The following is a 51044-nucleotide window of genomic DNA, read 5'->3' as shown; positions in this document are numbered from 1 at the left end:
TATGAACTCGGTGGCAGTTGTCACCAACAGCGCAGTAACTGTGCCAATGAAGAAGGCGAGGCACCCTGCAGAGTCTGGAAAAACAATTTCAGGTTTTGACTACAGGCAGATCACATGTCAAGGGAACTAATTAAAAATGTAAACAAAAGCTGATGGTAAACAGCACTGTGATGTAGCCCCAGGCTAGAATTTCTGTGATGGAGGCTTTGGCCTCGAAAGGTGCTCAGGGGTAGCAGCAACCAGCATGGCCCAGGCGTGGTACCGTTACTGAAAACTGGTGCCAATAGGGCTGTACATGAGGGATGTGAAAAGGGAGGAGTCTAATTACGCCTAGAGTTATGCTTTTACAAAATTGAACTTCCTTTTGAATTGGGTGGTTGATTCCCAGATCACTGAGAAGCTCAAAAGTATCTTCTCTCACCTGTTAGGTAAGTATTTTTGAGGAATCCATACGCAAAGGTCACAAACATATTAGCCAGTGCATAAGCTACATCTTTGAGGGACAGCCAAGTTTCAACCGCTTCTTCAAAACTCCTGTAACCGTAACGGACACGGTGCCCAATTTCCATCTGCAAGATGCAGAGGAAAAATCACGCAAATGAAATTTACCATTTGACATTAAATGTAATGGTGCTGCAAACCCAGGAAAGAATACAGAATAATGCAAAGGCAATCAAGGATGCTGCAGCTCTGGGCAAATGAAAGATAACACATGCAGGGGAAGTAGGTCACTGATATTTATTTCTCAGGGGAAAAAGACCTTTTGACTGGAGCAGTTTCGAAGGAAGCCTGACGGTGTTTGTGAATATCACAGGAATGAGCCAACAGCATGATATGGCTAAAAAAAAAAAAAAAAAAAAAAAAAAAAAATTTGAAAATAAAAGGAAAGAGCCAAAAAAAAGAAAAGGGTAAAAAAAAAAAAAAAAAAAAAAAAAAAAAAAAGTTGTTTTGGTCTCTAAGTACAAAAACCATCCCTTATCTGAGAGAGGCAGATCTCACGAATGCTCTGCTGAAGCAGTTCCTCCGCGAGTCAGATTTGGCAATCTTAATTTTGAAAACGTGTATGCAGTTTGAAGCAGAGATGCCCAAATTACGTGATGAGGTTTTGCAGAAAAATTCTTTGCTGCTCATTCCCTCTGCTTTTCTCACCTACGAACAATCTTCTTTTTGTTGGCTAATCAGGGGTTTTTTGAAAGCTGAGTCTTGGGAAGGGAGAGTTCATTAGAGATTCAGGGAGCTTAAATAAGTGAGAAAAATAATGTTCTTCCCCTCCCACTCCTTTCCTTTCTGAATAAAACCTTTAAAAGGGGAAACTGGGAGAACAGCAGTACCTGTTCTTCCCAGGGCATGTTTGCCTGGGACCACACAGCCCTTCCACACCGTCAGAGGCTCCCACTCACTATCCCCCTTCTCTCTGTTCTCCTGTTCACAGGTCATTCACCACGGGCCTCCTCCCCTTCACTAAATCAAACCCCAGCTTTTTCAGCTCTTCCATTCCCACCCATCCCAGTAAGAGTGATAAAATGGGCCTATAAATCCATTAGCAGAGCTCCCACTGAGGCACATACTTAGGAAATAAAGGCATATGCTTTACAGAACCGAGCAGAAACAGGCACATCCTTTTATGGGGAGAAATTATACAGGTTTTGAGTGGGCTGAGCTGGTGGGAGGAAGGAAGTGTGATACAAAGAGAATGGGCGGCGCTAAATCTGGTCTGTGCCTAAGGCTGGCATTTGATTGCCAAACTCATTACCTGGTGTGTTTATTCCTGATGACTGCAGAATTCAAACCCCGATAAACAAATTTTGTTCTTCCGTTAATAATATCCATTTATAATTAGTCATAATGTAAAAATAATTACATTTAAGCAACAATAATTGCCTTTAACAACAACCGCCACCCTTACGTTTGAAGTATGTTATTTAAATGCTTTCATCAATCATTCAAAGTCTGCAAAATGTCGGAACTAAGGATGCGACTTCCTGGGCACCGAATGAGTCAGGATCATATGAAGAAAATAATGTGTGAATATTTAATGAAATCAGCATTACGCACATGGAGCCAGATAAAGATTGCTGGGATAACTGTGAGGCTGGCATTTACTAGCTTTCTAGTGTCGATTTTGCACCCCAAATAAAGACTTTCTCATCTGAATATAGGGAAAGGCTTCATTAATGGTGGTTCTAAGGGTTTCCTAACGTTGCTTTAATTGGGCAAAGTTTTAAAAAAGAAGCTCAGTGGTCTGGGTTACACTTGGAGCTGCTGCTGTTGGCCGTCATCCCCATGAGTGAAACCTGAACCTTCCCTTTAGACCTGTCCCCACACTGCAAAGGTAGCCTGTCTGGATTTTCTTAGATAGTTCTGCACAGGAAGACAGCAGGCAAAGCGGAAGGCCTGTCACTCGCTTTACTGTTGGTTTTGGTTTCACAGACGTGACAGAGCCCACCGACAGCTCACCTGAGCTCACTGCTGGCTCGCAGTGCGTCTCTGTGCAGTTTGCTCCTGGCACGGTGTTTATTTAAGGCACAAATCTCCTGGGAATGTGTCTGGTGAGATGCCTGGACTTGACTTTCCTGCTGGGGGCCAGTTCCTAATGGGCACAAGCCGCCTTTGGGACCTGGCTCAAGATCATGGCTCCCTGATCGAGCAGCAAACAACCCTCCCAGCGCGGCTCCTCCAGCCTCACTGTTTCTCCCAACACTTTATTCACCAGAGGTTTGGATCTTCTGCTGTGACAAGCCTTGCCCACCCTTCCCATCTTCCAGCAGGGCTTCAGCCAAAACTCCCCAATGCGTGGTGAGCAGGGACCGTCAGGACATCCTCAGCCAAAGCAAGGACACACTAAGGTGTCCACTTAAAGCCGGTGTTCACACGTATGTATTTCACTGAAATGCATCCAGATAAATTACAAAATGGCACAGACAAGCCAGCCATCAAATACTCAAAGCGCTTTCTCCATAGATGCTGCCCATAAGCAACAAAACCAAAACCACAAAACTGCATAAGCATCCTAGGGAGCAAACATGCAACAAACTCTGCCCGGACTGAGAGCTGGCACTTGTCCAAGGTGTTTCAGCATCTCTCCCAAGCCTGTTTCACTGTTGGCTTCACAGGGGAACCCACCAACTCCACATCCAGAAATCTTGTCAGGCTTTGCATGCCAAGTGTCGATGCAAAGCAAAAATTCCTAGTTTGGGGCCAAATTCTCCTTTCAGTTGCTTCCTGTAGTTTTGCAGGAGTCAGTAAGTGTGACTGAGCAGAAGTAAAAGTCTAGCCAAGAAAACCTCCCAACTCTCAGACTGCATGGAGCCAGAGACCAGAATTTTCTCTCTCTTAGCCATCTGCTACTCCCTCTGGACAGCTGAATCATGTTAAAATATATATTCAGAAACAAACGCGGTTACTCTTCACTATTCACCAGCAAGACTGATAAGCAGAGTAGAGCACCAAGGCTGACCAGGGGAGCGTTCCTGCCACCCCAGACCCCCCGGGCAGTTCAGCGGCGTGGTGGTGAAGGTCTGGAATTGGTCAGCAAGGCGAAGGATCCAGCTGGGCACGCATAGCATCCTCCTGGGTGCCAATGCTGCCAGGGCTCAGGAGCTGCTGTTGGTGCTGGGGCTGCCCCAAGGCAGGCAGGATGGCAGCTCTCTGCCTGAGAGAGGGACATGGGGGGAGGCGTGAAGGGGCAGGGAAGTGAAGGAGAATGTGGCCAAGGGCAGGTACTGTGGCCAAGGCTGGGAAGGGAGCTCTGGGGGGAACAGGACCTTCTGGTGAATGGCTTCCCGCAGGTCATTAAATTAATTCCTTCAGCTTTCTGAAGGGCCCATGTTCAACCGCCTTTATGGGCGCATTTCCAATGAATGCAAACAATGACATGTGAGGGATCAGGGCAAAGTCTGCTGTCAGCCGGGTCCCTGGATCATCTCTGATTCCTGCTATAGAAGAGAAGGCTGGCATTTCTGAAAGATACAAGTGTCATGCTGCCGAGGACAAAATATCCCCAATGGGCACATTGTCCCACCACTGCCCTCTCTGAGCTTTCCCAGCTCTCCACTGAAGCAGCCGACACCAACTCCCTGGCTGGCCCTGGGGGCCAAAACTGAATTTGATCCCCAACATCCTCAGGGTAAAACCTTGCGCACTTCAGGCTGCCCTGGGGCTTTTCTGTGCGCCTCAGGAGGGGTCCCACCGCTGATGCCTGCACAGCCAGCTCAGCTCCTGTTTCCAGCAGCCTCCCCGCAAGCTAAAGCTCCAGTGGGAAGGAACTGGATGGTCGTCATTGTCTGTGGGTTCATCTGCACCGAGGGAAAGGAATGATGTGTCCTTCCACCATACCTGGTGAAGACAAGGCAGCGCTTTGCTTCCACCTGCGATAGCAGGTCCAGGAAAAGAGAGTTGTGGGGGAGACAGAGATACAGCTCATCCTGCTAATGCATGGGAAAACAACAACAAAAAGCCTTGTCTTCTTTAGGATTTACCCCCCGTCCGCACTAATGTTGAGCTAAGAACATTTTCTTCATTTGCCAAGCTCACTGTCAGTGATGCTCTGTTGCCCAGACCATTTGTCAGATGTTTACTCAGAAAATAAATCCATTAATATTTTCTCATGAAAGTTTAGAGCCTTCCTGGAACGTAGGCAAGTGCAGATTTTCTACATTCACAGATTTCTGATGCCAACAGAAATTACTTTAGAAACAGGCAAGCTGTAAAGCACGATGTTGAACTCTTGCCAGCCTTTTGACGGCATCATCCCGTGGACTTCCGTGTGCTGCTGCACATTGCCCCTTCTGGGTATCAGCATCAGGGCTCGGCGGTGCTAAACAACGCTGCCGTGGCTGAACAGGCACGAGGAGGAGAACCAACGTCATCCCAGCAAATCATCCTCACCCGGGAGAGGTCAGGGCACAGTATAAAGGCAATCTGGGGGCATTTTCAGAGTACAGGCTGTGTCCTTCTCTCAGTTGTGTTATTTTCACGCCAGGGAACCCACTTCTGGTGATCCCAGTGCTTTTCTCACTGATCCCAGTGCCTTTGTCACTGATTTACACCAGTATCAGCAACAGGCGATTCAGGGCTGTTCATTCCCAGATTATCTTCTGGGGTAGTCTTCTCCACTGAGACAAATCCCCAAATAAAGTCCCCATGGGCCAACCGTTGTTTGCAGTTACAGCACCGCAGCCCCCTACCTGCAGCTTTACAGAGCTCAGCAGACTGGCAATATTCCCGGAGTATATTGAGAGGGAAAAAGGAGAAATATCGAGCTATATTATTTTCTGCTATAAATAGGTTCAGCTCCTCTCATTTGGATCCTTGCCTGATGATGCCTGCAGAAAAAAGTTGGCCCCGTTGGCAGGGCAGCAGCCCTGAGCAATTTCAGTGGTGACCCAGAGAGATTTCATCAATAGGTAGAAAATACAGGAAATATTTCACGTAGTGAGGCCAGTCATCACCTCAAGTACAGCCCAGTGTATCAGCTTCAATGAAAGTGCCTTGACATAACCGGGAGCGTTGGCAGACAGGCTGGAGTGAATCAGACCCGGGGGGGAGGGAGTGTGAGAAGTCACCGGCTGTTTGCTCTGCGAGATTTCTACCCCCACAGCAGTGCTGGCAGAAACATGTGCCCGTGCTTCATCCCTTTCTATGGACGGCTGCTGCTTCCCTACCTTCAGCACCACCAGCCATGGCTGCAGGATCCCCCGTTCCAGCAGAGGAAGAGCAAACAGATACTGGAGCAATGGGTCTCAAAACTGCCTGAGCTACCGGCTGAGCAAATACCAAGCCTTGAAGTTGGGATTTCACACAGGTTTTTTTAGTACCAGGGGTTTTGGTGACAGCTAGGCACCCCTGTCAGACCCTGCTCCATTCAGGGGCACAGTTTAGGTCCCCTGTGTAACCCCCAGGTCTGCATCTTCCTTTGCCCTGACACCCTGCAGCTGGGGTACAAGCTTCATGGGCACCAACAGGCTGTTAAAACTCCGTCCCTCCTCATGCACCTAGCCACAAGCCTGCAAAATATTTCTGCTCCTGTTTCTGCATCTTTGTGCAAGAGGAGGAATAATGGAGAAAAATAACACTGGGAAATGTATTAACAAGGCCTGAACCTTACCTGACGTTAGTGGAGGCATGCTGCTTTACATCATCCAGCAATGTGAACCTCGGGGTTTTTAGCGTCTTATAAGGTTATTTAATAAGAAGAAACAAGGCGAGGCAGCAGCGAGTGACCAAAGGGCTCCCTGCTCCAGCTAACACCCGCGTCACACAGGCAAAAGGGGCTGTCACAGAGGCATTCATCGGTGGAGCAGAAGCAAAGAGGCGGCAGCAGCCTCCCACGCAGCTCAGGTAATGACAGGGTAACAGCCAGGATCGTTGTCTTATATATTAACTAAGAAAGCAGCGACGTGCTGAATTTGCTGCAGTAATTGCCATGTTGCAGGGTACAGAGTGTGCTTCTCTCCAATGCCCCCCCAGCATTTCCATCAGCTCCCCCTTTTTGTCACCTTTGCTGGCACTATGTTTATCAGCATGTGGTGCAATATTGTATTCCCAATTCGATCGTTTATGCATGCAAACCCTCCTTCCTCTTCATGAATTCCTGCTTCCTCACAATGCCAGCTGGCAAGAGCCAGCTCCTATACAGACTCTTCTGTAAACTAGTCCAGTCCCATTAAATCCCTACTGAACTCAGCAAAGCTTAAATCAACAAGTGCTGCCGCTTTCCTGAGGTCAAACATTTCTTTCAGTTCTACTTCAAGCCAGTGAAAAGAAACTGGAGGCAGCAAAAGCTGGTGAGATACTTTCTAAGCTGCGCCTGGTGGCTCATCGGAGCACCCGCCTGGAAAGTGGCTCCTAATTTTGGTCCTGTTTTCAAATGTGACCAAAAGATGTTCTGTTTCCCCAGCCTAACCACATTTGGGAATGACTTGGCTTGGCATGCCTCAAGCTGGAGGATCCATAGAGTAATTAGTAAGCGAGGAGTCGATCATCTCTGCTTTGTCACCAGACCTCAGTGCAGTGACTGAGGTCTGATTCATACTGACACCAAGTTCCTTTTATGTGACAGAGCAAATGCAATCAAAAAACACATCCATCAGTCTTTTCTGTTCTTGGGCTAAGTAATTGATTTTTAGCACAGTTTCCCATGGTAACGAGGCTTTCTGATCACCAGCTGCACGTGTTGGCCCTAATAGCTTTTGAATCCACTGCTTCATTTCAGGCAAACATGATGGCAAGATCAAGGTCTGAAGGATAATTAAGTTCCTACAAGTTTTCTGAAAGCAGGCTGTGTGTGGCAGGTCCTATTAGTGCCTCATCAGTACCTTCACCGCAGACGGAAATTCAATGAGTTCGTATCGGACACCAGGGACTCTGCCATGGGAAAAGCTCTTGTAAGAACCTTAACTAGGGGCAAGCCTCACCCAGGGCTTGCAGTCACCCATCAGCTGCAAATCCACAGGAGACCAGGCTTCCTTCACTCTGAGCGTTCATAGAACAACTTGCTATGTTAAGTGAGTGTAATGGGTGTTAAATAAAAAATTAGTATAAAATTAGGACTGTGGATGATGGTGGTCCCTGTTAAAAAATAAGGGAATTTGCAGAAAATTTATGCCTGTCTAAGCATTAGGGGAAAATGAATACTGCCAGCAAAATAGAATGTAAATCAGGAGAATATATATGTGCAAATATTGGTCCTTCCTCTGGCCAGCCAGGCTCAAACTTGTACTCAAAATTAATCGCATTGGTTTCAGGGAGGGTTTTTCCTGAGTCAAGACTACAGACTTCCCTCCAAACACAGGTCAAGAAGGCAGTGGCAGGTCCCAGGAGAGCGGTATGTTAGCGCTGATGTATATCCACGCCCCCCCGGCACCTGCCGAGCTGCCAGCCCTGAGCACACACTTCTCTGTGCCATGCAGGTATCGATCAGGCTGGAGCATCCCTGAGTGGCCAGTGCAGCCCAGGGTCTAGGTCCTCTCAGTCAGCCCTGCCCCTGGAGCTGGCTGGGGGGTCTCTCCTCGTGCATCCTCTCTTACCAGTGGAGATGGGCAGTGCCCGTGGCTGTCTCACCCAGGGGAACAGGGCAAGGACACTGCTGCTCGGGAGGATGGGGACTGCAATGTTGTACTGGGGCAGCAGAAAAAAAAAGTGGTTGTGGGGGAAATGTTTGGTTTAGTTGGGAAACTAGTGTGCCAGACTGGTGCTTAAATCAGAAGTGTTAGGCTAAAGCTAACAGGGTCACAGTGCAGTTGCCACGCGGACGCACAGCCAGGCCTGCAGCACACAGCCCCTTCGTGATGTAAGAGCAACTGGGGCTGGACCGGAGCATCTCCTCCTTTACCAAAACACAGAGCCAGCCCCCACCTCTGACCCCTGCCTGTTCCCAGCTGGGGCAATGCCCTCTCTGTTCTGGGATTTCATATATAAAATTCCCCATCTCTGCCTTCCACCTCCCTCGTTTACTGTGTTCACAGCTCATCCCATCTGTCCCCATTTTAAAATCTCCTTCCCTCCTTCTTTTCTCACTCGCTCTTTTGGTGTCACTTCTCCCACCCACAACACAGCCTCATTTGTACCTGCTCTGACCAGGCTTGCGTGCAAAAGGATTAAATCACCATTTGAACCAGATCCAAGGGACATCACTGGGCAATGGAACCTTAAAATATTAACTAAATCAGCCACTTTGCACTTCGGAAGTAATTTTTCCTGCATTGCAGATGGGGGTGAGCGCTCGAGCCGTTTCCCATCCCTCTTCCTCTCTGTGTGAGCTGGCAGGCAGAGGGCGTGCAACGTGCTGTTTGCTGATGAAGAATAGAAGCGTGAGGTACACCTTTTCTTCTCTGCGTGCTGGAAATCCAGGGGCTCTTTCTTTTATGTTGTGCTTGGAACATTTGACTCAGCAGCTGAATTTTACCCACCGCCTCCAAACCTCTCTTCCACAGAGAGCGCTGCCAGTAGCTGGATGGGTGCAGGTGACAGTTTTCAGGGAGGAACTGATGGAGAGGTTTTGCATTCCCAGGTAGGATGCAGCACATCCCAGTAAAGGCTTCTCCCCAGGGTTCTGAACAGCGATGGCTGCAGAGCCCGTCTCTTTGTGCAACCACCCTCCTGTGCTCTCCCGATTTTGTTCTTCAGTCTGAATGTTGGAGCAATGCAGAGTCACTGCCATCTGGTGAGGCCACACATGTTCACTGCCTCCAAGAAGTAGCTTAATTGTGCTTGGTGAGGGATGCCTTTTGGTAGGGGCTGACAGATTTGCTCTGACCCCACCCAGTAAGTGAGCATCATCACAAACTCTGCCACAGACAACAGACTGGGACTCTGACACAGTACGTTTTATTATTAAAAAATGCATAAAAACTAAAGACATGCTTCCCAAAGTTAGAGTCTATATGTACATCTGCGCTTCCCAGGCAGCTGCAGGGAGCATAGCCTTCTGCCCTCACTGCAAACATGCACCGCACAGGTTTTTGTTACCCTTTGTTAGGTGTTATCTTCTCATCTGCATTTACAGCATTCCAGCTAAATGAAGAGAAAACCCTGTACCGCCTGGGGTGTAAGATGGTGCAGTTTATATCTGCAACTGAGAAACTGTGCTGAATTTCTGGAGACATCTGTAGGACATTGCTGTTCAGATGGAAACTTTACAGAAAGGATCCATGCCCAAGCCCCAGGCTGAAATTCCCCTTCCCTAGGAAGTGTTCTCACTAAGGGCTGAAACTGGACCTGAATTTTATACTTAGCCCCAAACCTTACAAGAAGCAAATACTGGGCATCGAAGGGCGGAGTGTTCTGATACCAAGCTTCCAATCTCATTTGATTTATAGGTCCCACCTTTGCCAACTCTGCAAATTATGGCATTTGTGGTATTCATTTCTGAGGAAAAGCAATGTGGAATGCTAAGTCTTGCGATACTGCCAAGTTTTCAGCGTGCTGCAAATAAAATAAATTAAGATCTAGCAAATATTTAGGATAAGTAAAGGAAGATGTAACTGCACTTCCTTGCTGGGAACCACTGCACGAAACGGATGCTGATTTACAGTAAAATATTAAATTATTAAAAACCACACAAGCGCTTGCAGTTATAGTGAGTCAGACATGCTGATTGGAAAACAAAACAAACCTTGAAGAACAAAACCATTAATTTTGCCCTGTCTGGAAGGCTGCAGTGATACTAGTCTATGTGCAGATGTAGCTTTTACAGCATGCCAGTAGACCTCCTAAATAGGAAGGCCAGTGGTTCTCAAGCTTTTTCATCATGAGGACTCTCTCTTCAGAAGAGGATCTCCCAGTTGATCCCTTCCCCCTAACACACAGACCTTCCCAAAACCCATTTCACATAGTCACTATAGCAGCTACAGCACTTGGTTATTTGAAAAAGTCATAGGACTGTTAAATGAATCCGATTTTAAAGCAAATGCTGAATCCTGCTCCCACTGAGACTGAAAGAAGTCTGCCATTCTGCATCTAAGCTGTATCCTTCCTCTCCTGGAGGGCAGCACTTAGCATTAATTAGCACTGTTTCCCCGTGCTGCTGTTAAGTCCTCCCTACAGTCTTTCCTTTCCATCCCTTTGAAGCGGATTCTGTCTTCACACATACCAGCTGCTCTCCCTCCCTTCACATTTTAATGCCAGCTGCAAGTCTGGTCAGGCCTGAATTGGCATCAAACAGAAGAAAAAGACAGACATAAAAGAGATACATGGGGTGAAGAGGAATGCTGGATTTTCATTTTTTCTAATGTCATCGCTCACCAAAACATCTGAAACTCTTAAAAGAGCCCCAGACTGAGGAAGCAGCAAGTGTCACTGCATGAAATAAGCCAGATGTTCAAATTCAATGCTGGGTAGAAGAAGATCCGAAGATCAGTTTGAGAACCACTGAGGTAGGCAACAAGTCTAGGCAGTACTGCTGCGTGAACACAAGGGACATTTTGCCCTCTTGTCCTGAATCACAGCGTAAATACCCACTAGTGTTTTCAGAGGTACCAGTACCAAAGTCATGCAGCCAAGATCGAAGACAACATCTACACAAGAGCAAGCACTGACTGAACAGAAGGTGTATTCAGCTCTGCTCCAGCAGTCAGAGAAGGAGCAGAGCACAGACTCTGACTGCCCACCTTAGCTTTGATGCAGGATGCAATCAACCTGCAACCCTATTGCCCCCTACCCCAAATCCAAGGGGTCGTTGGGGCTGCGGTCCTTCCAAGCTGTCCCCCACTGCAGCCCACACAGGTGCTGAAAGCTACAAAAGCTGCCCAAGAGCTCTGGCCAGTGCTGTTCAAAGCCACTCCAGATCCGGCATCAGAGCCCCAGGTGACACGGCACTGTGGCTGCACACATCCTGTCCCAGGGAAGCAGAGTAAAACTGCTATGTACAAGCTAACAACTTTTCTCTCCTTCTGTCTCCAGCTCATACAGAAGGCTTTTGTCCTCCCCTTCCTGCCCATCCGGATGCTTTCCACCCTCAGCATCATCTCCAAGGCACAAGGGGCTCATGATGTAGCGATAGTCACTTGTGACAGCAGCAGCTGCCCCAGCAATGGTCTCTTCACCGTCCGTGTTTCCAAAGGAGGCGTGCAGGGCAGGGTCACTTGTAGACGCCTCTTTGTCCTTCCCAATGTTGACATAGAGAGGATCTTGACTGGAAGAGAGTGTGGACATCCTCCCCCGAATCATTTCCAGCTGGGACCGGAGCACTCCAAAGCTGGGGCGTAGCTTGGGCTCAGGATGCCAACATCTGCACATGAGATCGTAGCTGCAAAACAGGAGACAAGAGCAGTGAGAAGCAGAGCAGACACTCCCTGCACCCCTGAAGAGGGGAACTGTGCAGTGCAGCTTAAAAAGCACAGACACTTTGCCCGAAACCTGTCGGCTTTGGCCTTGCACAGGTGACAGCATGTGGACAGCCATTATGGATCTAATTCCTTGTTCCTTCCCATTTTCAAAGGCATTCGCATTTTGGTCAAAAAAATTATTTAAACTATACAAAAAAATCCAAAAGCACTGTCAAAGGTTGCTGAACTTCTCAGTAGAAAACTCATTCCACTGTCTCTGGAGATCTAGACTAGGACCATGAGTGTGACGCTGCTTTTGAATTTATTCACAAAAAGCATCCAGCCAACCTCTGCCACGGCTGAAGCCATCCCTCCAAATTCCAGTTCAAAAGCAGACAGAACACAGGAAGAAAAAAACAGACACCCAACTGTGGGAGGTGCAAGTTATTTCCAGAATATTATTTTTTCACACCGTGTTAACTCGGTGCTCCCAGCGCAATGGAGGCGTGCCGCTGTTGCTGCCCGACAGGCTGCCAGCGGGACTGGAAAAGGCACAGCGGGTTTGTTGAGAGGGCTGTGGAAGAACGGTCAACACGGAAGAGGGATGCTGAAACGGCACTTCTACTGCAAAGGCACCGCCTCTACGCAGAAGACGTGTTCAGTGCAGCTACCAGCCTCAGCCCTGTCCTGCAGTGTTTTCCTGCGGTCAAAAGCCAACTACTTCAGCTCTGGTGGCCCAAGGGCCAGCGTGAGGAGACGTCGCTGGCTGTGATGGCCTGTGCTTGGGCAAGGGGCGAGGAGCTCTGCTCCCCTGCGGCCGCCTTCACAGCTCAGCGCCTGTGCTGGCCGGCCTCCCACCAGCCAGGCCTCCCGCCGGAGCCCAGGGGGCTGGAGCATGGCCAGAGCCATTGTCCTCCTCCTCCTCATGCAGCACCCACAAGACTGGCAGCTGCATTCCTATAGCATTATTGTTGCCAGTTCTGCAGGGAACAGGAACAAAGCACAGTACTGGCACTGAAAAGCACCACAGACAAACGAACCTCAGTTAAACTTGGAAATGGAAAAAAATCTGATATGGCCTTCACTGGGAAATAAAACATTTCATGACGGCTTTTATTTTACTTTTTGTGTCCCTTGCTCGCTATCAGCTTTACAGGGCTGTTTTTGATCTCACCCTAGTTTTACAACAAGCTTCCATGGTTCAGTTGTCTTAATCCTGATTTATGTCCCTCACAAACGCTAGAAATAACTCTAAATGCTCCAGATAAAATAGAAACTTCCTATTCTGTGGTACCAAATTAAATACTTTATTTTACCCTCGCTGGCAAACAGCAGAAATTCATTTGAAAGAAAGGTGGAAAACTACTGGCTGTACTGAATCAGCCCCAAAGTCCATTTGCCCCAACACCTTGCCTCTGGCAGGGGCCAGCAGCAGACGCTTGGGGAAAACACGTAAGCCGAGGGTGAACATACAGCCAGATCCTTCTGGTACATGCTCTCATAAACTGTAGCTCAAGGGCCTCTCAAAATAGAGGTTGTACCTTTTTAGTAGTGTTTGATGGATTTTTCTTCAATGCCTAGCAGCTTTTTCAACCTCTTATCTACTTTTGGCATTTATAACATCCTATGGCCATAAGCTCCACAGCTTGGAACCAAAGCTACTTGCAGCAGTCAAGATGCAGACATATAATGAATGTAAGCGGTGGTATAACAATGCTTTCATTTAAACTCAGGAACAGTTAAAATGAGCTGCTGAGAAGATAAAAGTGTGCGGCTTTAATAACAAGAGTACAGATTATTCCGTATGTGGAAAAAAGGCCAGAGAAAGGAAACCACATGAGATAATCCACCGTCAGAGCAGGAGAGAAGAGGGAGAAAAGGGGACTTCATGTTGACCATTTTACACACAAGGAATGGCTTGAAAAGGCCACTAAAGCCAGTGCCCATAGTTATGTCTTGCTTTGGGCCCAACACAGAGAAAACAGACTTGCTTGGGTGCTCCGTGAAATGATTTCACCTTGTCTGGACTAGGCAAGCTTTTGCCCTAGGAGCAGTTATGGTGTGACACTCTCTGGGGGACCTCAGCCCCCTGTGTGGACTCCAGGAAACTCCAGCCACCACTTCTGGAGCAAGGGTTTCTGAGCAAGCATTACACGTAACCTGCTGGCCAGGAATGGTCCCTTGGCTGCAGGACTAAGGCAGGAGCACAGGCTGCAGCATGTGGCTGTCTGCTCTGCTGTGGGCTACCTGAGTCCTTTCTGCAAGTCTGAAAATGTCTGAAACCAGCATCTGCAGGATTGTCCCAGTTTTGTTTCCACCTGTAACTTAAGCTGGGACACTGATCTACAAAACCTTAGATCCTCCTATCTGCCCTCTTCTCTTTCACCTGTCATTTCTGTGAGAGTAGTAGATCCTGTTTTGAAAACTGGGCCCAGCTTTGAAAGACACATGTGAACCACTGCCTCTGTAATCTGTTTTCCTCATAGTCTTGCTAGATTGTTTCTCTATTCAGCCTTCAGGTGTGCCATGAGACTCATCTCTTTTCTCAGGTGCTGGCCTGAGTAGGTAGGGAGCAGTGAGTTTCTGGAAACACAGTTATAGTTTCCACAAAGCCAAGAGCTGCCTATGTTGACACGGTCCAAACCCCTGAGCCAAGTTAGCTGCTTGTGTAGCTACCACAAGTTCCAGGGAGCGGTGCCAGCAGAGAGTATCTGGTAGCTAACCCAGATACTTTCTAGTGAATGCCTCTGTGTACTGGAAAGTGGATAGATTCAGATCAGCATCCCAGCCAGCTGCCCCTGTTTCCTTGCAGCGAGCCAAACTTCTCAAGGAATCACATGTCAGCAGGGCGAGGAAGTACTCACACATCTTCCAGGCACTCCGGCGGCTGCTTCAGCCTGTTCCCGCTGATGAGGTAGTTGTAGATTTCTGCATTCTCAATGCCAGCATAAGGAGTCTGCCCTCGGGTCACAATCTCCCACATGGTCACCCCAAATGCCCACTGAAAGGAACAGAACACAGAAGTTAACAGACAGTCCCCTGCTTGCTGGGGTGGGGTTTCAGCATGCTCAGACTGTGCTGACCCTCCCAGCCTGGGGCAAGGCAGCAATACAAGGACTATCCCAACTATAGCGATAAAACAAAAAAATGACCCAGTTGATGCTGACACATCATCCTGGGAGACAGCTGAAGGCCGTTCTCAGCCCCGTCCTGCCGGAGTGGAGAGGATTTGGGAGCTACTACCGTCTTCCACCTGCAGACCTCTCCCAAGCGTCTCCTACTCATGGTTCTTTAAGGCATGCAGTATCAACTTTGTGGTTCCCAGCTACATGAAGATTTTGGATTGAGGCTCACAAGTCAGCTGCTTAATTAATTGAGCCAGATGCTGGGTTTCTGGAAATGCAGAGGCACAAATGAAAGCAGAGTTTGGCCAAGAAAGCAGGGCAAGGAATGAACCACTTACAGCTCACGTTTTTTTTGCACTGCAACAGTCACATTTGTACACTTAAATCTAAACTGTGGAGTTTGTTAGGTGCCAAAAATTCCAATTTTCACAAGCAAAACCCTGTCTAGTGTCTATCGTAAACTGGCTGAACTAGCAATCACCAGCCTACAGTGGTTACAGCAATCACTGGGCAACACAGCAGCCAAGCTACAAGGCACTCTTGGTGATCTCTTCAGGGACACATGTGACATGGATAACTGGGAAGGCAGGTCCACAGGCCTGAGGGACAAAACTAGTGTGAAACCAGATCAAAAGGCAGCAAGGAAAAGGGGAGAAGGTTTCTGGAAAAAAAAAAAAAAGGGGGAAGGAAAGCAAAAATTCCAGATGAATGGGTTTAGCCTCAGTCTCCAGGAGTGAATTTATGGGGAGGAGTGTCTAGAGCCTTCTGTAGGCTAGAGTACCCTTGCTGCACTTGTACATGGGTGTGTGGGTTACATGCATTTCAAATGTCACCTTCAAATTGTCATGCAGAAGAGAAAGGAAGGAAAAAGAATAAGAGTAACAAAGCAGAGACCACAAAAAGAGAGAGGAAAAGGAAGAGAAGCGGAAAGGTAAAGGAGAGGATGGGGCTAAGTCCTGAAAAATGAAGGGCCAAGGCACAAGAGGAAAAGGGTTCACGTCTTCTGCCATAAACCACTTGCATATATTTTTAGTCTTGAGTGCTGACAGCACCCAAAGCACTGCCCTTCAAACACAAGGCAAACTCCCTTTCCCATCACTAGGGCCTTTTCCCACCCTCTGCATTCCTCCACTTCAGCGGGAATACAGGTGGTCCCCAAATGCACCAGAGCAAAACTTACCACATCGCTGTGCGTTGTGTACAGATTATCTGCCAGACTTTCCAGAGCAAGCCACTTCACTGGCAGCTTGGAAGCACAGCCCTGACGGTAGTAGTCTCCACTGTAGATCTTCTTAGAAAGCCCAAAGTCTGCAACACTCACGTTCATGTTCTCATCCAACCTAAGGGAAAGTTTTAATGACTAAGAAAAGCATTTACTGGCTACCTCAGGCAAAAAAAAGGGCTGTCCAGGACTGTGTGGCCAGAGAACTGAGTTATATAGTTCACCAAGTATTGCCCAGAAGGATAATGACTTCATCTACTTCATGAACAATGCTTCATGACCAATGCAAAATAGTTTAGTGGTCTCAAATCAGCTCCTTGAGACTAACAGGGAGATCACTAGGACTAAGGAAGTAAGGCAATGGCCATAGAATCACAGAATGGTTTGGGTTGGAGGGGACTTTAAAGATCACCTAGTCCCAACACCCCTGCTATGGGCAGGGACACCACATGTCCCTGTGCCATCCTCAGATGGTCTATTCTGTCAGCCAAAGTGAACTCAGATACTTTCTGCAGTTTCCAAGATGAACAGAGGACATCTGTAATGCCCATTGCTACTGCCAAGGCCTACACTCTACACAGGCAATCAAAAACCACAGGTGCTTGCCCAGACTGCCTATTACAAATGCTCAAACTAGATCTGCAAGATCTTCTCTCCAGGCCTGGTTAATGGTCTGAGTGCTCTGTCACCCACTTAAACCTAGACACGATAGATAGTGCAAGGAAAGCCCACAAAGACTTTGTGCAAAAGCAGGTCTCAAAGGATTCCCTGCTTTTCTCAGAAGATAGGATGAAATAGGCATTCAGCTCCCTGAATACAGGAAGTCTATATTTTTTAAATATTTAAAAATAGTAAATTAGTATGGGTTTCTCATTAATGTCAAAGCAAGCTAACCCATAATTTTTCATTATGACTGTCAGGCTGCTGCCTGTACATCTGGACATTCAGATGCCTTTGGAAATCGTGTCTCTCATTGCAGATTTTACTGGCTGTTGTGGTTTTGTTCAGAGGCAGAGTTCTGTATGCCAGAATGGGTTGTTCCTTACTCTGTTCTCAGGGAAGAAGTAGAGAGGAAAGGATAATAAAGGACTTTTCTTCCATTCAAAGCAGGCAAGGCAGTTTGTGAACAAGAACATCAGTGTGGGATCATACAGTGTGTTCACCATGCAATTATTTCTAAAGGCATTCTCCACGTAAACCATTCTTCACAAGCTTTCAGGGAAAGCCGACATTTCTCATATTGTGATAATCAAGTCTTCAAAACAGATGCAAGAAATACAGATCTCAGGCTACAAAGTTCCTTTCTCCTAACACAGCCAAACCCATTCTCTCCTGCTGTTCGCATTATATTGTGGAACAAATAGCCCATGCTGACACACAGCCATTAGAGTGACTAATTACAAACATACTGTAATCAACTCTGTGAAAATACATGTGCAGACCAATGATGGAAAAGTTCCTTATAAAGAGGGTTGATGTGGAAGCTCAGTGGGACATTAGGAGTTGCTCCCTGCCCCCAGCACCACCACCACCCCCGTGGCCGTGGCCCCCCTATGCCTATTGTCACTTAAATGCAAGGACCAGCATCCTTGGACAGGATCCCTCCCAAAAGGCTTCTCATCCCTCTCTCACCCACTCTGGTCTTTCTTTTCTCTGAAAACTCATGGGTCACTTACATGCAGTTCCGAGCTGCAAGGTCTCTGTGTATGAAGTTTTTTGAGCTCAAATACTCCATCCCACTGGCAATGTCAATCATAAACTTGAGGAGTGTCTGAACTGGCAAGTTCTGAAAGAAATAACAGTTTGAAGCTTTCAAGCATGTATAGCAAAACCACAAGATTTGCTGCTAGATTACTGAGCAGGGACGGGGAATATAGGGAGGGGATGGAATGGAGGAGTTGGTCCTCAACAGGCATGGAATTAAGTGCTTCAACATCACACCCCACAACTTTTGTATCAAAATATAGTCATTTTCCAATGCCTTTGGGAGACCAACCCTGAACTGCTCCAAGTACGTTCTCTGAAAATCCATCCCCTCCCAGAAGGAATTCTACAGTAAGACAGACTTACAAAAGGATTTTCCCCAATCCGTGACATCAGCAGAAAAGCATGAAGGTCTCCGTGCTTCATGAAGGGCAGAATCACCATAGGAATTGGGAGACGGCCCTTGGGACGGCTCCGTAGACTGACTCCTAATGAAGGGACACACCGCAAATGGGCTTTAGCAAACAGATCAGTCCCAAGGGGAATCTTACAGGCTGATGTGCCTCTCTTAGAAATTTGAAGGAATATGTGCAGTTTTGATGGGTCAGTTCCATGCTCCAAGCTCCCTTGCATGTCTTCATGCCAGGAGGTGTTAAAGATAGCTCTCAGCTCTCCTTGCAGGACTGGCTATACATGTTTCTAGGATCACTCCAGACCAGACAGCCCCCAACCCCAGGGTCTGCAGAGCAATCTCCACATCCTGGAAGTTGCCCATATTCCATAGTGCCCACCCACAAATGTCTTGCTTCTTACCCAGTATTTCAGAAAGGCACAATCTCCCCTCCCTCTATGGGGAGGCTGTCTACTAACCCACCCGTCCACATTTCCCAGCAGTTCCGATATTTCTCAGCCAGCCAAACTCCCTTTAGAGTATTTGAAAGAACCAAAGAAATGGCTTAAATAAGAGATGCTTATTGGTGGTGTATGAAGGCAAGTGTTGTGAGCACTTACACATGCTCCAACTCCCTCTAGGCCCGGAAAGGAGCAATGCTGATATATGTGAGGTTGTGCAGGATTGTGCAGGATGAGGAAGGGCTCTGTGGCACCCCAAGCAGCAGTGGTGACTTACCGATCAGTTTAGTGACATGCGGGTGGTCAAACTCCTTCATACATGCAGCCTCTCGCAGGAACTCCTCAATGTCAGTCGAGGTGAAGATGTCCGCTGGAAAATAGTGACTGTAAATTTTCTTCCTTTGTGGGTGGCTCCAAGGAACTTTACATATAATGACTATTAGAAGCTTGTTCTTTGTGGCACAGCACAGACCTACAGCTCGATGAGCCAGTTTACAACAAAGCAGAACCTGACACGTTCTCCTGGGATAGGTGGCACACATCAGGGACATCTGGTAAACTGATTCTCTGCAGAGTAAAGACCTGCTGATTAGCAGCTCTCTTCTCAGTAACAACTTTCCTTGGAAGCCATGGAAATAACATGTGCATTTAAGATGTAAGAATTAATTAGCTACAATGTCAGGGAGAGGAGATGTCACACAGAATCAAAGAAAATGTTGAAACTGAGGAGATGGCCTGGAGTCCCTGGCTGGCATGGCAGACCACAGTTCAACTCCGATAAGAATGGCATGAAAGATCAACACTTTTACGTCTCTTAGTATGACTGAGTCTTCTAAGGTGCTAGAGCTAAGATTTCTTAAATAACCACAATACTGGAGAGCTTGGATGAAATTCAGCAGTGACATCCATCAGCATAAATTTGGAGTAAATTATTTCTCATTGCTATTACTCCAGCTTTATGGAAGTGTATCAACATAATCAAGAATTAGCCCAGTGGACTACTTCCCCCACTGCTGCTGCTGAATTTAGCGGGAGTCCTCCAGTCCTGCTACAAGATCAGACTCAGATCTGTAGGGGAGTATTCACATTAACTGCTTTAGGCAAGTAATTTAAATATGATTCAGAAGACAAAAGCAGATTCCCTTTTTACAGTCAATGGAGAAAGGAAGTTGCCTCTGGAGGGTGACAGGGAGTTCCCAAGTTAGATGCCTGAAGGCAGACAGTCTGACTACACAAAAGCTTGCAAACTGGTTAGAATTATTGTTGAAACTGGAGAAAATTATGCAACTTAACACCAACATGATGTTAGTATATTTAACACAAACTGGTATTCTGCAGCAGCCGAACAGCCCCAGGGATAAGCGAGCGTGACTCTGCTTTAAGTCAGTCACTCAGGCAACAGGAGTGAAATACAACATATATACATACATACACACACATATATGTAAAACATATATATACACATACACATACGTATATTCTTGCTTTGACCTATAACTATCTATTAATTGCTTTTCTCGTTAGAGACTTCTGCCTGATGAACATGTTAGTTGCCCTTGTTATGCACACGCATAAGATGACACATCAGAAGGAAGCTAGACTACTTAGTCAAACATGCTTGTCACTGCATTCAGCCCAAACACTCTTCTGTTTATTCTAGGATCTATGTTTGGAGGTGTACCGTCTTTCACTGCTGAATTACTAGGGTAAAGCAGACCTGTCTGAGCTGTCTATGCCACATGATGCAGTGCTGTGTTGAATCAAGCAACTGAACAAGATCCTCCACACACAGAAGCAGCTGTAGCTATGACTTGGTTTCGGCTGCACTCACCATGTGCTAGGTGCTGTACAAACAACTGAGGTGATATAAGTCCTTCCCTGAAGAGATTCCACTACAGAAAGACTGACATGAAAGAGATGGGAGACAACATGGATAGAGAGGCTGAGTGGGAAGCTCAGAAAGGAGTGAAGAACATCAGGGGATGTTTGCTGGAGAAGAGGAGAGAGAGCATTTAATCTTTCCAAGCTCTCTTAAATACTTCAGGTAGCTCTGCTCGCACTTACCTTTCAGCATCTTCACTGCCACTTTCTGGAAAGAGCCATCATGTAGCTTCAGCAGTGCCTCTCGAACTGACCCAAACTCCCCTGTGAAATGACCAGAGTAGGCAGTGAGGGAACAGCTTCTTTTGAAGAAAGTATGATTCACTGCAGGTTCACTCCAGAGGGCACTGGCAAACAAGCTGCATAACCATAAGAAATGCAGCTACCAGCTTCATTTTTTCATTCTGCGGTTCCAGACAGCAGCTTTCAGCATACGTGTGCCTAGAAGAGGTAGCATGGCCAGTACACAGAGGCCATTGTGCTGGCAGTCCAAAAGGCAACGGAAAACAAGAGGGAAAGAAAGAAATCTTCTACCAGGTGGACAATGCAGAGGCAGAGTATAAGCTGGGATCCCAGGCAAACGTTTCTGGGGAAGCCTTATCGTGAGGGATGAGTCTGAGTGAGGCTCTGGTCAGAGAGGGGGCTATTAGCTGGAGCTGGGAGTGGATGGGGTGGGTGAGAAAGCTCTCGGTGCTGACAGCCATCAGAGCCGAGTAATGGTGCCAGGACTCAACCATTTGAGACACAATGAGGCCTTATCTCTCAAAACTCAGGGACAACTTCTATGAATCACAGACAAAACATAGAACACCTACTTGTGTGTGGGTGATAGGCTAATTCACAGGACAAAGTGTTTGCCCTGGTGTGTTCTCTAAGGGAGATAAGAGGAAATGCAACTGGCCAAACCCTCTTCAAATTATTTTAGCCAAAAGTGGTTTTATACCACTGCATAACAACCTCTTTGCATTAGATCTGGCTCTAGATTTGCTCTCTCTAATTTTGTAACTGCTTACCCCACCCAAAATGCTTTATTATGAGGAACCCTGGTACTGAAAAGAAGGAAGCAAAATACGGCACTTAGGACACCTACCCCAAAAGCATTATCTTTCCACTGGCTTTTCATCAGTGTCCTCCACTACTGTATGGCACATGCTTATTTCACAATAACCATAAGCAGTGGATCTGACCACAAAAGAAGAAAATGGGAAGGAGCAAAGGCATTTTGTACTGCTTCCGTATTATGGAGCTGTGGCTCAGCTGCAGAGTCAGCAGAGCCCAAGATAACAGAGTCATGCCATCTTATAACCTCTGTGCTGAGTGTGAAGTTAGGGGAATGGGGCTGACAACACCAACCAGATCCTGCCAGCTAGCATCCTCCTACCAAAGCCAACTCCAGGGGCCCCGCCGCGGCTAATTTTTGCTTTTTTTACCTGTCACAGGGACAGCCCAGAAGGGTTGAAGCAGGATCCCAGAAACTGGCCAAGAGCTGACACTCACAAACAGATACACAGCTGTTTAATTACTTAGCATTCTTAAACCCTCTGAGACCACTTCTGCAGGAAGGTCGTCTTCCTGCTCTGAAAGAAATGCATTTGTTCTGGGAGGGATGGAGCGGAAGAATGCTCACAGTGGAAAAGGGTCAAAGCAAACTGCAATAAAACTAGTCTTATAAAGAAAAAGGAAGCCAAACACTTCAGATTCCTTTTGCTTATGACCTCTAACATGCTCCTCTCTTAGTTATTGGCTTGATCATTACACGCTTTCACTTATTTCTAGAGATTGCCTTCAGCCTGAGAAGTAGGGAAGGATGATTCAACAGTTAGCACACTGGCCTGCCATTTGGGAAATCTAAATTCAAAATCATCTTTTCATTTGGAGTTTCTGGGACAATCTTTCAGCTAAAGAAGAAGCGAGAAGCATCCTACCTTTACTCTGCCCATCCCTCCTGACCTGAAAACCTCAGAGAAATATTAGGAGCACCTCTGCTTCTGTATTGTCTCAGCCCATTTAATACTTGACACATGCTTGTGTAAATGGAAGGAATTCTATAGCACTGCTTTGTTAACAGAAAGAGCATTAGTTTAGTTGAATATTCCTTTGTTGAAATCTCAAAGAAATTCACACACCAGTGAATCAACACTACTTCGGAAAGCTGAGCGTAGACTGCAGTCCATGACTCTGTAGAGCCATATTACAGGAATGGCTTAGCCAATATCCTCTTAGTTGTGCTAAACCTTTGAAATGTTTTACCCCAGCAGAAGGGAAGGTTCCATTTGAATTGCCTCTGCAAGCAGAAGGAGAGAAAATAGTCTGCTTATAATTGCTTCTCCCTACTCAACAGTAAAGGTAACACAAGTGGGCCTTTCAATGCAAAGCCTTGTTCAGGTTTTGGTTCTTACCCTTGCCCAACATTCTTCCCAAGGTGAATTGCTGTTCCTGGATTAGGACATCTTTGAGTTTTGTCTTTAGCTCATCACTGATCCCTATACTCTCCACTGGAAAAAACAAACAAACAAACAAACAAACAAAAAACAAAAGGAAGAGTCAAAAAAGGGATATTTAAATATTCTGTCACAACATCAAGAGTCACTTTTTTGAATCTCCATCTCAAATTGGATTCCCATACTGTAAGCAGAAAAATCTGAAAAAGACAGAGTTCCATTCCATGTCCTCTAGCCTCCCCACAGACAAGAGCCAGTAACTTTCAACCACAGGAAAATGTACCAACAGTACTGAAAGGCAGAGGGTGTGACAGCACCACCCTTAAACACACCAAGAGCAACAGGAATACAGAACCATCGTAAATAACACTGAGAAGACAAAATCCAGCCAGAAGGGACACTGATAGACACAAGTTCATACAGCTTCATTTAAACTGATGAAGCTGCACCAGCTTTCAGTGACTGGCTCTCGGACTATTTTAACTACAAGTCTCACAGTACTTGGCTGAGAGGGTAAATAATGTCCAACAGTTTATGGTCACTAGATTTCACTAAGAGACCTCTAAACCCAGGGGAGCAAAGTCAAAGACAGCTGGAGGACCATCCTAACCCAGGCCTACAGTGCTGCTACAGAGAGCCATGCCCTTGCTGAACTGGGAGACAGAAATGGATCATCTTAACTCTGGCCATTCCTGACGCTCAGTCTCCTGTTTGAGCAGTTACTAATTCCTGGCCTTCCAAGACCAATCAATTGGTTCATGCCTATAGCACAGCTCAGCACACTGAGTTCAAAGCATACTGCTACTATTGTTGAGACATATTTATCTCACTGTTGCACAATATTACAGTCGAAGGAGGCCCTGTAGTGCAAAACTAGGGCAGAGGAGTGGCAAATTTACGCCTTGCACTAATATACACAATGACTGTAGCTGCAATTAGTAAGTGCTATGTAATTGGTATGGCAACAACAATTCTGGCCTTTCACCTCTGCCATCCACAGTGTCTAAGCTTCCTTGTAAATTAAATCCCATGTTCTTGATCCAAAACCATCAGTTTCAGGGAAAACAAAGAGCGAGACGCACGAACACCGCTTCTCAGGCAGAATCACTTGGGTCATTTTACTTACATGTTGCTTCGATGAGCTCCGGGCCCTCCCTGTTGAAAGACCTGGCAGCTCTGAAATGGACTGCTGGATCCCCTCGGCCAACCACACTGCCAAAGGCATGGCTAGAAGGCAGAAAAGACACATAGGGCCACGATTACATGAGCCGTTCACTTCTAGAAGGTTGTGTTGGACTGCATGGATGATTTCTCACCCCTTGCCATATAAATACTACAGACTGTTTTGTTAAAGAGGGCATAGCTGGAGAGGAGGAACATGGGTTTATGCTGCCTTGCTGATGCACCTAAAGTGGGTGGGAGCCTTCCAAAAGAGGGGACTCACTTGTCCTGATTGCCTGGGAGAAGCTGCAGGTTGGGCAGGTTGCAAGAGTCACAAAAAGAGATGCTGCTGTGAGAGGGAGATCTGGGAGATTCTGAAAAGAATGGGAACCTTGCTTGAGCAGGGACCAACCCACAGCCAAGCGACAGAAGTAAAGGAAAGGAGATTTTCCTGGGAATCCAGAGGGTTCTGGGCAGTCAGGAAGTTACAAGCACCGCTAGACTGAAAACCAGCATGGGATAAAGGGCCCAGCCCATAAGAACACAGAAGATGATTCATCTGTGGGTCTTTTCTCTTTGAATTTCTTAAGCAGAAGTGCTAAGGACTTAGAGAAATACCTCAGTCTAGTTTATATTTCCATATTCTAATAAAGCCCAGCTATTGACATAACATTGTTTCTACTGTATTTTTGGTATCCTCATTCTGAAGAAAAGGTAGGGCACCTTCCTCCTAGTCTCTAATCCAGGGTCACCCCCAAAATTGTGAAAAACAGTTATCCAAAGAAAGTGCCAAAAGTACTCCATCCACAATGCTTTTTGAAAAATAATTGAGTCAGAAACCACACTGGAGGAGAAAGCAAAGATCTCTGTAAGCAGCACAAGGAGAACCTCCCTTACCCAAACCGAGTCTCCTTTCTTCTTTTTCGAAGGAGAATAAGAGCCAGGGCAACAGCCGTGACCAGAGCAGTGAGAATGCCCAGTGCCACAGGAACCCAGGACGTCCCGTAAGGAGGCTGTCTCTGGCCACCTAGATGATGGAGAAAACACTAGTCAGGAAATAGAAGACTGTCAAATGGTAAACAGACCATACTGGGAAATTTTTTCTTTTTGCTTTTAAATGGAAAAGACATGCTGCTGGATCTGCTGTACACAGTGGATCATTGTACACTGGAATTTGGCATAAACAGCTACTCAGTCATCAGAAAAACTATATGCTTCACACAGCAAAGGCAGAGCAGATGCACCCAGCTATCAGAACCTATTCTTAGTTTTGAGCCTCAAGAAAGTAAAAGGCACTGCGCTCCAGATTATACTACTTTACATGAACTCATGATCTGGGGTGCTTTAAACTGAAGTCTCAGGACAAGAAGGTTGCTTAACATGAACATTTTCTGTGCAGGTTTCACCTTAACCTGTTTGAGGCAGCCAGCAGAACCTTGCCCAGGCTACACAGGACTGCCTGAATGTCAACCAGATAACATTTTGAAAGACAACAGAGAAAGACAATTGCCAAATGGCAATCTGGTTGAAAATATTTACATTTCCCCTCTCATTCCTCCCCCAAAGAGAGGCACCCTGTGGGACTTGGTATTTGTTGTAACTTCCCAACGTTGTTGGTTGGTTGTAACTTCTCAACATCTCTCTACCAAAGAAAAGCTGAGTTTGAAAAAGTGCCCTGCAAATCAAGGATTAAGTTAGCCAGCATGCAGGTTCCAATTCTGGTCTAACATTTGTTTCCAGAATATGTCTACTTTTGACTACAAACTGTCTACAGAAGAACTGGAGACACTGCCAATAAAGGAAGATAAGCAATATGGTTATGAATAAAAGAATATTATCTATGCTTGGCAAACAACAGATAAATTAATTCAATTCCTTGAGAGACTTCTTCTCCAAATACAATTACTAAAGATTAAATGTGAATTTGAATGTGTTTGTTAAAATCTATGACAGCCCTCATATCTCCAAACTGTTTAAGAGCAAACAAGAATGGGTAACAGGTCCCTAAGCACTTCCTTCACGCCCTTGCTCACCTTCAGCAGTTGCCTGTGCTTTACCAGAAGCTAAGGGAGAACCACCTTTGGCGATGTAAGTAATCCTACTATGTTATATGTCAGGAGAGTATAAGTAAACCTGAAACAGAGGTTAGGTTAATGGGCTGAGATTTGGATGAACCTCTGCAAAGATGTGAAAAGGAGTCAGACATCCTTACTGGCAGAGTCCTGGCAGGCAAAAGGCTTCTAAGGCTTGATTACTAGTTACATTGTCGACCTCTAACATACAAGTTTTTAAAAAAGCAATGTTAGTCTAATAAACAGGTAGAACTTAGGGAAACAGAATTCTAGACCACCAAGGAAGCAGACTAGTACTTCTCCACTTGAAACAAATTATCGGAGCTTTAGCACCTATTTTCCATCATCTTATCTCCCTCAGTGCCTCACATCTTCTTTTCCTACCCCGAAGGCTTTATAGGCTCTGGGTTTTATGATACAGCTCTTGCTGCACCTCTGACCTGGCCTTCAAGGCAGCTTATGAGGGAGAGGGATAAGAAACAGAAGTGGAATGAATATACAACAAAAGGTAACTCCAACCCTCTCCACAGTTCTCAAGCCAATCACTTGGGCTGTTCCTGTCACACAATCAGGGTAGAAACAATTAACAGCACTGATGTAAAAGGTCCTCTCTGATAGTGAATGATAAGATTTCCTTCCCCCTAAGGTGAGACAAACCTTTCTTAGCCTATTTTTCTAGTCTCTATGCTAGCTGGCCTGGTGAGAGAGCAGGGATTTAGGTCACCTTCCAGGGGGGGTCCCTCCAAAAGCAGGATGGATTAAACCAAAATGAAATAAAATTATTCTCCCTGTTTCTAAACTGCTAGGAATCAGGAGCCCATCCCACAGTTTATAGCAAATGTGTCAGAAATAGAAATTAATGTGTAAGTTCACTGCTTCTCCTCCTCTGCTCCACAGATCATTGCTTCCCACTCATGCCACCCAGCTAGAGAGGACGGCTCTCTAGTAAAGACCGAGTTGCCTCTACTTCCCCAACTCTATTTCCTATCTCCTGCACCCCCCTTTTCCAACTGGCATATGCCTTAAGACTGCACAAGGCAGAGAGAAGACAGTATTATTAGATGAGCTTAAATGAGTATTTAGGAGCCCTTTGGTGATGAGAGAACCGCTTGTATTTCAGTAGCAGGTTTTATATCACAAAGGTGTGTAAAGAACGTAATCCAAGAGTCTTCTCCTGCATACAACCATGACAATTACAGACAGGAAAAAGCTATTAGACCACTCTGCTCCTCTCCCTCCAATGAAAGAGAGAGGTTTCTGCTGAAAATATTTCTGAAAATATTAAAACCATCTTTGTTAATAGTGCACATCATCTCTGCAAAAGCAGGGTGGAGCTCTCACTAGCTTTGCTGTGATGACAAATAAGACTTAAAGTTTATCCAAGCTTAGTCATCCTTACTGCCGCACTGGGAGCTGGTCAAAAACCACCCCTGGCATTTCTCACATAAAGCAACCAGTGCCAGTTCGCTATTTTAGGAAAGGAAGCGACTTATATTTTCTACCAGGCCTGAAAGAAAACTGCAGTCTTTCTGCAGCTCTGCTGTTTAAGGCCTGTCAGAGTTTCCACACTGAACCTTTATTTCCAGCCTGGTATGCTTGTGCAGAAATGTATGTGCTTTCAGACAGCATTTGGCCAAAACAAGCACCACTCCTGATGATACTTTTTTGACGTGGTTTGTAAACAAAAAAAAGCAAACATATTGTGCTTTCAGGATTATCCCATTCCAGTTCCCTGTAAAAAAGCAAACCCTATGCATTCCCTGGGGCTCCTTTGCCAGTGATGGCCATTTTCTAAAGGGATCTTCTACTCCTTTCAGGTACTTTTCTCTGTCTTTGGGTGCCACAGAAAACACCCGAGCAAAAAATGGAGAAAAAAATTGATGGAGCCGATGCCCAGACTCTAGCAGAGCCAGCACTGGACCTCCACACCCCTTTGTTCTGCTTTAAATAATTTGAGAGCTTTGATCCCACAGTGACTGTGTGCTCACACATAACCATCAGTGCTGACTTCATCACAGGAACCGGGTTGCCAAAGGGCCTTTCTGTGTAAACATGCAGGTTACCCCGCTCTAGGTTCCCCCTGCCATCCCCGAGTATCGAAGGATCAGGAGGGATCAATGTCTATGTGATTCCTCAAAAGATACATGGGTTGGGAAGAAAGCAGTGGTAGGTGGGTCAGCATCAGATTAGAGATTGCTGTCTCACCCTGCCACAGATGCTGGGATCAAAACCTCAGGAGACTGTGGGATTTTTGCAGTGTCACACCTCACTGACTTATCACCAATCCGTATTTTTATTCGGAATGTCTTCCTCTTAGCTGTTTTACAGTTTCCTTCACAAGCAGCATTCTTCTCTCCCTTCTACCCATTTCCCCATACAGCATTCTGCCCTCCTCCAGAGCCTGACTCCCATTTCCCATTCACTGGGAAACACAAGCAGCAAGCAAACCAGCGCAGATGAGCCTAACTGCGCTTTGTCACTAGGAATGCACTCCACACATGCATGTTCCTTGCTCCCCAAAAACCCTTCCAAGTGGTCCAGATTGCACGGTACAGCTTCTGTACCATCATCTCCCTCTTCTACCAGTAACTCAGCTTTTCCATGGAGAGACCTAAACCAGTTTAATACAAACACATTCACTACAAAACCCCGTGTGGCCATGGTTGAAATCAGGCTCAACTGAAACTAGTCAGGAATGGTTTAAAATTAAATCAAAGAAGAGGACCTATGTTAGAAGTGTTTTCTGTCACATTTACTCTTGCAGGCTTAAGCCTAAATGAAGCATTTCAAGCCTTCATGTGCACCTTTTCTATTGTGGCTCCTCTTGCCCTGCTCTGCACTAAGCACAGCAAAAGCCCGTTAAAGAGGATACAGTAATGACCAGAAAGTGCTTTGTTTATACCAGCTCTTTAAATATTATTTAATTTCTACTCTGCTTGACGAAGTGTGCTGTTGTCTAAAGCCACGTGGCTCAGTCAGCTGTAAGCACTGCAAGGGGAACAGTCGAACAGCAGTCCCAGCACTTCTGACTTTTTCCCCCAAAGGGAAGGGAAGACAGAGGACACTCACCCATGACCTCTTGGGCTTCAAGCAGGAAGAGGTCACTCCAGGGCCCGCATCCGGCAGAGTTCAGCACGCAGACCCTGATGATCAGGTCTTTGAGAGGATTCCACGTTGTGAGATTAGCTTTTGTATCTTGTACAATCATCTCTCCCTGAGAGCAAATGGTGACAAACTGTAAGCTGTTTTAAAAGGAAGCTAGTCTAAAACTTCACCTTTCAAACTAAACCAAAACATTACTGGGTACTTCGTTGGTGCTATAACAAGGGTTGGGAGTTGTGACTCCTGGGCCCTAGTCTCAGTTTTGCCACTAACTTGGGCTGTCATCTTGGGCTTCTCTTCTCAAAAATTGTTAATAGCTTCCCAGGGCATAGGGAAGAAAAGAGGCTTAATGATTTCCTCCTTTGAGGTCCTTCCATTAAAGTTGCTATAGAAATAGCTTGGTTTTTTTTTCCTGCTATTAAAAGACACACCTCCTTCTTGTGGTTTAAACACAAAGATGCACTAACGTACTGCAAAGCATCTGCCAGTTTTAATCTAAGGGAGGAGTCAGTCTGTTTTAACTTGTTGACCAAATCCCTAATGGCTTCTGAATTTCATGGCCAATTTTCAGTTAGGAGGGCATGGCCAACATATTTATGGTAATTTTGTGGATCTTCTTCATAAACATCATTTGCAGTAAACCTATGAAGATTTGGCTGCCACCACTGACACAATGGAAATTCAATGGGAACTAAAAATGTCAATGACGCTGACCTAGTATGAAATGGGTCATGCAAAAAAGGAAATAAGTCTGTTTTCCCTCTAGCTGTCTCTTATTACAGGCTTGTTCACCATTAATAAACCCTGCCTAAATACATATTAAAAAGCGAGAAACCATAAGAAATGCTGTGAACTTCAAAGGCAGATATATACCTGGGAAAGGTCAGTGCTGAAGAACAAATGAAAGGCCTTCTACCCTGACAAGGTCCTTTCAAGTCCCTATGTATTGTATATGACATAAAAGAATCTGCAACCTTCTTTCTGTGATTTACAGTGTAACTCATTCACTTGTTAAACACACCTTTGCTGGTAGGATTTGGAAAACCGAGTTCCAGTCACAGGAGAGGGAGAGCCTCCATCCTGCACTGAGCTGCCTTTGGGACAGCACTAGAGAAAGGAAGAGATGAACTGATTCTTCTCTGTGCTGACTTTTGTTGTACAAGGAGCGGCAGAGAACTGGTCTGTCTGCAGATGAACATTCAATTGAAGGAATTCTGAATATGCCAGGAAGAAAAAAAAATGGGCCTAGATCTTTAGGCCAAATACTGAGGAGTTGTTGCAAACTAGAATAGATACATTTACACAAAACCAGCGCCAGCAATCGAGTCCTCTGGTATGGATAAGGGATGAGAGACCCTAATGCCTAGAAAATTTGATATGGACATTCTCCAAGTCTGTGCCCAACGGCTCAGCTCCCCTCTCAATCTATTACCTGAGTTACATTATCCTGAATCCACTCCAGCCTGTATCCCAGGACATTTTCTTTCAGCATGTCAGGAGCCACACCTTCCCACTCCAAAATCAGACCTGGGTCTCTTTGGATAACATGGATATTTTGCGGGGTGCTGCTTGGAGCTGAAAGCAGAGGACAGAATACAATCACCCTGTGCAGGAAAATAAGGCACTATCCACACTGAAAATGTCTGAAAAGACAGTTTCACCCTCTTTCCCAAGATCAGCCAGAAGAGAAAGTGTGAAGGGACAGAAAAACTTGTGCAAGTACCCTCTTTCCCAAGATCAGCCAGAAGAGAGAGTGTGAAGGGACTGAAAAACTTCTGCAAGCCACCAGCACTGTTTCTTTCAAGTGGAGAAGATCAGGTTAGCTAGTGTCTCGTTTCTTTCCAAGACCCCAAGAATCTCAGAGAGCCAAGGGGACATATGCCCAGCAGGCAGAAGTCCTGTGGCTGCACCAACTCATATATTGTGCATCATTGCTGTTGACCACATTTGCCTGCACATTATTTTATGTTAGGAGACCCTTCTCACAGTGGACAAGCAATCTGACAGTATCATGTTTCCTGCATTTCAGAATTAGCAAGGAGGCATTCAGTTAAGTTTATCATGATGTCCCTTTTTCAGATTCACAACTGCTCTCCTGTTCTCGTCTGCCATTTGCTTACCAAGCTCCAGGGTCTGGAAATAAACCCTGTCAGTGAAAGGGGAGCTGCCCATCTCATTGCTGCACTGCACACGAACGCTGTAGTTGGTGGAATGCTTCAGGCCTTGCACACCATAGGCAAAGGGGGGCACCGGGGTGACTTCAGTGGAGACCTCCTGGCCATCTGGTGACTCAGCTACCTGTGCCAAGAATGAAATGGAGAAGACTGTTACCATAAGCCATATGACCAACAGGTCCAGAGGGACAAGAACCCATTCCATGGTTAGTTTATGCAGGTGCAAGAATAGATATGGTACCAGTGGTGGTTGAAATACTGAAAAGGGAGTTGTCAAACTAAGAATCATGAGCCATGCCTTTATTTGGTTTAAGCGATACCACTCTCCTAACTCTGGCAGTACAACAATTTTCCACCAGCTGAAAATTTGGTTCCATATTTTAAAACATTTCCTTACTTATGTTACAAATTCTACAGTTGATTCTTATTTCCTTTAAAGAAAACTAAATGTTCTTGTTGCTTTGAATGCTAGTGGCTGGCTTCTGAGGCTTGTCTAAATTTGGGCAATGAAAATTGGTAGATCAACTTCCCTGTTGCCTAGCGTCACATTTTTCTCAACTCCTTTTTCAGAAGTTTGTATATTTTCAGTTTTGTAGTGGATTAAAGACATGGTGGACACTGGTAGCTTAGTTCAGCGAAACAGTTTCAAATTAAACTGAAAAGCAACTTTTTACCACTCCTGCAACTTCTTTTTCTTCAAATCTGAACTTTTAAGCAACATGAATGTTAATTTAAATCTGCTATCGCTGTCTGCTTTTAATGCACAGACAGGTTCGATGTTCCTGCTTTTGCACTGACAATAGCAGAAATCACTGCACAGCTCCCAGGCTCAGCCTAGCTTTCTTCTCAAGTGCATATGAAACAGCAAAGCTGAGAGCAAAAGCAAGGTGTACCGATAAAAGTGAAACACTCATGTGGACTTGATAATCTTTATATAGTAGCCTTTCTCCCTTTCCCCTGCCCTTCTGCTCATTCTCAGGCACACTTTTGGCCCACTGATTTATCTGGCTAATAAAAAGGAAAAATCTCAAGTTTCCTTAAGAGAAAAACATATTGTTGTCATTATCAGTGTCGTCCAAAGCAGGCAAAAAACCAAGCAGACTTTTATGTCAGTTTGATGATGTATTTCTGTTCAGCAGTCTGAAGAGCTGGGGCTCTTACATCTGCCCCCTTTATGCCCTGGAACATGGCTTGTGTTCATAGTGAGCAAGCACAGCGAGTCCCTGCGCTGTCCCCACAAGCAATCTGCCTGTCTCTTGGTGCTCCTGGGGCACCCGCTGGAATTCCCAGTGCCAGAAAACCACAGCCAAGTTTCAATCCCCCTTCTCTTTCTGGAAGGCTCTGAGAAGTACAATCATGGGGAGCCAGGAGCGTGTGCATTTTCACAGGGAAACGTGGTTCAGCATCTCTCAGGAAATCTCTCAGTGTGGCAGACAGAGGAAGCACGGCTTTCTGTCCGTGGAGGGTTATTGCCAAGTTACCCTGCTCCCAGATCCAAATGCAGGAACTTCTGTCCTCCCCAAATAGAACAGAAAAGGCTTAGAAAAGGAGTGAGAGACTGCTGAGTGGACAGAAACTGAGCTGCTCTGATTCAGCCTCTTTTCCACATGTCCCATCCCCCCTACCTTGCCCCTGCCAAAAGCCAGAGGGGGAACTCAAAACCCAGGGTGATTAGCATTGCAGCATGGGAGCCAGAGAGAATAGGCTGTTCCAACTGGAGATAACCCGCATTGTAAAACAGAGGAAGAAAACCATTTTCAGACACAAACAAGAACAGAAGCAGCAACAAATCCCAGAGACCAGGGCCAGATATATCCAGGCATTCTTTCTGCCAGTGAGTTAAAACAAAATGATGGTTTCTTTTACTTATGAAAGGGAGTAAACATCAGAACATGAAACCTCTAGTTTCCTCTTCAAATAAAAAGAGGACTGCAAGGAAATTAGCTAGGCTGCTTTCAGCATACCTTGTATTTATAATCCTCCTCTACGTAGTTGGCAACAGCCCATAGAAATTCCAGTCCAGCTCACATAGCCGCTGTAATCAGGGAGGGAAAGCACAGGGGCCCAATATTCACACCTGGCAGGTAAATCCATAGGGAATGTGCCTAGCTATGTTTGCATTGCCTGCTTCAGGAATCACCACTTCTTTCTGACGCTCGGTTACCAGCTGTTTGATCTGATTTTCCACTTAAGTGTGCAATGCTAGAAACTAACTCTGCCTGATGTTGGACACGTACTTTTGTTCTCAGGAACCTAAAGAAGCAGTCCAATTTTTTAGAGATGTTGAGTATTCAGCAGCCAGTAGAGCTAAAGGATATTACCACCCCTGATTTTCTGGGCAGAATTGGTCTTCAGCAATGGAAAACCAAACAAGATTTAGAGGTAGGACTTAAAATTACCCAAACATGCAAACGGGCCTGGCTTTGTTTCAAAAAGCCAGTCTGCCTCCTGCCTCCATCATTCCCACCTTTCCTGTACCACATCCTATACTTTGCAAGCTCCTAATCCCTTGGGCAGGGCAGAGAACAATCCAGAGGGGCCATACCTGAAGAGTGCAAGAGTGGAGGGGTGCGCGGCCATCAAATCCTGGCACCCAGACCACGCTGGCGTTGCTGCTGGTGACTTGGCTTACAGTTACATTGAGAGGCTGGAGAGGCATGGCTATAAAGGAAACAAAGAGACCTTTCAGTATACACAGAACTAAGCAGGTATTCACATGAAAACGGCAGAGGCTTGAGGCTCAAAGTTATGCAATGAAATCACTAATAGGAATAGTACAATATTACATCTTTCGAGAGTGTCCCTGACTCTTGTCAACGAAAACTATTATCTTAACATTGAACAAGCTATTGGCATCCATTCTTTAATAGTCCAGCATACTTGCTTGATGCATACAGGCAGCAGCTGATCTCTGATAGCAATGCCAGTGTGAAATGTTTACACCTTGGCTGCTCAGCCCTCCTCCCTCCCCCCTCCGTTGCAATGCCTTGACCCAGCCCTGCGAACACAATGGCCTGGGGACCTACATTGTCAACCAAATCAGGGCTTTAAAATCCCTCCCCTAGTTCTCAGTCCAGCCCCCGAAACCAGCTCTGCCAGCACCACTCAAAGGGTGGTTTGCTGTAGCGACCTGAATACCCTGCAGATGGATTTGCAGTAGACTGCTGGGCGCTATGAAAGTGCTGCCTCCTTACAAACCCTTCCTGAAACACCCTGGGACAGAGCCTGGGCTGAAAACTGTGCCTCCTTCAGGCTTGGATGAATAAACTCAAAAAGCACTGTTCTGTACAGAGGCAATTTGAGGCAAAATATTACTCGGCTGACACCACACTGCAAACTAAGGGCAGAGCCAGGAACAAAATCTGGATTCCCCGACTGGCCATCTAACCAGATGTTTGTGCTTCCTACCAACACAGAGCAGCACCAGAGCACTGCCCCTCCACTCTCGCTCTGGCCAGACACCTCCATCACTGCAGGGGCCTCTAGCATATTGTGGCGTTAACCTGAGCTCTTTGCCTTCCTTTTAGGATCGATCCTCAATATTTCCCTTGGCCTTGTCTTTTCCTCCCACTGTAATTCCACATAGTTACTTCCTATTCTTCCCAATATACCCCTACCATTTGTTTTTAATTCCTGAGTCTCTGCTTTTATTTAGGCACCTCACTCCTGAAAAAATTACCAGCTTCATGAATATTAACCTCTCCCCTGGCCTTTTGCTCATTTTATAAAATTCTGCACTGCTGCCATGAGTAATACTCTTCCTGCAGCAACTCAACAAATTGTACCCTCTGGACTCCTCTTTCAAAAACCCAATGGTGCTCAGGACAAGGCTCTGCCTACAGACTGAATTTTCCACCTGTCCAGTGGAAAGCAGCACTGGGTAAGTAATTGCAAACCAGGATTCCTTCAGCTGCATCTTCTACTGTCAGAGAGCACAACCACAGTGCTGCCTTCAGCACCTCCACTGGGCCATCTTGCATGAGTTGGGGTTGTTCAGCCTGGAGAAGAGAAGGCTCCAAGGAGACCTAACAACAGCCTTCCAGTGCTGAAAGGGGCTACAGGAGAGATGGGGAGGCACTCTTCATCAGGGAGTGGAGTGAGAGGACAAGGGGTAATGGGTATAAGCTGAAAGAGGGGAGATTTAGACTAGACATTAGGAAGAAATTCTTCACTGTGAGTGTGGTGAGACACTGGCCCAGGTTGCCCAGGGAAGTTGTGGATGCCCCATCCCTGGAGGGGTTCAAGGCCAGGCTGGATGAGGCTTTGAGCAACCTGGGCTGGTGGGAGGTGTCCCTGCCCATGGCAGGGGGGTTGGAACTCGATGATCTTTAAGGTCCCTTCCAACCCAAACCATTCTGTGATTCTATGAGAAAAGCTTAGACCAAAGCCCCCTCACAGGTCTCTACAGAGGGCCTAGAGGAGAGGAGGGGGCAGGGAAGAGATGGTGCCACAGATTAACCCTATAGAGCCTTTGTTGTCTGGTTAACTAGTTACCAGGACTCAAGGCAGGAGGCTGGCACCTAGATAAGAACAGTGTGTGTGGGCGGGAGGTGGGGCAGCAGAGCACGGGGTTGGGATGGAAGATGGGCAATGAGCTCTTTGCCTTTCCGTGAAAGGTCTTTGTGAGTTAACTTTGACTTTTCTTTCTCTTTGGGTATTCAGGTTTGTAAGCTCTTTGAGGGGAAAAAGCTTGCTTTCACTGCTTACTTGGGTATCATTTAAACATTGCCCTTAACTCAAGTCTTTCATAAACACACTCATAACGTTTGGGTTTAGCAACATGTAATTTTCATCACTGGATGGCAGGCCCAAAGGAGGAACGGGTTATACCACCACTGAAAATAAATAATCAACTGCTAATGCATCCACTCTGTAATGGCAACAGCCACTGAAGGGGGCTGGCTGGCTTGCACCTTCCCCTAACTCTGCCATTTGCAGAAGGGGCAGATACATTTCCCTGCTGTGTACTGGGAAAAAACTCTGGGTGGCTGTTTCCTCTTGTGGTCTGAAACACCCTAAAAGTCTGAGCTGCACACATGAAGGAAGGAGAGCAAAACCAGTCTGAAAACAGGACCTTGAGGATTAACATAACGAGAGTTAACTTCCTCGCGCTTGTAGAGTGGCTGGAACAATGGGGCTTTGTGCAGGGCTGGGGACTGCGGGCTACAATAACAGTAATTTTCTGCTTGGAGTACACCCAGCACAGTGTGGGCACTACAGAGAATAGATAATGAATAACAACAGCAGCAAACAGGAAGAAATGTTAACAGTTTGTAAATGTCCTAGCAAAAATATTTGCCTCTGGAAACACAGAAGAAACAAATTGTTTAATAAATTGTAGAAGGACTTGAGAGTCCTCATTAGCAGACGGATCTGTGTAAGAGAGGAAGGACTTGATCATGTGTGCACGGACAACTAGTCCCAGGAGTAATTTCATTGAAGTCTAAATGTTCATAGGATCAAGGACCAAATAAACATTATCTGGGCCTGCTCCTGTTCCTGCTGCTGCCCCTGTTGTCCTTGTCAGGAGCTTTCCTTTAATTTTAACAGGGGCTGTACTAGATCTTCAAAACTTTTGCTCTCTAGATGAGCCTCATCACTTCCCTACATTTATAACTACTCTTTCAGACATATCTTTGAGGGATTGCAGTTAGAACTTTTAGGACTACACCACTGGACTTGCTATTTAAAACCTGGTTTTTATTTCTTGGACATGCCACATAATGGTGCAACATTTGCCAAATCATTTAAGCTTGCTCTTCCTCAGCTCTAAAAAGTGTGTGTGTGCACACAAGTGTGTGATAGCAATACCTCCCTCCAAAATAGGCTCATTAGCTGATGATTGACCCCTTTGGAGCACTTTTGGCTAAATGTAATTGCTGGGAAATGCAAGAATTCTGAGGCCTTTACCCCATCATCTTACTAATGGTTAAGAAGAAGATTAAAAAAAAAAAAAAAAGCTGTGTTAACATTAAAAAAAGAAAAAAGCTTGTTTATGTTAAATACTATTTCAAATTACAGCTTGATGAGGTTTTTTTTTTTTTTAAGCATAATGAGCTTTGCAAACTAAATTCTATCCCAGGATAAAAATATCCGCAGAAGATACATTCCACAATAACTAATTCCCCTGTGTAGACAAGCCTTTAAGGAAACAACTCCAAACATTTTTAAATTAAGTTATAATTCTTACTAGTCCAGCATACTGCATTCTTGGCATAGCAGTAACCACAATGTCCTGAAGGAAAATACACTAAGAGTGGCACATCTACAGCTGGATTGTAAACTATCCTTTAATGAATATTAGCTAATACAACTGTGAGTTCTGATACAGCCATAAATGCTTGCTCTTATTCATGCTGAGCATAAGCTACTACTTGAACAAATGATTTTTTGTGACATGCCTTTCCTGGAACTAATAATCATGTTATTTAATGTGCATTAAAGCATCACTAAAAATTCAAATGCAGAAGCATCTCAACATGAAGAGGAGGGGAAGAGCTGATTGCTCTGATTATCCCCTTTTCAGTCACCTGGAGGAACAGAGAAAACATGATATCAGCTTAGTGACTTCCAAATGGCAATCGGTCATGCAAAGGCCAGGAATTATTTGTTTTGAATGAGTTCTTGAAGAGCAAAGTATTACAATTATAAATTCCATAAAAACAGTGTGGATAAGCAGACTTTACTGGCCAGTGGTGATTGCCTTCCTTGTCTTTTTTCAGCATCTAATATGATGCCAATAGAAGCAAGCAGAGGTAATGGCCCCTTTGGCTCCAACAAGACCCATCTATCTCCAAGGAGGAAAGATTTCTCCAGCTACAGACTTACGCCCAGCTGCATTTCTCACAAACAATTTGACTGCTCTGACTCTCTCCTTTTCAAGGAAAAACTGTGATTTGACATCACATTTCCACTCCCGAGTCAGATGTGGTTTATTTTGAACAGCATGGGGACATGGCCCCGTGCAGCAAGCGGGAACTGCTGTTAGAGCACAGAGCATCGTTTCGGCTGCTCAGAGCTCCAACCAGTGCTGGTTGCTGGCAGCTTGGAGACAGCCCCTTGCAATAAGGAACCCTACTTTCCCTCCCCAGAGAGCTAAACCCAAGTCCCTTGCCCGTTCTCTTGCACTCTCTCACCTTTGATTTGAACAGTGGCTGTCCGAGATGAAGACAATCCCTTTACGTTGTGAGCTTCACAGGAGAAAACTGTGCTTTGATTAATACCTAGAGATCAGCCAAGAAAAGGAAAGGAAACACAAACAGCTATATAATCCAGCTTCAACCTTCAGCAGAATTTCAATTATGTGCGACATCCAGCTCAAGCTGTACAGGCAATTGGAGGGCTGAGCTGGGTGCCAGTCAAAGGCACATGAATTTCAACGTAATTAACGTGCGAAACACATTTCTAACGAAGAGAGTGTGGCAGTGTAGAAGAGCTTTCACAGGAGCTTCAGAAAGCACTGAAAAAGAAAGATGAATCTGGCAGAGGAGCAGCTCACAGTGCTCAGTGAGTAGATGTCCACTTGTTACTTTCTGGTGAGCATCTCTGGAGCAGGGATCATGCTGAACCACGTGCTTATACAAGGCCCAACACTCTGGACCTCAGGCAACATCCTGAGCAACAACCATCTTTTGACTGGGCTGTAAACCCAGGCAAACTTCCAACCAGATGCTGCAGATTTCCAGCTAATGCCCACCTGTCTCTCATCTTGCAAACAAGTGGAAGTGAAAGTAAAACACTACTGCATCAGCACTGAGGCACTTTCCAGGGGTGACACAATGCAAGCAAGGATTACGCTGCCTCTCTTCTGTGAGAAGGTTTAGGACACTATGGACATACAGTTTAGGAGGGAAAAAGCCTTCAGAGCTGCATGGAGCAGCTTGCACAGTGTCTGTCTTTGCCCTTTGATTCATCTCCCAAGCCTGAAATTAGCAGCATTGTGAAGGTGTAGGGGAAGAGAGGAGGGACTGCTATAAAATGAAAGAGCAAAGTACTTTAGCATCTTCCACTCACCCTAGTGAGCCAGAGGAAAATGCTGCCAGCAGGCTGAAGGCCAGGCAGCAGAGCAGAGCAGCACCTGGTAGGCATGGCAAAAACACAGAACCAAGCACAGCCCTGCCCCGAGGAAAACACAAAACACACTGCAAACCAAGATCTCCTTACTCTCTAGCACCATTGCCAGCACTGCTTTACAAACACAACAATCCTTTTACCAAAACAACTGCTTGCTGAACCTCATAAATATTTGCTTTCCAGCCAGTACTTTATTACTATTTTTTCAGAATTCAGTACTTTCTTTAGCTAGCAATGCTTGTTTTCTTAACAACCATCTTTTTTTTACATGCTTCTGCAATATGACCCTGCAGCTTGTGTCCTGCTACATTTTTTCCATTGCAAAGACAAGATCTGCCCAAGGGACATCCCAAAGAACACTGAAAGGGGCAAAAAAATGTGCTAGTGATAAATATATATAACAGTTATTTGGAGAAGCCATTTGGAGAATCACTAGCAGCAGATGCCCTTCTTCAGGCCCCCATGCCACTGCCCCTCAATGACAGAAGTTTTGTCACTGGGGGATGAGACCAGCAGAGGAAGGGAGACTTTTTTCCTCTTTTCTCCCCCTCTTGACTATCAGTCTTTTCAGTTGCCATTTCAGCAGTCAGATTATATCATAAGGGAGCAGTTTTCATTTCCAACTTGGAACAGAATTGAGTGGCTACGGAAGAGAGGAAGCAGATGATAAAACCACTGCAAATCACAAACCAGGTTTTGATTTACATATAAATTAGGTTCTAAGGGAAGGCTTAATAGGATTGGATAGCTCAAAGGACGGCCAAAGATGTACAGAAACTCCCCTGGGGTGTAACTGTATTAACACTGATGAAGAGGCCCCAGAGATGAGCGAGTCGTAAAACCTTTTCTTTCTAAATAGCTAGTTCAGCTTTGGCTGGGAATAATAAAGCAGCAGTCAAGAGAAGAAACACAAAGCTGCTGGACAACTAGCTAGAATAAAGTTACCTTTAGGAGGTTAACTACAAAAAGGAGCTGCAGTCAGGTCCTGGTAGGGATACATCACCCCTTTCCCAAAAGTGGGCTGAATTGAAGCCTGAACATCTACTAGCTCCTGAGTTCTTCAGCTGACACTGCTGGGGAAGGCAGTCCTACCACCACGCACCTAGTGCCCACTTTGGAGCAAACCCTGGTCTCTGAGGATACCTACCAGCCCACTTCAGCACCAACACACACAACCACTCTAAAATTATCAAACAATTACATGAGGCAGTCAGGTTTTAACGATAAGAGCATCCTGCAAGAACAGAGAAGGAGGGAAGAGAGGAGAAAGCAGTGTGTGACATGGCTGTGCAAAGAAGGAGGAGGTGGCATCTGCTACATGCGAACACTTGGAGATTTCCAAGCCAAATGTCACCAAGAGAGTCACTTAATATAACCATGAACACACTCCACATGGTGGAACAAGAGAAGCACCCAATGCATCATCTGTCCAGTAGCATCTTTACCACAGTGCCAGCCCCACCCAAGCTCTGAAGAGCCTGCGCACCTCACGCCAGCAGAAAATACGCAGAGCAACGATCACCCCTCAAAATGATCCGGCTTTGTACGTGATCGTGACCTCTCACCCTCAATGTACAGTCAAAGACCATTCTCACACTACATAGCTACCCAGTGTCACTAGGCATGATCAGAAGAGAGCTCGCCTCCTCTTCTGATGCTCAAAGGGATCTCCTGCATTGGCAGCAGCCTTACCTGACACATTTAAGATGGAGGGGGAGATGTCTGGAAGCCCCACTCTAGAGTCTCCCATCCACCAGACAATTGTCACTGGTTCAGGGGGACCAACAGCAGCACAGGTCATATGAAATGGGGCATTAGGGGACACGGACACATCCTCAGGTTCCACAGTAAAGTAGGGCACACCTAGAAAAGCAACAGACAAGTGATAATAACTGGCAAGACTCCTGTCTCCTTGTTTATTTCCACTAATACCAGTGCCAAACACTGGACACCCACCTGCCCTGCCTCTATGCCTAATCTGACTCCCTGCAAGCCCTTCACAAGAACCAAGGGTCAGATATGCTGGATCACCTCAGGCCATGAATGTCTACATACTCCCACTAGAAGAAGTCAGAGAGAAAAGAGTGCTTGCTTCCCAAAATGCCTTTGAAAAACCTCTTTCAGTGAGCCTCCTTCAAGAGTCCCCTATGAAGTAGCTTTTAGTGGCTGTATTTGCTCATTTTTTCAGCTGGAGAGATTGGAGTTTAAAGAGGTAACAGTCAATAACTTTAGTGGTGGCAGACACGACTTTAAAAAGATACCTCATCCAGCTGCAGATACCTCTTGCTATGCATTAAAAACTGAAGCTTGTGAATGTCTTGAACTAGAGGCTGTAACAAACCCATGAATGAGGAAAGAATCATCCAGTTGAGAGACCAGAATAATTTACAATGCTCTCTCCACAGTGTAATTGACTGGAGCTGCCTTCCAGCATGCTCCGACACCACAAGAACCAGGCTGCCTTAGAGTTAGGGGTAATTTCTTTCAGAGCTATCCACAGACATAGCTCTCTTGATAACTACCTGTTCCCCACCATGGAAAGACTCCTGCTTGGCACAACAGGTCCACAGGGAGCAAAACACAGCTGCAATGCTAACGACCTCAGGTCATCTCTAAGTGGCAATAGCTGAGCGTTAACTCAACACATCACAAGATGTGGTTCCTCTTATGGGCAATGCCAGAACTCTTGTGGTTTCAGTGCTCCAACCCTGTAATACAAAATTCTCCAGCCATCAGCACTGGTGCTGACCCGGCAGGACAGCCAGCATGTGCTTCTGGTGACTGGTGGAAGAAAAACACCGAGTTCCCTTTTATACTCAAAGCTTTGGGTGTCAAGCACAGCCACTACCAACTGCATCTACACCAAAACTAGGCATTCTCAGCTGTAAAAAGTGTGTTCTGGAAACTGCTGATCTGCAGCCTCACAGAAACAGAGGAGCCAACAACATGGTGCATTCACACGCTCAAATTACCCTGTCTGTCCCTCGCCAAAGACGACAGGCCCAAGCAGCTCCAGGTGGTGTGGCAAATGCTGAACACCTCCAACAGGAGGCAATCAACGCAGGTGCCTAAAGAGGGATTGAGAAGCCCAAGGCCTGGTACTTCTCCTACACTCCAGCTGATAGTGGTGTCCTCAGTCTTTCACTGGCTGTTCAGTTGCTGCTCCTGTCTTTCAGGCGGCAGTTTCTTTGTGCCCTCCTCGCCTCCTTGCCCCTTTAAAGTGGCAAATAAATGAACAAACTAACACAGGCCTAAAAACAGGTCACTTCAGGAATGACAGTGCCTATCTGTACAAAGGCTAACATTCAGGACATCTTGATTTACTGCTGTTTTTTGCTTACGTGTCTTACTTTATTTTTTTATTGCAGTAATACATAAACAATAAAAGTAAATAAGCTTTTCAGAGACCAGCTGTGACACCTCTGCCTGATTTGTCCTCCTGCTCCAAGGAAGGTTAGAAGGGGAAATACCATCGTTTCTTCTACCTGTGAGAAGGATCCCTGCCTCCTGTCCCTTTGCCAGGGCACCAGAGGTTACCTTTTAGGAGGATCCTGCCCAGCTCGGCAGGTTTTCTCACTTTGGGAGCAGCTAACCAGATCAGACAAGATCACAATTAAAAACTCTCATAGTTCAGGGAGTGCAGCTGACTCATCCAGCTCAGGAACTTGCACTGCCCCCATACATATGTCACCTGGATACCTCCCTGGCTGTGACACAGCTTCCCAGCTCCTGGTACGAGAGGCGAGTGCCAGCACCCCCCTTTCACAGATGCACCATGGAGGCACTGAGCAGCCAACAGCCAGGAAATCGGGGGCAAAGCAAGGAAATGAGCCTGTCTACTCCCTGTTCCAAGCTTGCACGGGCCTGATTTTTTTTGTACAGCTCAGTTTTTTAGCCAGTGTTAATTCAGGGAGATATGTCTGTACAGGTGTGGCTGGGGGTTTAGCCACAACAGGGCTAGCAGCCCCAGGAAGAGCCACACAGTCAGAGGTGTAATTTCAGAGGGAAAGTTCTAAAAGAAGTATAATCCATATTCTACAGGTGGTCACACTGCCCAGTGTGCCTCTTAGATTATCTCTCCGGGCATCAAACACTATCATGTTCTCAGTAAAGCCAGAGTCTAGTTTCTAAACCAGGGAACAGTTTTAAAGTAATTTTGTTTTTGTAAATTCCACAGAGTGTTTCACAAGATCAAACATTTTAGCTGTATTACAAAGACAGTTCAAATACCATTGCTACAAATTCTGCCGGATACAGACTACCTAAGTGCATCTCAAGGCAGATATTAGACAGCATGGAAACCCATTCGAGCTCACTTTAAGTTAGATCACCAGTAGTCCACACTTGTTTTGTGTGGCACACTGAACAGTGTCAGCACCTACCAAAGGCTGCAAATGACCACAGTAAAGATCTTCTCTCACTCAAAGAGGAGAATGGTTATTATCAATACAGCAACCACTTCTAGACAAAGCTCATATGCCCAGGGAAGAAATACATACAGCAATTACAGTGACAGTGGGACTGAAAAGGTTTTGTATTCCCTGGTGTTTTTTTATTCTAACAGATGACACATTTTAAAAAACCCACCCCTCATCACTACTTGTTATTTTTTAATTTTTTTTCCACTAACTCCCATGATTTCACATGATTAAATGCTCCGTTCAAGTTTCACTAGCTTCTGCTGTACTTGCTTTTCTCATAAAGGTGACCAGTTGCATTTTTTTCAGCTTCCACTTCCACTGTAAGCTTTGGCCTTTATTCTCAACAGTCCTCCTTACCTATCTGCAGCTGGTTTTTGTGACTCTGATATTTCTTGCCTGTGCTATCCAGAAGGGATCCTTTATTTTTTAGACGGCTTAGCACACTGAGCTACCCAACCACTCCTAATGTGCCCACCATGCAAATGCAGCCACCTCTGCGCCATGGTAATTGGAATAGAAATAGAAACCCTACACAACAGAGAGCATTTTAAGTTGTAAACAATGTTCTCCAGTTGAAACTGCACCTGAAAATATAGGTGGACAAAAGCCTGGTATTTATGAAAGGCAGCAGGTAAGCATTCCTCTTCCTGTGAGAACTGCTGTGAATGTTTCCATGTCTGAGAGACCTTTGCTGTAAAACACCCAGACCACATCACCACCCACACCACCCTCCCCCCTTCCCCTCTTTTAAGACTGTCGATTCAGGTCTGGACCAAAATGTTACCAATTACATCCAAAAAGCCATTTCTTGCTGCAAATGCACTGTTCCTGTCAACTTCCTCCCAAATATTATGCCATCCTATGAGTACTAGCTTCTGAGGATGTAACACAATCATGGCTCAAGTAAAATGAAACTAGAGGCAGTAAGAAGCCACCAATCCACGTTGCCTTGGGGGACTTTCGGGCAACCATATGGAAGCTATTCTTTATCAGACATGACTGGGCAAAACAGAGCCACACGGAACAGTCACTACTATGAAGCACTGATGTACAGTGAGTGCTTCTCCCAAAATTCAGAATTGGGCTAAAACTGTACCTTGCTCTCAAAGACCTGTTTGGCTGACAAACAGAACCAGGCTGTGAGTCTGCTTTGAGAAGTGGGTTGGACCAGATGTTCCCCATGGATCCCTTTCAACCTGAACCATCCCATCATTCTGCAAATTATTTGGAGACCAAAGCAACAACTGATTGAGGGGCTGGAAAGAAATGTATGTACGTGAAAGGATCTTTCACTCATTTCCTAACACGCCAAAATAAAAACAGAAGGTAACAACTGACAGCCCCTCTCTTTGAAGCTACTCTCCTAACATTCCTTCCTCCTGCTCTGTGGTGATCTCACTGCAGTTAGCTGCAATCGTTCAGAGCCAAGAAGCCTGTCACTGGAGCAATCTGCTCTCACCACTTCCACCGAGAGCATATTGGTGGGTCAGCCCTGAAAGGAAACCAGCGCTACTACTACTCCTTACCTTCCACTATGAGCCACACTTGCTGTGATTCTTCCTTCTTCCCCCCGTTCTCAACCTGGCACCAGTACTTCCCAGAATCTGTCCGCTCGACGGATTTCAAGCTGAAAAAAGTCAAAAGCCATATCGATATTTTGTGTGGATAAAGCACATTTTTGCCCCAAAGGACCCTCCAGTGTTTGTCAAACCAGATGCACGGACAACACCCATGGAGACGCAGCCAGCTCTGGAGAGGAGGCACCAGCCAGCACAAAGCACGCGGCCGAACAGTGGAGACAGGAGGCTCCTCTCTGAAGCGGAGAGAGAGAATCCTCTGCAGAGCAGACAGCCTGCCTCCGAAATGTGATCACAGAAAACACATTGTCTGTATCCTTTGAGGATAGGAAGGGGTTGGTTATCTTGATCCCGAATCATGACTCTAGCTAGCCTTCAAGAGCGACAGCTTAGCCTACAATGGCTGAGCAGGCAAGCAACTCCAGATCACAAACCTCCAACAAGCCTGTTTTACCTCGGTTAGGTGACAGGACTGGTGACAGCCTCATCAGGAACAGATGGGTCAGAAAAGGCCCCCCTTTGCCTCAACTGCACTGAGTGTCATTCTTATCCCAACAGTGCCTCACGCTGAAAAACTCCCTGGGCCTCTCCATTTGTTATTTCAAGGGGTCACGCTGGCCTGCTCCAGCACAGCACCTCACCCTACCAACTCTTCAGCGTCCCCCCTTGCTCAGCAGCAGCTCCCCTTCTGAGAAGATGCGTCCAAGCAGGGGAAGGTAGCCTTGGGGACAGAGCAGCAGAAATTCTGCTCCTTGCTCCACTGGTGGAAATCTGCCATTCGCAAAACAAGGCTAGCGTAGCGAGTAAGGGCAGAATTGGGTCCCAAAGTGACAAGGTCTCAGCCACCAAAGGCACCAGTGTGACTCTGAGCACCTGTCAAGGTACATATGTTGATTACCCCCCTGTGGGACGTGCAGCCATGCATCTGCTGCCATGCAGGGATCCTCAGCAGATCTGATGCCCGCCTGTCTAACGCTAACCATCCACACTGGGGAAGGGGAAGAACATCTCAGGAAGGAAGACAGAAAAGGGAGAGTGTTTGCTGAAATGCACAAAATGGACCCACTACAGCCTGATTTTCAGAGCTGTACCTTCAAATGGCATCAGCTGTCCTGCCCATCCAGCCGCATGTTCTGAAACACAGCCATCGCAGCAGAGAGTCACACAGTGGGTGGTAGAAAGGATCACTTCAGGAGAAGAAAGGAAAAAGGAGAAAAAGATATGGACACATCTAGATTCGGCACCCTATCCTTAGCCATGGTGCTGCAGAAAGTTCTCAGTGGAGGAAAACAAGAGGTGAGAAAGGAGATCAGACTGAGAGGCAAAGACAGTTAACTAGGAGAACTGATGGGAAGTAAATGGTACAGCTTCAAGACAACTACACACCATAACATTATGCAACAGTTTTACTGGGAGCAGATTTTTTTCCCTGCCAAAATGTTTATTACAGACAAGCTTTAGCACAGAGACTTTCAGTTGCTGGAATTGTTGACTCCATGCAACGTCAATCTAAGAAACCTAACAGGAGAGGAAGCTGGAGCTCAGGGAAGAGTGATTCTCAGTCAATAGTTCTGAGCCTTCAAGGTGATGGCGTGCTTCCTTGTACAAGCTCTCTCTATGCATAGAAAAAGCCAGAGCAGAACCTTGGGTCTGGTTTAACTTAGTACTTCCAGAATTAGCCGACATCCTCCTTCTGCTGAAATAAAGGCACAGAGAGCTGCTTTGCAGAAGAGAGGTTTTGTGCCTCTGAGCAGGGCAGGACTGATATTGCATAGTGTAAGTGTATCAGGAAAGCCTCTGCAAAATGACTCGGGGATGGTTCAGGTGACAAACATCCTCCCCAAAGAAAGAAAGGGGATGCAGTCCTGGGAGTCTCATTTCCATTAACAATCCTCACCCTTTAGGCAGACTGACAGCTCAAGAGAGAGAGTAAGAGAAGGGAATGAGTATGAGAGAGAAAACCTATTTACGTAAGTCAGACCTTAGTCTTCCTGCTGCATGGCAGAACAAGATGAACAAATAAGGCAAGAACATCCTTTCACCTCAAAGTCACGTCTCAAGCATCACAAGCATTAGCAAAGCACCTGTCACCACAGTAGTCAGAAAACCAATATGGTTCTAGTGAATAAAATCTCAGCCCTCTGTGGCTTCGGTTCTGCTCTCAGTTATGCCCTTGCCATGCACCGAACCGCAGACCTAAGGACCCTGCCCTGACAAGGGCACTGCAGTTGCATAGATATAGCTGACAGCAGAAAACTGTGCAATAGTTTCCGCGATATTCTTCCTTTTCTGCATCTGTTGTACCTGAGGAAGCCGATCCAGTGTTCTTCATCTACTGGAATGTACACCTGGTCTACGCTTTGCACCACTGCTCCATCCTTGATCCACAACATCTCAGGATCTTCCGTTCCCTCGAGGCTGCAATTTAGTTTGACGGGTTGACCCTGGGACACCTTTAATTTGATTGGAGATCCTGTAAATTTCATACCTAAAAAAAAAATACTACTCCGCCCCACCCCCAGAAGAAGGGGGGTTGGAGTACAGCAAATTACTCTAGGTTGGCAGTCTGGAGTTACATATCCTACCAGCACACACTGCAGCAGGGTCTGTTAGTCTCAGCACTGCTCTACTATGTCTGCTAAGCAATAGTCAAAGGCAAGCACAGAATGCACAATTGCTGGAGGAAAGTGGTGGCTCAGTCCATACACAGGGCTTTTTTTCAACTCATGTAACAGCACGGTGAGCTTCTGCAGAGTGGTGCCCAGGTAGAGCCAGGTAGAAACACTGGGAGCTTCCTCATGTCAGTCATCCAGCAGCACTAAGCACGTTGGCTCGACACAGTACCACACCTCCCTCTTTTCCCCAGGCTTGAATTTCAGCTACGGTGTTCCTGTGCAGCTAAGAAATCATCGTGCTCGCTCCATTGTACGCATTTGTAAAGTGCTGGGATACGAGAAAGAATCAATTGTGTCTCATTATTCAGCATACACTGTTCCTCTGCATCACAGAAAGCCTGTCTGCAATTTGCAAAACCCGTGAAAGCAAAGCCTATTCCACAGCACACCTCGCCGAGGAGCAGAATTGTTTACAGAACAGATATTTCTGTCGCGTGACGCGGGCGTGAGCTCAGACGAGCCTCTCTGACCCTTCAGTCCAGCCAAAGGACCGTGTTACACTCTGAGCTGTACAGCTGCGACCCCGAAGCAGCAAGGGCAGAGTCGGTGCAGCCACTCAGGTTTAGAGTGACACAGAAGCGATCAGCGAAGCAGCAAGGGCAGAGTCGGTGCAGCCGCTCAGGTTTAGTGACACAGAAGCGATCACAATTTGGCCCAGAGCGCTGTTACATGTGTAGGTGGATGGGGAGTGTTTCCCTCAAGCAGAAGCGAATATATGGAATTTGTTACCACAAGAAAACACGGAAGCCATTCCCTCAAGCAGAAGCGAATATATGGAATGTGTTACCACAAGAAAACACGGAACCCCACTATATAAGCGCATTTAAGAAAGGCATTTAAAGGAGGAAGCAGAGGATCAAAGGAGACCGTGGGAAAGCAAGAAGGTGGGAAACTAATGCAAAGCTAGTTTTGTTAGGGAGAGTGGCCATTTCCTATGCGGTGGCACAGGACTGACAGACCAGAACAGGTCTAGCCTAGTTCAATATTATGCCCCGGCTGTGGCTTCTACATCCTTCAGAAACAAATGACTCCATCACTCTGCTGCTCTAGCACAGCCACATATCACAACACATTACAACTGTACCCAGTTCACCAGCTGGTCAGCTTCTCACAGGATGCCTCGCTAGCCTACACAGCCAGACAGAAAAATGCCAGTTGTGAAATCCAGAGCGCTGCTCAACAAGCAGCCCTGTTGCTTTCAAACTCTGTTACAGCCTGACCGGTGATCAAATACAGAGATCTCTCATGTGCCAATTCCCTTCTCTCCAAGACACCACCCTCCCACAGCCACGCGGGCACCACCTCACAGGCAACAGTGAGGGACTGGCAGCATGGGTGTAACAGCTGGAAGAGCTGGGAGCCAGCACTGCGGGACCAGCTGGCACTCGGCCACCAGCAGCCGGTACTCAGCAGAGCACCAGTGGTCCGGGAGCAATCCCAGAACACAGGCAGAAGGACTTTATTCCTTTCCTTAAGGAGATCCCCCAGTCTGCCAACAGCTGGTTTCCCATACTTAGTCTTTTGCCTTTCTATCCGCTGTTATTAATTTAACATATTCACAGAGAGCACTGGAAAACTGGCGAGATGATCATTTTAGTTTAGCTGCTGCAGCTTGTTTGCTGGGCTAAGGATTTAATCACCTTGGGTGAGGATGATCTAACCTTGCATCACTTAACTCATCTGTAACACAAATTACATGTCCCAGTGCATGCCAGAAAGCATCCTCCCTTTCACCACTCACAATATTGGAATAAAACATGAAAGCTTCATAGCAGCTCTCTCTGTGTTACAGAAAACTGATGAAGCCAGGCTGCTGAATGCACGCAAATTGACAGACACGTTCATCACAGGTGCCTTCATGGACTAGCAAACTACTCAGCTTTCCTCAGACCGCCCTGCTGAAAGAATTACCCACAAATTAAACAGAGACCCTTTATGGTTTCCAGTTCCCATACAAATTAATGATGTAGGAAATTAATATACAGTACAAGTGTTCAGCCCGAGTTGTAATTTTCCACATCGCCCAAGTATAATCCTTTCATCAAGATCAACTGAAATGAAGAAATAGAGATCAGGGATTTTTAATTCATGGGTTTTCCACAAAAATCCAGTTTTAGCTGCACCATCTCTTCCTGCAGGTATCAGAAAGAAGCACACAGGAGGCCAATATGGATTTTAATTTCCACCTGTTCCTCCTTCTACTCTCCCACTCATGATTTCTCATCTGATAACATTCTTGCCAGGTCAAGAAATAATCTTATCCAAATAGGTTCCCCCAAGCCTACCTGTAAGAGCTGCAGGAGTTAAAATGCATAGCTTGGAAATAAAATTAGACTAAATTTCTTATCAACCAGTTATCATACAGAACTGACAGCAAACAAACCTACTAGCTGTCAAAATATGACATACTTGTTTGTTGTTTTGGTATTTTGGTTTTTGTTTTTAAACTTGCCACCTCTGAATATTTTGATTCTTAGGAACAGAAGTATGTTTTTTGTGAAGTTATTTTGGGAGTGAAGAGATGTGTCCCATGCACACCAAGGAAAAGGTTTTTTGCTCCCCACATTCCTCAGGACCCTGACCCGGCGATCCAGCCCGTACCAGAGCCCCCCAGCCCGGTGCCACCGCCCGCACACCGCTCCCCACGCAGCGCGGAGCCCAAACTCCGGGGGAAGCCTGCGGGAGGTTCTCCTGGGCGCCGAGAGTCTCCCATCGCTGCCTTTCCCTGCCGACTCGGGGGTGAAACTTCGCAAAATGAGTTCAGAAGGGAAAAACAAACAAACAAAAAAACCCAACAAC

General features: G+C 46.1%; 1 protein-coding gene across 1 annotated transcript; it reads right to left on the bottom strand.

Annotated features, from left to right (window-relative positions):
* Positions 1-9314: 9314 nt before the first annotated feature.
* Positions 9315-48056, bottom strand: TYRO3 (TYRO3 protein tyrosine kinase). The gene is made up of 18 exons (XM_010077769.1): positions 47875-48056; positions 45520-45620; positions 41265-41435; positions 38636-38722; positions 34045-34160; positions 31446-31623; positions 30758-30900; positions 29293-29437; positions 25049-25178; positions 24117-24217; positions 22949-23044; positions 20733-20813; positions 18946-19038; positions 18183-18304; positions 17789-17898; positions 16071-16230; positions 14630-14766; positions 9315-11746 (listed from the first exon to the last, which is right to left on the bottom strand). The coding sequence occupies exons 1-18, from the start codon at positions 48054-48056 to the stop codon at positions 11371-11373; spliced, it is 2529 nt and encodes an 842-aa protein (XP_010076071.1). The 3' UTR covers positions 9315-11370.
* Between the last annotated feature and the right edge of the window lie 2988 nt (positions 48057-51044).

Source organism: Pterocles gutturalis, unplaced genomic scaffold, assembly GCF_000699245.1.
Source record: "Pterocles gutturalis isolate BGI_N339 unplaced genomic scaffold, ASM69924v1 scaffold10218, whole genome shotgun sequence".
NCBI classification, from domain to species: domain Eukaryota; kingdom Metazoa; phylum Chordata; class Aves; order Pterocliformes; family Pteroclidae; genus Pterocles; species Pterocles gutturalis.
Note: the sequence above shows the minus strand (reverse complement) of the source record. Positions and strands in the feature narration are given on the sequence as shown.

Excerpts from the sequence above, each read along its gene's own strand:
- TYRO3 (XM_010077769.1), bottom strand. The coding sequence starts at position 48,056 with ATGAAATTTACAGGATCTCCAATCAAATTAAAGGTGTCCCAGGGTCAA. Across the intron at positions 45,621-47,874 it reads CACTGGATCGGCTTCCTCAG|CTTGAAATCCGTCGAGCGGA; the intron begins GTACAACAGATG and ends GACTTTTTTCAG. Across the intron at positions 14,767-16,070 it reads ACACAACGCACAGCGATGTG|TGGGCATTTGGGGTGACCAT; the intron begins GTAAGTTTTGCT and ends TGTTCCTTTCAG.